General features: G+C 38.5%; 7 protein-coding genes and 1 non-coding gene across 10 annotated transcripts; 1 reads left to right on the forward strand and 7 right to left on the reverse strand.

Moving 5' to 3' along the window:
• Positions 1–9,829: 9,829 nt before the first annotated feature.
• LOC146360610 (OX-2 membrane glycoprotein-like) lies at positions 9,830–12,577 on the reverse strand. The gene is made up of 5 exons (XM_084921794.1): positions 12,439–12,577; positions 11,935–12,273; positions 11,486–11,812; positions 11,234–11,328; positions 9,830–11,082 (listed from the first exon to the last, which is right to left on the reverse strand). Exons 1-5 carry the CDS (start codon positions 12,491–12,493, stop codon positions 11,053–11,055), a joined length of 846 nt encoding a protein of 281 aa, XP_084777920.1. The 5' UTR covers positions 12,494–12,577; the 3' UTR covers positions 9,830–11,052.
• Positions 12,578–15,590: 3,013 nt separating this feature from the next.
• Positions 15,591–22,739, reverse strand: LOC146360611 (OX-2 membrane glycoprotein-like). The gene is made up of 7 exons (XM_084922498.1): positions 22,592–22,739; positions 17,005–17,343; positions 16,590–16,916; positions 16,476–16,514; positions 16,275–16,374; positions 16,131–16,181; positions 15,591–15,880 (listed from the first exon to the last, which is right to left on the reverse strand). The coding sequence occupies exons 1-7, from the start codon at positions 22,644–22,646 to the stop codon at positions 15,748–15,750; spliced, it is 1,044 nt and encodes a 347-aa protein (XP_084778624.1). The 5' UTR covers positions 22,647–22,739; the 3' UTR covers positions 15,591–15,747.
• A 6,881-nt stretch (positions 22,740–29,620) lies between these two features.
• Positions 29,621–29,739, forward strand: LOC146360612 (5S ribosomal RNA). Its single transcript, XR_014799558.1, has one exon. It is a non-coding gene; the product is annotated as a 5S ribosomal RNA (ribosomal RNA).
• Positions 29,740–36,631: 6,892 nt separating this feature from the next.
• LOC146360613 (OX-2 membrane glycoprotein-like) lies at positions 36,632–44,970 on the reverse strand. Its single transcript, XM_084922329.1, has 6 exons — positions 43,696–44,970; positions 40,920–41,258; positions 40,506–40,820; positions 40,247–40,346; positions 40,007–40,057; positions 36,632–38,040 (listed from the first exon to the last, which is right to left on the reverse strand). Exons 1-6 carry the CDS (start codon positions 43,748–43,750, stop codon positions 37,917–37,919), a joined length of 984 nt encoding a protein of 327 aa, XP_084778455.1. The 5' UTR covers positions 43,751–44,970; the 3' UTR covers positions 36,632–37,916.
• Positions 44,971–48,458: 3,488 nt separating this feature from the next.
• Positions 48,459–53,765, reverse strand: LOC146360614 (nectin 1b-like). Its single transcript, XM_084921779.1, has 7 exons — positions 53,687–53,765; positions 51,359–51,697; positions 50,122–50,439; positions 50,010–50,048; positions 49,798–49,927; positions 49,560–49,610; positions 48,459–49,265 (listed from the first exon to the last, which is right to left on the reverse strand). Exons 1-7 carry the CDS (start codon positions 53,739–53,741, stop codon positions 49,088–49,090), a joined length of 1,110 nt encoding a protein of 369 aa, XP_084777905.1. The 5' UTR covers positions 53,742–53,765; the 3' UTR covers positions 48,459–49,087.
• A 594-nt stretch (positions 53,766–54,359) lies between these two features.
• On the reverse strand, positions 54,360–58,557 carry LOC146360615 (OX-2 membrane glycoprotein-like). Of its 2 annotated transcripts, XM_084922668.1 has the most exons (6): positions 58,463–58,557; positions 56,193–56,531; positions 55,747–56,070; positions 55,629–55,667; positions 55,429–55,522; positions 54,360–55,275 (listed from the first exon to the last, which is right to left on the reverse strand). In XM_084922668.1, the coding sequence occupies exons 1-6, from the start codon at positions 58,524–58,526 to the stop codon at positions 55,245–55,247; spliced, it is 891 nt and encodes a 296-aa protein (XP_084778794.1). In that variant the 5' UTR covers positions 58,527–58,557; the 3' UTR covers positions 54,360–55,244. The 2 variants fall into 2 exon arrangements, with proteins under 2 accessions (XP_084778794.1, XP_084778795.1); XM_084922669.1 differs by lacking the exon at positions 55,629–55,667.
• A 2,165-nt stretch (positions 58,558–60,722) lies between these two features.
• LOC146360616 (OX-2 membrane glycoprotein-like) lies at positions 60,723–62,431 on the reverse strand. Its single transcript, XM_084921254.1, has 3 exons — positions 62,368–62,431; positions 61,068–61,424; positions 60,723–60,958 (listed from the first exon to the last, which is right to left on the reverse strand). Exons 1-3 carry the CDS (start codon positions 62,429–62,431, stop codon positions 60,723–60,725), a joined length of 657 nt encoding a protein of 218 aa, XP_084777380.1.
• A 2,406-nt stretch (positions 62,432–64,837) lies between these two features.
• On the reverse strand, positions 64,838–68,534 carry LOC146360617 (nectin 1a-like). 2 transcript variants are annotated; one of them, XM_084922568.1, is made up of 10 exons: positions 67,589–68,534; positions 66,994–67,332; positions 66,606–66,899; positions 66,494–66,526; positions 66,311–66,407; positions 66,096–66,224; positions 65,983–66,021; positions 65,777–65,873; positions 65,627–65,691; positions 64,838–65,017 (listed from the first exon to the last, which is right to left on the reverse strand). In XM_084922568.1, exons 1-6 carry the CDS (start codon positions 67,725–67,727, stop codon positions 66,182–66,184), a joined length of 945 nt encoding a protein of 314 aa, XP_084778694.1. In that variant the 5' UTR covers positions 67,728–68,534; the 3' UTR covers positions 64,838–65,017; positions 65,627–65,691; positions 65,777–65,873; positions 65,983–66,021; positions 66,096–66,181. The 2 variants fall into 2 exon arrangements, with proteins under 2 accessions (XP_084778694.1, XP_084778693.1); XM_084922567.1 differs by having other exon boundaries at positions 65,627–65,873.
• Positions 68,535–69,814: the final 1,280 nt, after the last annotated feature.

The following is a 69,814-nucleotide window of genomic DNA, read 5'->3' on the forward strand; positions in this document are numbered from 1 at the left end:
AGTCTGTGGTATACAGAAAGAGTGTCTCACCACCAACAGATGGTTTTTGGACCTCAGGAATCGTCACCATCACCTCTCTGTGAGGAGCAGAGAGCACTCGTGCTGCACATCCCACCTGTGTGCTGTGTTTACGTGAACCTGAGAGCACAGCTGCAGTGGCGACAGTGAATGTAGCGTTGGTGTTGGACACACTGACAGTGTTGTACTGTGAGAAGTTGAGGTCTTGTTGTGAGACACTGAGTGTTACAGTGGGAGCAGGTCGACCAGTGGCTGAACAGGAAACAACCCACTCTTCAGTAGAGTTTGACTCTCTGACATCAACAGCAGGTTCATGCAGCTCTGTGAAGGATCAGGAGATATTGCAAGGAATTTGTTGTTGAAAGGAAATCAGTAGCACATTTAAACACATTAATGCAAAAGTTCTTACCATAGACTTGGAGGCAGGTTCTACCAGTGAAGGAGCCTTCAGGATAAGTGTTAAACAGACAGTGATAGCAGCCTTCATCCTGCTCCGTCACATTCCTGACGACTATGGAGCAGTTCTGTAGTCCAGTATATTTAAACTTGACTTTATCGTTAAAGCCATCATTCACTCTCTGACCAAACTGCTTGCTGTAGGTGGCAACATTTGTCTCCACATCAGGAGAGATTTTCTGCCATGTGACCTGAAGGACGTCTTTAGTCTCCAAGAGCTGACAGCTGACTTCAGCATCTTCTCCCACTGCTGCCAGCACAGTCTGCTGTGTTTGTATCACTGCTGTTAGAGCTGCATGGAGAATAACACGAGTTAGAGATGTGGAACTGAGAGGTATTGATGGGAGGGATAAAACAATAATTCGGGTCATGGAGTAGTCTGTGTTTTAGCCTCAAACAAATTGACATATGGGTACCACTTAAATGTGATGTAGACTATAAATATAAACCTGACAGTCATTGTTTCATACTGTATGTTTCAGGTACATTTTCTTTCATCTATAAAAAAAAAGTAACACAATTCAGTGAGCTACCAACTAAACAAAGAAAGTCAGATAGACATACAGATCATGTTTATATTGGTTCTGTTGGTCCATGACCAATTCTGGAGGTCTGTACTGCATTTGAACTTTTTCAACAATTTGGAGGTCCAACCATGATTTAAGCTGGACATCAATATGGCGTTCAACATTAGAACCTTGGACTTGATGTATATTTTTTTGGACATCATGTAGATATCTATGACAAGTGCAGGGAATTTACAAGATTAATTGAGGTCATATTTTTTATTTACAAAATATCAATATTGGGGTTACAAAACAATCCCTTCAGTGGACCAAAAATGAATTATAAAACCCATCACTTCAACATAACCAATACCAGGACTGGTATCGCTACTATCAATATTTGGATCAATCCGTCCACGTCTAACTCGTGCTACTGTAGAAATTCCCATTGATTTTCTACATTTTCCCAGAGGCCTCCCCTTCTGTGGATTACTGGTATGTCATTTATTAATTTGTGCCTCAATTATTTCAGATCAGTTATTTCACTGGGGAAACCCTATATTGCCCACTTCCTAATTTCAGCACTGTTTGATCTTTCTCTTTGGTTTGTTGAGATTTTGGTCTCAAAACAGTCTCATTAATCTGAATGATGAACAACTCATGACACAGAAAGCTGATTTTGTTCTTTTTTATTAGGCTGAGTGTTCAGTGGGAGAAACGTTTTTTCACTTATTCAAACAAAATCTAAACTCTTCAGTAATTGTATCTCCCTCTAATTCTGTCTAAAGACAATCTCTTTGTCACTTCAGAGAAAAGTTCTCACATTTTAGGATCAATTTTTAATTATTACGAGTGAAGGTTCTTGTTTTCTTTTCTTTTTTTCTCTTGTCACAATAAATAACTTTAAAAAACAAAAACAACAATACGGAATAAAACTTACCTTTTGAAAAGGCCATAAAAAGAAAAAACAAACACATAATCCCACAGTCTGACATGGTGCACGTCTCTGTGTCCCCACTGGCTATTGTACCACGTATTGAAACAACGTCGTACAATAGCCAAATTATTGAAAACTCAAATGTCCCCGAAGGAAGGAAGAATCTCCCTTCCTTGTGGGACATTCCAAGGTGTGTTAGAATGATCAACTGTACCAAGTAAAGTACAAAAACTTCCCAGTGCAGTAGAGTTTCATCAGTGTTTTAATCAGCAAACTCAATAATTTTTTTCTGCATTTTGAAATTCAGTAAAGCTGTAGGTGTCAACATTTGTCTCCACATCTTGTAAGATTTTCTGTCATGTGACCTGAAGGATGTATTTAGTCTCCGAGAGCTGACAGCTGAATTCAGCATCTTCTCCCACTGCTGCCAGCACAGTCTGCTGTGCTTGTATCACTGCTGTTAGAGCTGCACAAACAAAATAAGAGGCTTTCATAGTCCGTGTTTTATGTTTCATTTAAAAAAAAACAACAACAACTACATAACAGAATTCAGTGAGGTACATACTGAACTTACAGGACAGAAACAAAGTACCAATCCTATTGCAGTAGTATATCTCCAGTAACAATACCAGCATTGGTATCAATACTATTGATAACTGCATCAATCTGCCCACCTCTAACTCGTGCTATTGTAGAAATTCCCTGTGAACTTATACATTTTCTCAGAAGCCTTCCCTCCGGGCATTACTGGTATGTTATTTATTATTTTGTGCTCCAAGTTCAGTTATTTCACTGGGGAAGCCCCGTAATGCCCACTTCTTCATTTCAGTACTGTTTGATCTTTCCCTTTAACATGTATGTAACTTTGGCTTGTTGAGATTTTAGCATTACTTCTGTCACCAACATTTTTAATGTTAATGCTATCTTTACTCTGTTATAATCATTTCTCTGTCTCAGGCATAACTGACTGAGATTTCTTTGGAAAAGTTCTCACATTTATGACCTTTTTAGGAGCTTCTTGTTTTGTTTTTTTTCCTGTCACAATAAATAACTTAAAAAACCAAAAATGACAATATGGAATAAAACCTACCTTTTGAAGAGGCCATTAGAAAAACTAACAAATGTATAATCCCACGGTCTGACATGGTGCACCATTTGCCATGTCTGTCCCCTCACTGGCTATTATACAATGCATAGAAACAAATTAGAGAATTTCACTTAGTCCCTTCCTTGTGGAAATTCCCAGCTGTGAAATAAACACAAAGTAAAGTACAAAAACTTCCCAGTGCAGTAGAGTGTCATCTGTGCATTCCTTGCAGGGCTGAAATATTTTAATCATCCATCTAAATCATTATTTTTCTGCATTTTGAGAATTCAGTAAAGCCTCTTCATCGCTTGGTAATTTTTATTTTTTAATACCTGCTACTCGAATCAGAAGCTGAGTTGCTCTTGGATGAATAAGTCACATAAATAATATATTTAAAAAAACAAAACAAATATATGTATGTAGTTAATTCTCTGCCCCCTTTTATGGGTCGCCAAAGCAGATCACCTGCCTCAATTTCACCCCATCCATCCTCTGCCACACCAACCCTGTATCTTCTCTGAGGTCTTCCTCTTTTCCTCCTTCCAGGCAGCTTCAGCTCCAACACATTCACCCTCCCTCCTCTGCTCATGTCAAAAAGAACATAAAGTCACGTGTCTGACCACCACCATCAGTTTCAGCTCTCTGCTCTTCTGCTCTCTCTTTCACATAGTTACAGATATAGCTGACCTCTCAGGTGGAGGCAGTATTCATCCAGAGGAGAGCTGCTTTACTACAAACTAATACACCATGTATGTTAGATGGGCAGAAAATGGCATCCAAGAAAGTAATAAGTTCTAATAGTGACCAGTAGAAAACCACCACACTCACACTGAAAATAAGGTACACAAGATTTATTTTTCCTCCAAAGCAGACTGGTGGCTGAGGACACAGTTCCGGCCTGCAATCCAAGGCCCAAAGCTGCCACGGTTGGAATTATTAGCCTGGTTACAAACAGGAAAAGGTGGTCACTAAGAAGAACAAGCAGCCAAGCACATACAAATTTCCTGAGAAATTCTTTCCAACAACCTTATCAGGCCTTGTGTTGTTAGAGAATGGGTTTCCACACCAGATCCTGGGAGTTCAACTCTCAAGCTCTTCTTCTTCAAGTCTTGAACTCCTGTCATTGGTTACCTCCGAATTCCAGAATAGGGTGTTGCTCCTTGAACTCAGCACACCAAAAGTTTCCAATCCAGTCTTTTTATCACAACAAGTCCACATAAATCCTGATTAAAACGAGTCCTCCCTCCAGTGTCATTTGATTATTTTAAAAGGAAAAGCTTCCAGGCCAGGTTAAAACTATTTTCCTTTGAAATGTTCATTTCTCTAACTGGAGTCTCCAATTTTAACTGGCTTCCCTTCTGCAACTGTGATCTTTCGATGATCCATCTGTATAAATCTGTAAATAGTCACTGTACCATTCTATTATAAAATTCTTGACAAATATCTGTTGTAATTCTTCTATTCTTGATACTTAATAAATGGTAAAGCATTTAATACTTTAAATGCTCTAGCTCTATTATCCCCAACCCACCCAAAACTATTTTTAAAATCTTTTCTCTTTCCCAACAATTCTCTAACACTTTAACAGGAAGATTTTTATTATGACCTTTCAAATGTATCCAATTGTTAACTATTAACTAGTTGTCTTCTAATATATAGTGGAATTTCTGTCACGGCTGGGGGCAGTCGTGTGGTGTATTGAAAAAAGGATCCAAATGCAGGTACTGGTTGGGGTGCGAGTGAGTGTTTATTTACAGCGGTGATAAGGTGACAAAAACAGGAAGAGCAGAGCGGGGAGTAAACAAACCTAAACTGGGAAAACTAACGAACAAAACTTAAACCAGACACTCACGGGAGGAGGAGCAAAATGCACAAAGAGAGATGGCAGAGAGACGCAGACTGAATACCAGGTAACATAGAATAATGCAGACTGACATGGAATTAAACAGACGACACGACAGAGAGCACAGGAAAACACAGGGCTTAAATACACGGGGAGTAATCAGGGAATGGGCCACAGGAGGGAGACACAGCTGGAAGAAATTAGGCTAACGAGACGGGGGAGAGGTAAACCTGAACACACTGACATGAGACATGAACTTTCAGAATAAAACAGGAAACTAACAGACAGAGAACCAGACAGGACACTGAACTTGACAGGCGGACTCATAAGTAGACACAATAACACCATGGACAGACAGAGGGAACACAGAGAAGTGGGAGCAGGCAGGCAAAGAACAGAAACCTAACAAATGGCAAAATCACAACAGAATACATACTCGGAATGAACAAAAGCATAAGGAAACACAAAACACTGAGTCGGCAGGCTCAGGACCATGACAATTTCTTCTGATTCTACTTGTAAAGCACACATTGGCATTGTTTTAACTGCCCTTAAGCAAAGTCTCAGTGCTTGAGCTTGGATAACATCCAAATTTTTTAGCCAATTTTTATCCACTGACCCATATACCACATGCCCAAAATCTATTCTTGAGCAAATTAACGTGACAGACCCTTTGTCAACCCTGCTAAAAATGTTATAATATTAAGTACCTTTTTACTTTTCCCCATAATGTGCTCTGTGATTTTTTTCAAGTTAATATCTTATTAAAAACTACACCCAAAAAACAGATTGTTTATTAATCTGTATCATCTTCATAATTAAATCATCTTCCAGACCTAAAAGAGGATCCATTGTCATCTACTTCTACAATAAATGGCTTATGGTTCTCTGTGGTAAACTCATCACATGAGCAGAACCTCAGCGGACGAGAAGAGAGATAAGCCTGAGCCCATAACAGAGGTCCTACCCTGCAGTGTTCCAATCAGGTAGGAAACTTTGGTGGTTTCATTGGGAAACGATCAGGGAGAGCAGCTGAATACGAGACCACATTGTAATAAAAATCCCCCACAACTACCCGGCTCCCTGGAAAAGGAGCATTACACATGCCAAAAGGCATAACCGTGTACTGCAGGAAGTGGTCCAGCGTTACAAAAGCTGAAATTATAATTCCCGTTGGCAGTAATGACACCCGTTTATGTCAATTGGAAGTCACTAAAATCTGTCTTGAATTGGTGTGCAACTTTGCCAAAACAATGTCGGACTCTGTAGTTTTCTCTGGTTTCCTCCCCAATTGGACCAGTAGTGACATGTTTAGCCGCATGTTCTCCTTAAATTGCTGGCTGTCTGAGTGGTGTCCAAAAAACAATGTGGGCTTCATAGATAATTGGGGAACTTTCTGGAGAAAACCGGGTCTTGTTAAGAGAGATGGAATCCATCCCAGCTGGATGGAGCAGCTCTCATTTTTAGAAATCTCAAAGTCTGGCCAAATTCATTAAATCCCACAAAATGTGACTATTCAGAGTTGGGACCAGGAAGCAGAGCTGCACCTCTCTGCAGCTTCTCTCCTCCTGCTTTGCCCCCAAAATCCAATCTCCTTAGATTGGAGATCTAAGGCATATATTTAGGGCTGGATCGCATCACCCTGAATCCTCCCTTAGTTATGCTGCAATAGATGTAGGCTGCTGGGGGATTCCCATGATGCATTCAGTATTTCCTTTTCAGCCACCTTTCTCACTCAACATGTGTTAATAGACCTCTCTGCACTGAATCACACTTTTTTATTAATCTCTGGCTCACTTCCACAGCATCTCTTTCATCCTGTCCTCTTTCTCTCACTCCAACCGGTCGCAGCAGATGGCCCCTCCCCTCCCTGAGCCTGGTTCTGCTGGAGGTTTCTTCCTGTTAAAAGGGAGTTTTCCCTTCCCACTCTCGCCAAAGTGCTTGCTCACAGGGGGTCATATGATTGTTGGGGTTTTTTTTCTCTAAATGTGTTATTGTAGGGTCTACCTTACATTATAAAGTGCCTTGAGGCGACTGTTGTTATGGGGCTATATAAATAAAACTGAATTGAATTGAATTGACATTTCAGATGCTTCCCACACTGTGGCACAGTTGAAGGTTCACGAGAGTTATACAACTTCATCATGTTGACGTGACACAACCGAGTAGGACGTCTACGATCTGGGGTCTGAATAATGTAGTTGGTCTTGCTGAGCTTTTTCTCTACAACATAAGGACCAGAGAATTTAACAGAAATGTAGCTACTAGATGTCTGGGATTCTGGAGAGAAAGCCTTAAAGTGAGTCAGGGTTTGGGGAGCTGCGTCTGGCTTGACCTGGGCACCCGGAGGTGTTTTAAGTAGAGCTTGTTCTTCAGTTCAATCTGGAGAAACAGTATAAGCAGAGGCTCCAGGGGGAGCTAGAGAGTCTTGAAAGGGGACCTCAGTCAGGTTTTTCTTTCTGATCATATATAGACTGTTTAAAATCTTGACCATTTGACAAAAAACTTGCATTCCACTGTAGGATTATATGGTTGTAAAAATTAACCACCACATTATCCCTCTTGACTTGCATAACTACTTAGTTCACCCCTCATGTCCTCCCAAATGATGTTCTTCATATCTAAACTATGACATGAATCCTCTCAGTCTTGGACTTCACATCTGATGTTCCATTTACTACTTTCACAATGAATGTCACCTTCATCTTCTTCTCTTTCTCTAGTTTCCTTTCACCCATTCCCATTACCCTTTCTATCACTTGTTTCTCCCCTAACCTGGGTTTCCTAATCTGTCTCTCTTGGTCAACCATTTTACATACCTCTACAAATGTCACTTTCTTTTTTCATATTGGCATTTAACGGCACTCCTTGCTCCTTTACTTCCATTAGTTCTCCTTTCCCCTACTCTTATAGTATTTTTCACTTTAACTTTGCACACACCCAAAAGTTTCCTTGCTTTTTCCACCTGCACTTCTATGTTACAACCAATCAGTAGATTTCCATTTCTGAGTATCTTAGCATATTTGATTTCTCCAACTTGCAGACCTGTACAGGCCTTCGACCGACTCTCCTGCTAATCTCACTCACTAAATCCACTAAGGTACTCCTGAAATCCAAACACACACTAACTCCAACAACCACACCGTACATGTTGAAAGCACACAGATCTCCAAACCTCCACTCCTCAACCTCCCGTGTCTCTCCCCCCTTTCCCCCATAACCCCTGTTTCCTGTTTTCTCTCCCCTTTATAGAGAAGGGCTCAAATTATCACCAGTCAACTACTCCCTTTACTCAACTCCAAATAGCTGCCAGCTGGACTAGAGAAGAATCTCCACTCTCACATGGGTGTGATCCACATCTCACACAAGTAAGAGATTTACTCAATTATTCCACCACGCCACATTCTGCAACATGTAAACCTGAAATCTGTGTAACAGCCGAGAAGTATGAAGTGGAAGAACACAAAACTCCTTTTACCATCAGATCATACGAGTATTGAATTTAGACTGCAACTGTGACACGTGAGTAAATGCGCTTTTGTTTTCTTGTAATACTGGGTATTTATTAAAGCCAGTATTGTGTAATGAAAGATTCAGATTTAATTTAGGACACTTCTGATCTTTCTGAAGAAGAAAAAACAACTAAATAAAAGTGGTTTGAGGTGTAATAAATCTATCTTTATTGAGGTCATCTGCGATAATAACACCCCGATTAATTAACACTTTACACCAGCAAAATAGCAAGTAAGAGTGGTAATGCTGGGCAACAAAGCAACAAGGAAAGTCAAAGAGGGACCTGGGAGCATACAGTCTAGAACAGGGGTCGGCAACCTGCGGTTCCGGAGCCGCATGCAGCTCTTTAGTCCTTATACAAGTATTTAACTGAAGTGTATTTTATTTGTGTTAGTTCTTTTAAAAATTGTAATTCTAAATTGGAAGATTATTGCGATCTTGAAATATAAAAATAAAATTATATTTTATTATTTTTCATCACTCAAAATAAGCGTCACACTTGTGGAAGCCGGTATACCCGCCGTGCATTTATCGAGACTTTCAACCCCTGGTAGGCCAAGTATGGAGAAATGTGAAAAAAGAAAAATATCAGAAGAAAATAGAACATTTAATGATGCCTGGGCAGATTCATTTGCATTTACTTCTGAGGAGGGCAGCCTACCAGTATGTGGATTGCCGATCTTCGGATCCAGATACGTATGTGACGTTGTACGTGAGCAGCTATTCTCCACCATAAACTATGTTAAAAACAAACACCGCTCACGCCTCACAGACGAGAGCTTACAGTCCTCCGTTAAAATGAAACTGACTTTGTACAGCCCCGATTTGCAGGTGCTGTTTGCAGATGTTCAGGAGCAGAAGCAATTTTTTAGTAGCATAGTGCTTTTTTTTTTTTTTTTAAAAGAAAATTAAAAGATCAAGGCTACTTCTTTGTTCATTGTATGTAGTTTCACTTCCCCTGTCACGTCATTAGTCAGTCAGCTGTTTCCCCATGTGTCCTCACTTCCCGTGATCACCTCCTGTGTGCATTTATGTCCTCTGTATGTCTTTGTCAGGTCGTCTGTTATCTCCACCATAGTCACAGTCAAAGTGTTTCCTAGTTTTCTTAGTTTTTCTAGGTTCCATGTTTTTCACGTGCCATCATCCAAATAAAAGATTGCTTTTTGTTAAAACCTGCAAATCCTCTTCAAACTCTGCTTCTAGGTCCATTCAACAAAACACACTGGCGTACCTTGCTGTGATGTGATAGTTCAGCTTTTTAATTCACTGAAAAGAGACCTTAGACTGGGTGTCTTTCTTTTTTGTTATAATTTTTTAAGAGTTTGAAATGTATTCCTTACATAAATAAAATGTAATTTTCTCTATAGCACTTCATGGATTTCACAAGCAACACACTATAGTTGTTTATACAAAGCATAAAGGTAAAAAAACAATGTATAGAGTGTTATCTTCATGTTAGATGTCAACAAAGTATTTGCGGCTCCCAGTGTTTTCTTTTCCGTGGAAACCAGATCCAAATGACTCTGTGGGTGTTCAAAGTTGCTGACCCCTGGTCTAGAATAATTATAAAAATACAGAATAAAAAAAAGATGTGGGAACAGTCTTTATATAATCTTTATTAGTAATTTAGTCCCGATTTGTCTCTAATATTTCTGCATAAGATCTATTGTTTTATTCTGGCTCTTTACAATTTTTTTGTTATATTGTGCATTAAAATAAATCATTATGATAGTCCTACTTTGTCAGGCTATATTTCCCGAAGAGGACCTTCACATAAAAGGCAAGAACAGCAATGCTGCACCCCGAACCCAGGAAGTATCTCACACAACAGGATTGAAAAGCCCTATTGATAATGTGCAAAAACTACAACATTACATTACATGCTGTACTCCAGTGTGACTTTCACATCAAGACAGGGACACAGATAAATACAAATCCTGTATAAAAAGTACAAATATGAGAAATATGAACATTATAAAAAGAAAATCAACACCGACCACAGCACAGCACTTAAGTGTAAAATGCTTTAATGTATTCACATCCATAAAATAGAGCCAAAATTATAACCCAGGCTGTTTATGAAAAGGTGACACTATTTGGTTTTTAGCAGGTATGAGAGACTGAAGAAGGGTTAGCTAGAGTTTTGAGGGTTTGACCTCAAAAAATTGAACTAACAGGAAGAGAAAAAAAAACGGAGGTTTTCATGTGACTGGAAGTACAAGGCTGTGCTTTCTATGTGGTCATTATGTTTAGAAACAGGAAGTGTAATTGATGTGATTCACACTGAAAGACTGAAGAGGAGGGGTTATATGTGATCACCAGATTTTTTTTTATTACTTAATGAACTAAAACGAAAAGACACACGTTACAGTGGATGATGTTTTGCTTTTTGAGAGGGCCAGTTTGGTGATCACATCTTCTAAGATAAAAAGTGCTGTGAGGCGACTGTTGTTGTGATTTGGCGCTATATAAATAAAATTGAATTGAATTGAATTTCCTATATAATTCATGACCTCTTTCAATGGTTTCATCTCTCTATACAATCAAAAATAGTAAAACACTGTTATACTAGCCTGTGAGGATTTAGCATACACACACAAATGATAGCTGATAGCATCACACAGTTGCTGAAGATTTGTCTGCTCCACACAAAGAATGACAATCTCCTGTTCCAGTACATCTCACAGCTGCTCTAAAGGACTGAGGTCCTGAATTTGGAGACCTGCGGATTTAAACAGTTTAAAGTCAGCGCTGCAGATATTTACAGATATTACTGGATATATGTGGATGTAGACTCTTGGAGTCAATTCATATAATTATTTGAATTTGAAGCCACATAAAAGGCATATATTAAGTCAAAAGAAAAACGTTACCACTTTTTCTTCAAGCAGGAGTGCAATGAGAGCAGCTACTAAAGCAAAAACTGTCAGTCCTGCTATTGTAGCTATTACAATCACTGAGGTGGAATCTGTGAGAAAAGCAGGAACAATGTTACAATGGACAACGCTAATACATCAATTATAGATCACAGGGAAATGTAGGCCTATTGAAGTCATTGTTATTAGATGCAAATTCACTCAGATATCTTCACTTTATAAATCTGTGACTTTGAAAGAGTTTCTCACCATTATAATCAGCAGTAGCAGCAGCAAACACCTGTTGGACCTCAGGAATCATCACCATCACCTCTCTGTGAGGAGCAGAGAGCACTCGTGCTGCACATCCCACCTGTGTGCTGTGTTTACGTGAACCTGAGAGCACAGCTGTAGTGGTGACAGTGAATGTAGCGTTGGTGTTGGACACACTGACAGTGTTGTACTGTGAGAAGCTGAGGTCTTGTTGTGAGACACTGAGTGTTACAGTGGGAGCAGGTCGACCAGTGGCTGAACAGGAAACAACCCACTCTTCAGTAGAGTTTGACTCTCTGACATCAACAACAGGTTCATGCAGCTCTGTGAAGGATCAGGAAATATTGCAAAGACTACATTGTCAAGAAGAAACCAGCTTCTGACACATTTTATAGTATCTTTATTTGATTGAGTCTAATCTGCTTGAAGAAAGTAAAAGTTCTTACCATAGACTTGGAGGCAGGTTCTACCGATGAAGAAGCCTTCAGGGTGAGTGATAAACAGACAGTGATAGCAGCCTTTATCCTGCTCTGTTACATTCCTGACGACTATGGAGCAGTTCTGTAGTCCAGTGTATTTAAACCCAAATTTATCTGTAAAGCCATCATTCACTCTCTGACCATAGTACTTGCTGTAGGTGGCAACATTTGTCTCCACATCATGTGAGATTTTCTGCCATGTGACCTGAAGGACGTCTTTAGTCTCCAAGAGCTGACAGCTGAATTCAGCATCTTCTCCCACTGCTGCCAGCACAGTCTGCTGTGTTTGGATCACTGCTGTTAGAGCTGCATGGAGAAAATAAATGAACGGTTAGATGTGAGAATGAGGAAATATTAGTCAGTGAAAGAAGCAGCTTTTCTTTTTATCCTTATCCTGACATGAAGTCAAACATTAACATGATAAAAAAAAACAATCAGCATCAAAGAGAAACACTGGTTACTGTTTCCTACCTTTTGGAAGGACTCCACAGAGAAAAAGTAGATAGACAAGCACACAATATGTCATTGCTGTTATAAAGTGTCAAAGTTTGAGATGAACCCGAGAGCTCTGTGGATATAAAAAGATGTCAGGTTTGTATTGAATAAATATATGCATGTACTACACAGAATTCCGTGCAGACATACAACACAATGACTGGCGAGTTTTAAAAACACAACAAGTTACTTCTGTTTTCATGGTTTTCTTTCTGCTTTTTCTCAGGGTTTCTGTGAAAAAAAAGTTAAGTATGAAGTTTGAAATCAGAACGGCCACAAAAAAGTGGAAGTGAAAAGGTTGCTATTTGCATTTCTCGCATTCCTCATCTGAATCAGATCCTCAAGACAAGATTACAAATAACAACACCTCCGCTTCGCTGGAATCCTTATTTCAGTGTCTCTGCGAAGTTAAGATCTGGATGGCCTCAAATTTTCTCGTGATCATCTTGTGATCATCTTTGGACCAAGCTGCAATTCTAGTACCCCAGATCTTGACCTGCGCAGTTTAGCACCTTTTGTTAAACTGCATGCAAAAAATTTGGGGGTTATACGAGATAGTAAGTTTACCTTTGAGAAACAAATTGACTCTGTTGTACAGTCGTCCTTTTTTTAAATTGAGACTCTTATCCAAGGTGAAATCCTTTTTATCTTTTAAAAACCTAGAACGAGCAATTCACGCTTTTATCTTATCTCAACTGGACTACTGTAATTCTCTATATGTAGGTGTTAGCCAGTCTTGTCTAGCACAGCTCCAGCTGGTCCAGAATGCTGCAGCTCGTCTCCTGACACGTTCAAAGAGACACGAGCATATTTCCCCAGTGCTCGCCTCACTTCACTGGCTCCCAGTCCGCTTTAGAATTAAATACAACATTTTGTTGTTGACTTACAAAGCACTGAACGGTCAGGCTCCTGAACATCTGTCTGACTTACTGCAGCCATATATACCCCCTAGAGATCTAAGATCAAGTGATATCTCGCTCTTGGCCACTTCTAAATCGAGGCTGGTCCACAGAGGTTACTGGGAATTTGTGTTTGTGGCACCGAAAATGTGGAATGATTTACCTCTCCACATTAGAAAGGCCCCGACCATCAGTCTTTTCAAATCCCATCTTAAAACACATTTATTCTCACTGGCTTTCGACACCGCATGAGAGTTACCTGTCTGTCCACCTAATCATCTTTTATCAGGTATTTGTTATTGATGTTATTTGTTACTGTGTAATTTTTTTTTCCTTCTTTGTACAGGTCAACATTTTGTTGTTATTATATGTGCTATATAAATGAAGTAAAGTAAAAGTAAAACCTCAGTAAATAAGTCTTTAACAGGAATGCATGAAAAAAAAATTCAAATAAAGTATTCATCCCATCAGGTATGAACTGGTTTTATCTGAACTGCACACACTCAGACTCTCAAATGACAAACCTGGTTTTAAAGCCTGAGAGATGAAATGTATTAATGTAAATCAAAATGCAATTTTTAATTAAGGGAGAGATTAATGGACAGTGTCCATGTCAATGAATGCCATCGGGGGTTTGTCAGAGATAATATTCTCATTTTGTAACTCTGTCACAGCGCATTACCTTCATTAGATAGTTGGAGGATCGAGGGTCTGCAGAATGACACACAGATTGTAAAATCTTCTGTGTATCTTGTTTCATCCCCGGGGAGACGCCACAGTTTCATTCCTTCATTAACGCTCAGCTTGTAGTTTTTATCACTCTAATGCATAAGAGTCCTCTGATTGCAGCAAATGTATGTAGATGTAACATGTTGCTTTCACTATATTAAAGGAGAGGAAAAGTTCAGCAGCTTCAAACTCAGTTTTCCTCTAAAGGTTACTTTGTTCCACATGACTTGTTTAAACCAGCAACATCATCAGTTCAGTTTTCCTGCTACTAACTTACAGGACTAAACAACAACACTATGAGTTTAGAATCTAATTTGGATTTTGTCTCCACTGCAGTTACATCTGCCATCATTTAGTTAATATGAAAACAATGTTAGTGTTAGATGTTCAAGTCTGAAGTCACAAAAATCTGCTGTTCCAGTTCCTCCTGTAAAATGGACTAATATCACTAAATTATTCATTTATGACTGTTACATGCTGTTGTTGTGTGGCCATTGCCTTGAAATACGTGAAATATAATATTATTATATTAATGAAATAATTACGTATTTTAAATACAGTTGGAAAATGCTTCAAACATTGATAAGAAGAATCCACACAATAAAACAAACAAACAAACATGTCCCAACAAACAATTTAAGACAGGACAGCTTTACTGTCAGTGTGCGAGGACAAAGTTACAGCAAACATCCCTCCTGGAATGAGGCATGTGATTAGAAAAATATGAAAAGACATTATTTATCATCCAACAAAAGGTTTAAGATTTAACACTGTCAATTGGCATTGCATCTCTCTCTCTCTCTCTCTCTCTCTCTCTCTCACACACACACACACACACACACACACACACTAACAAATCAGCTAAAAACATTAAGATTGGTGGTTTTCATGTGACCATCATGAACCTTATGCGTAAGTTCACTAAGGAAGCTCTGTAGTCACACGTCTGTCTGCTTCCCAGGTGTTTGGCAGCTAATGTAAGTTACATCACTTCCACTTTCACATGCTTGTCAAGCTGGTTGTGACATCATGGATCTAGTCCAATCAGCACTCAGCCCTCCTTCTTTAGGCCAATCAGCCTTCACTCCATGTACTTAAAATCTCACTGCGCATCTGTGATTCTTCTTTTCAGATGCCTTCGTACAACCCACCTCCTCCCCACCACCACCACCTTTCACTCATCTCTCAGGCGCCATTCAAGCCTCCATCTTCATCTCCACCACCAGCATCTATACTCTGGGGGTCCTGCCCTAATCGCTATCACAGCTGTGATTGTGTTCTGCTGCGCTGGACCATCGGAGTCTAACCACCAATGCATGAACTAGACGCGTGGTTTCTCTCTCTCTGTCTTTAGCTGTTGGTCACATTTATTTGCAAGTCAGCTGCAGGTTGATGATCCTAAACTATTTCAGCCGTCACACGCTGATGTTGAACTACACCCGCTGCATCATATCTGCACCTAAACGGCAACTTGAAACAATACTTAAATCTTCATTTCATACATGTAAAGTGACACAATGCATCATTAATGATATATCAGCATCAATGATAACTGAATAATAATAATAACCTGTCGATAAACTATTAACATAATCACATCAGTGGTTTATAACACAAAGATGTTTTTAATCTCCAGTCACATCAACAATACATTTGTTCAGCACTGCTCAAAATTCAGTCTTCCTGCTGCTTCTGATGAGAACATCAGGTTGTTGTTTTGGTGATTTCTCTCAGACGCTCCTTCGTTTCTGACCTCGCTGCCCTCTGCTGTGAATAAAGATGCTTCAGTCCTTCAATGAAAATAAGAAATAGTTTTATTTGATCACATGATTAAAGTACTCTGAGAAATAGCCTGGACAGAGGAAAGTGAGCAAAGTGTTTAAGTGTTTGTGGTTAGTGTTAGATTAGGCTTGAAATTAAAATGATAACAGAGTACTATGGACATTTATTAGAAGAAATGAAATATGAAAATAAAAAAGAGCCCGAAGGAAGATTAAAAAATGTCAACAGTGCAGAAAAACAGGATAAAGAGTGACTTACGCCTGACTGTCTCTGATCTTAGTTTCAGGTGTCTTATTTATCTTGAGATTCCTGTGTGAAAAACTGAAAAATTTTAAAACAGTTAAAGCTGCAGAAACATTTATCAGGAGAAAATGCAACACAGACACGTTTTAATACGATTACCTGTTGTGAGATTTTGTTCTATGATGGACAAAGATGAGTGCAGCAACACAACTAAAGCCAACCAGCAACACAGAGGACAGAATGACTGAAATCCTGATTGCTTTTGAGAAAACAGAGGAAAGAAGGAAAAATTAATTCAAACATAAAATAAAAAAAGATGGAAAAAAAACTGAACTCAAAAACATACAAATGTGAATTCACCTAAATTTCTGCGTTTAGATCCAAAGTCTTCATCTAGACCTGGAAAAAAAGGAAACATTACAATCACAGTGTAATCATCAATTATAAATCAGTGACTTTAAAAGAGTTTCTCACCATCATCATCATCATCATCATCATCATCACCACCATCATCAGAAAGGATCGTCACCATCACCTCTCTGTGAGGAGCAGAGAGCACTCGTGCTGCACATCCCACCTGTGTGCTGTTGTTACGTGAACCTGAGAGCACAGCTGTAGTGGTGACAGTGAATGTAGCGTTGGTGTTGGACACACTGACAGTGTTGTACTGTGAGAAGTTGAGGGCTTGTTGTGAGGCACTGAGTGTTACAGTGGGAGCAGGTCGACCAGTGGCTGAACAGGAAACAACCCACTCTTCAGTAGAGTTTGACTCTCTGACATCAACAACAGGTTCATGCAGCTCTGTGAAGGATCAGGAAATATCATCACATCAATCCACTATATTAGTTTTAGTCTCCTGTTGTTGGTTAAAGAAGGTTAAAGTTCTTACCATAGACTTGGAGGCAGGTTCTACCTGTGAAGGCTCCTTCAGGATAAGTGTTAAACAGACAGCGATAGCATCCTTCATCCTGCTCTGTTACATTCCTGACGACTATGGAGCAGTTCTGTAGTCCAGTGTATTTAAACTCAAATTTATCTTTAAAGCCATCATTCACTCTCTGACCAAAGTACTTGTTGTAGGTGGCAACATTTGTCTCAACATCTTGTGAGATTTTCTGCCATGTGACCTGAAGGACGTCTTTAGTCTCCAAGAGCTGACAGCTGAATTCAGCATCTTCTCCCACTGCTGCCAGCACAGTCTGCTGTGTTTGGACCACTGCTGTTAGAGCTGCACAAACAAATAGACATGTGAGGCATGAGCACCAAGTGTGTGTCTGCTACTTATCAGCTGCAATAAAACCTGTAGGCATCTCACTGTAAATTTTTCATAATCATGTTTTGAGTGTATTTTCGATTTCTTATGTTATATTGGAAGTCTGTTTACTTCTTGTTTGGTTATTATTAGTAAGGAGTTAGTTGAGTTTCAGTCTAGTTTAGGTTTTATCTATGTCCCCGTGTTTGTCAGTCTTTTTCTGTCTTTTGTGTCAGTCTTTCATGTGTTTCTTGTCTGCGTGTTTCAGGTTATCAAGCTTGTCTTCTCGTGTCCAGTCTCTCCAGGTTTCCTGCTTTATTTCGAGGAGTCTAGTGTTTCCATGTTCAGTGTGTTTTGTTTTACTTCCCCTTGTGGCGTAATGTTCATTTGTATCAGCTGTGTCTCCACTTCCCTCGTTACCTTTGTTTGGATTATTTCATAGTTACGTTGGTTGCATGTTCCTGTTCAGTTTCATGTCCATGTCCGTTGTCATCATTTTCATAGATAGTTTTAGTTTTTCCCAGTTTAGGTTTTAGTTTTGTTTCGCCCTAATGTCATCTTGCCTGGTTTTCTGTTTTTTGTGTCAGCCACAATAAAGGCTCACTTTTGGTTAAACTTCAGTACATTTCTCCTGTGCCTGCTTTTGACTCCGTTCCTTAAACACACGGCCGCTCAGCTGTGTCAAATGTTAAAAACATTGCCCCTTCAGTGGTCCTCTAGAAGTCTGGGGCCCGGTTCTCCTTCATGCTTGCTTCATAGGGTTTTTTAAATTAATTTGTGCTTCGTACACAACAACATTGGTACAATTAATGTTAAATATTCTTTTATTCTCCTTAACTCAAACACTATACTAAAATATAACGACAGCATCCATCTTGTCATAAAACGACTAAACAGCTGATACATGAACAAAATAACTCACAAGCTTTCAAATTTGAGCATTTTTATTTCCTTGAAATCAGGTTGCCCTCGTGTAAATGTGTTAATTTACATTCATTCAAGTGGCTACCAAGTGTTTTCTTCAAACAGGACACCTGACAAACAAAAAATGTCATATTTAACGATAAGTTCACATTTAATAATATCCAGAGTACCTTTTAGTTAGAATCACTGCCTTGTGGTAGTTTTGCCTCAGCCAAATGGTTAAGGTGTGGTTTACATCCATGTCTGTCCACTTATGATACAGTATACACATGTAGTCAGTTATAGCCAAACACATTTGATTACTGAATTACGTTCACTTCATTAATGAAGTGAACGTAATTCACATTTGTCTGAACATTTGTCCGAGATTAACTCTTTGGGGTCTTTACCTTACAATATAACATACTTGACTGTTTAAGTGGTGCTACATGATTAAAACTGAACAGATCTAAAGAAGATGTTCCTGAACTTTGGGTTTATGCGAACAGGACGGATGGATAACCACAGGACTTTTCCCCATATGATAACTAAAACACAAAATAAATTAAGACAGATTACTGTCCCAAACTTAAAGATAAAAGTTCATTTACTGGACTTGTTTTGTCAGTGAGGAGCAAAGTACAATTAGAAGTGCTTGTTCTGATGAAAAGTTAAACTGTAAACAGCAGCGTAGTGAATAAGGACCTGTGTCCACGAATCCTCAGCAGTGACAACACTTACATCATAGTTCAAAATCCTTAATGCACACCTTTTTCTCCACGGGGTTCAAATGCTCTTAGCTGTTTAAGTAGAGGAAAAAGTCTGACATATTTCATGATCATTAAATGTTAGACAAGGCTCTGAAAACAAGGTTACGGTTACAAACAAAAACCTCTGCTTGTGCGCACAGACCCTAAATCACAACAAATAAGACAATAGTAAGACAAATTACTACAAAGTGACACCAGAGGCTGGAGAAGAGCAAGCATAAAGTGACACATTGTGTGTGCACAATTTCTCTTGTTACCACTCTTCATATACCAGTGCGACAAAGTCCTGAATGCAGCCTGCATGTTAGTCCATCAAGGTCCATCTGAGCTTTAAATAAATCTCAGGCTCAGCCATTGAGACTAGTCGCAATTTATTCTGAGGAAAAAAAGAGAAAAAACAACGCATTTTTAAAAAGTTTGTATTTTTATAATTTTTTTACCTTGAACATAAACAACATAAACAAAAAAAGGATTAGGGCTGTGCGATATGACGATATATATCAGATGACGATATAAAACTGTCTATCATTTCATATTATACACTATTGTTTGTTTTGTGGTGTTGCAAAATAAACTGTTTACGGTAATATTTTTTTCATGATTTTGATGGTCACTGTAGTGGCTATATTATTTCTTAAAGTTCTCTCTTTCTCTTATACTTACAATAACTACACTATGGACGGACACGTGACTGTTTTTACGCGTACTTTCGTTACCAACAATGATGGTTAAACCATTGTGTGGCTCCGCCGTCCGCTTGTTTATTTTCCACATAAACCTTTCACAATAAAGCTCAAGTTTCTGTTGAGACTTTTCAAAATAAACTGAAATGATATACATTATTCTCAAACATAAAATTTCAGAATATGCATCAAACAAATGACCTCAAATAAAAACATCAAGTAACTATAAATGGCGCTTACAGTCACCACGCAGATGAAGGCACAGAGAATACCAGCATGGCCAGCGAGGATGAGGCAGAACCAGCTAGCTCCAAACAGAAGGACCAGTCAAAACAAGTCCAGGACCTTATTGTTAAACGAGGGGCTACCTCTGTAGCATGGACATGGTTTGGTTATGAAAAGTCTGACACGGACCAGAAAACTGTACTATGCAAATTATGCCACAAACTGGTCCCCACCACCACTCAAACACGACAAACCTCTTTAACCACCTACACAAGAATCACATGAAAGGGTTTCAAGAGAGTTTACAAATGAAAAGCAAAAAAGAGCTGTCAGGTGCTCAAAATAATCCTTAGACTCAAACGTTAGAACAGGGTTTTCCTTGCAGCACGCCGTGTAATAAATACTCAGAAAGAAAATGGCGGCCGTTTAAACTCATGTCTAGAAATGTATAGTTTCACGCATCGGTCAAAACACTCGACTCCAGGTACACGACGCCCAACTGAAAACACTTCACATAAGTCGGGTTGCCCGAGAATCACAGAATTTACAGAAAATGCACTATTTTGTGATATATATCGTTATCAGGAGAGATATGTCTTATATTGGGATGTGAGATTTTGGTCATATCACACAGCCCTACAAAGGATTATAATTCACGTAGAGTTGCATACACATAGCAGCATTCTGTTGCAACAAAAGCAGTTTATAATCAAAGTGACATACATACCTTGAAAAACTAAATCAACCACAACATTAAACTCACCTTGTTTCTGTAGAGAAGGTGATCAGGGTTTTTCTTCATTTCCTGAGACCAGCTGCTCTGGATCATCACCAGCTTGTATCTTCGTCTTTTTTTTCACTCGGGGAAGTCTTTCCTTTTCTTGGCCATTGCTCTGCACTGGAAAACCAAAGTGATCAAAGGTAAAATAAGGGATATTTTTCCACTGCAGGACTTAGAGTGCTTCAAGTAGTGATAGCTGTTGATCCATTTCTCAAATAATCTGTAAGGATCTGGATTTTTAAGAAAGATACAAATATCTCTGCTTATATTTGGCTAAAAGCTTGATATAGACACAACAGTTTATAATATGTCAGCATCCCCCACAAGGCATATAAATCCCCTGCACACCAGCACTGCGCTTAAATTATAGTTCAATGAAGAAATAGTTATTATTGATTTATTATTGAATTTTTTTAGTAATAATTATTAGTATTTAATCACATTAGCACAGTGGGGTGACAAAAACATTCCACATACTAGAAATGCTGCTCAGTATTTCATAAATTACATTTTCAACAAATGTTGGAGTAAAAACACAGTTACAGGGAAAATGTGTCTGTCTGTAAATATTAACTACACATTTCTATGTGTTACAAAATAGACATAATTGTAAATGTGCTGAGGTGAAACTATACTTTCAACAATATTACCACTACAGTCTGTTAACCACCGAAATAATCTATGCTGGTCAGCTAGCTAAAAGTCTTTACTTTAGCAGCCCAAATCAGAGGCTAACATTAGTAATACCCAGAGAGACACAGACAGCTAACTATAATATTTATGAAAACTGGTTCAGCCACTGAAGGGCAAAACTGGTGGTATCACAGTAAAAATTATTTTAACATTAACTAAAATGGAAAGCTTAAGTCATGTTAAACCTAAATAACGATTATTTAAAAAATGAGTCAGCAAAATATTCCTGACTTGTCTGGAGACAGCCGAAACCAGTTAACAAATAAATTAACAATTCTTTCTAAATAAAAATACGTGGTCTTTTGAAAAACATTATTTTAATAAAAGAAAACATGAGTTTTAATACTTACCACAGAAATTTTAAGGCTCTTGCTCTTACTTTTCCCTCCTTTTTGGGTTCTTTTTCCCACAATGCATTGCAGTAGTTGAGACATACAGAACAATACCTGTAAATGACTAATACGGAAAATTCCTTCACGTTTATACAGTAGATTGTACTGTATTTTTTTTTTTTACAGTGTATAACAATCAAGTGGACCAGTAAAGCATAAGGTCCACTTGGGAAAATAAATCTGCTGGCCATTTTTCTTGGCTTTCAGACAGTAATTCTGATTACTACAGTTCTGGACAGGACAGGGAAAAAATAATGATAATAGTAATTCTTAGTTGTAGTATGAAAATGGCCTATCTCATATTTTGCTATCTAACATAAAAAGTGGGAATCAATTAAACATTATGTTTTTACAAAATGAACAATACTCATACTGTATCAAACATCTCCTGACTGCTGAAGATTTTAATGAATACTAGAATGGTGTATTGGGTATACTCCAGTGATAATGTTGTAGAGTAAAAAAAAAAATATGGGAAGAGAAAATTAATTAACAAACATGTTCACTAAACCAGTATTAAGAACAGTTTTTTCTTCCGTGTGGAGCATCAGCTGCAGTAAACGCTTAATGAAAATGATCCATATTCACAGAAATAAAATCTAATGTCTCCACTGCTCATATGTATAGAATCTCTCATGGCTTCAGATGAAAAACAAAAATCATACTTGTGACCTCTTTGAGATCAGTTTCTAATAATTACGAGTGAAACGTTTTTTCTTCTCCTATCCACAAAACACAGCTTTAAAAACAAAACGGAGAATACTGAACACAGCTTACCTTCAGAACAGACCATTAGAAGAGAAAGCAAATATATAATCGCACCATCCGCCATGCTGTAAAGAGAGTAACACGAGCTGTTTCTATAGTGTGCGTTTGGTATTTTAAAGACATAAAAAGAAAATTACATTAAGTGGTTCTTACATATGAGGTGGGGGGGATTCCACGCAGTTGTGGAGTTTTTCTGTGTTGTTTTTGCTCACGTGTAGTGTTGACTCATTTTTTAGAAACTTTATTTCACCACAGCAGCAAGTTTATTTATTCCAGGTAGATAAAAAATAACCCATATTCAGTCTGTAGTGAACGTTACGATGTATTATTAGGGGCAAATTAAGAAGAAAAAAAATTGATGTTGAGAATAAAGTTCAAATCATGACATGCCTACAACGCCTTGGGATTGTCACGAGGTGTTCTCTGTGAAGAAAAACCCCTTCTAAAACCAGAAGATCAGTGGAGGATTCAAGGCAATAGAGAATATAAAAACTAAGTTTCTAAAAAATAAATTATTTCACATGAAAACAACAATAAAATCCCCACAGGGGCAAGGCTCCGAACTCCGCTATCCTGTGCTCAAAGGTGCGTGTCTCCTGTCTCGTTGTCTCTCGAGATAGGACGTCCTTCTGTCACTGAACTGCTCACCACCGAGGCTGTTTCTCAAGACTAAATACAAAATTCACAGGAATTATGTACAGATTTATTTCTTTATTACAAATGATCAGGAACAACCAAGAGAACAAGAATATAACTCAAGCTGAGGAAACCGGGAACCGAAATGCCCTGGGAAGCTGTGATCGGGACAGTGGGAAGCTGCAACAGAAAGCGGAGAGTCAAAACTAAACAATAATTAGAATGCTGCGGCTTACAATCAGAGTCAGACCGTGGGGCTCGGAGGGGAGGGAGGGTGTCCGTGGGAGCAGGGCTGGGACCCAAAGGGGGAAAAAATATATACAGTGCTTATTTCTGAAGAAATTATAATAGGACCCTGAAAAAAAATTACTATGTACAATAATGGATTTCTATACATTTTACATCAGATGAAAAAGTTTGTTGTAATATTCAGATAATTATTTATTAAAAGCGAGACATTTTAAATGAGAATAAGAAAGAAAAGTATTTCTTTGTTCCCCCTCTCCCTGTTAATGCCCCACCTGGCCCCCTGGTGAAATTTGCTAGACCTGCGCAACCAGCTGTCAGCTACAAAAGATCCTGGTGTTATTTGTCTCTCAGAAACAGTTCATAACTTCCCTTCAACTCATTCATGTCACGTAAAAGGTAAACCTGTTTCTCCATCACCTGCTCAGCTCTCATGATCCAGTAAGGACATCTCCTGGTTTCCTGGTTTCTTCCTGCTTCCCTCTCACCACATAACCAAACCGACATCATGACCAGCAGCTTTTACAGCTGTGGCTCCAGCAAACATCAGCTGATACTAGAAATTAATATTAAACAAATTCTAATAACAGCTGATCAAGCTTAAACGTGCTGCTGTTGTTTAGCGCGACTTCCGCTGGTTTCCTCTTTCTGGCGCAAAGTGGGCGATAAACAAACAAGAGAGAAAAGCCGATCAGCTGATCATTGATCAGTTTCATGATTGAAATAACAGGGGAGAGGGAGAGAGAATGAGAAAAGAAGAAACAGCTGCAGCATAAAGACACAGAATAAATCCAGCTTTGTGTCTTTTTCATTCTAGCTGAAGTACGGGACAAATCTCGTTCTGTTTTAGCTCAACACGAATATTTTCTCTGAATACCAGACAATTCCGTTTTTACGGGAGGGTTGGAAACTAATTAACCTTATGAATAAAATAAATTTTAACATCGGTAACATCCTGGCACCCACCCAGCTGTATAGAAACTCCGTCATGCTAGCTAGTACACGTACGAGTTATTGTAACTGACTGTAAAAAAAGTCAGCATAACGAAAATAAACTCCACCTAAACTTTATATCTGACCCAGATAGACTGCAGGTCATAACTTCTCAGTTTCCCTGACACTCGGACCGACACCAGCGGCCGCCTCGGGTCTCTCCTCCTCCTGCCTCACCTTTCCGCCATCCACCTGCCAGCATATTGCACCTGCTGGCCTCCACCACTTGCTAATGTTACTCAATCTGTGGAAGCTCCGCAATAGCCACCACCAAACAATTGAGTCATTTTTACACATCTCCCATCTGGCCAATCCACCACCTTTCAATGTTTACACCATCATGAAAAAAAAACAAAAAACACCTCGGCCCATAAAAATGAAAAACCACAATCGGCCCACCTGGCAAATGCCCGGTATGCTCGATGGCCAGTCCAGCTATGCGTGGGAGAAAATCTGAGGAGGAAGAAACGGGGACTGAACGAGTTCTCTTGTGAATAAAGCAGGCAGGAGATGTCTTTGATTGCACAAGGGCGTAACATTAACACGGGTCAGAACACACGAATAAACAAAGAGCTTATAGGCGAGCCAAATCATCACTAAGCGTGACTAACGGATTAGCGAGGAGCAACCGTTCGTGTTGGTGAAATAGTTCTCCGGCAATTGCCTGGGATGGAATACAGGTGCGATGCTGATGGCCCAACCCGCGGGCGTGACCACCCGAACACTCCCCGGATACTGTCCCCACAGACCATGACATAAACTGCAAGAGTAAAACACTCAAAATTGGAAAAATATATGTTTAACACCCCCCCCCCCAAAAAAAACCCCAACAACAAAACAAAACAAACAACAAAACACGGCAACGCACGCAGAACACGCAAATTCCAGAAAATCTACCCTCCCCCCAATGACATCATTACAACATTGCCTTAATATTAGCTTTAAAATCAACTTTTTAGTTGTATGACCTATTCCAAATTCACGATCACAGATTTCGATATAATATACCTTTATTCATGAAATCTGAGGTAAAAGCTTAGTCACGTTCACTAGAATTTTCCAAAGTAAGCTACATGATAATTGTAGTAAAGCGGATGACACACAGATGATCAAATGACCAAGCAGTTAAAGTAGCATTATCCAATATAGACACTGGACAGTCTTTGTGCCACTCCATAAACTCTCTTCATTCTCCCTCTCTCTTTTTGCCTTTGTTCTTTCACACCCAAATTAACGATGAAACAGAATTTACAAAATAATAAAACAAAGTGATCTGTGTCTATTTATAGCAATATTCAAACTGAATAGTCTCCTCTGGCCATTGACATCATTTGGATTCACCTCACTGTAAAATCTAATTTTTACTAAAGCTCACTTAAGATAACTTATTCATTCTGAGTATCTGGAGCTGTAAACAAACACTGAAGCTTTTGTTTTCCTGTAATGCTGGGCATTTACTAAAGTCAGCATTAACATTCAGACGTTATTCTAAGTTTCGCAAACCGTTACTAAATCCGGCCCCAGATACTACTCTTAGAGCTGACTTTAATTTTCCACTTAAGTTGCAGACTTGCATTTTTTTTCGTTGGCTGACAATACTGGAATAGTCAGCTGGGGCCCATTATCGGACATCACGCGCACAGAGACTGCGTCATCTCAGGGTTTTTTCTCTTTCCTCTGCCACAGGTCTGAGTCTCTCCCTCCCTCTCTCTCTCTTTCTCTCTCTTTCACACACACACGCACACACACGCGCGCTATCACTCGTGCTTCGCGGACTTACCCGGAAACTTCCTCTTGCACAGTCTAGTTGCTTAGTTTAGTTTCTCAGAACTAGATTTGCGTGGGCAGCCTGAAACTGATGACTTATTGTGTGGTTGGTTTGCGGTCTGCTTCTCGTTTACATTTTGGCCGGGGCACCCATCTCTGTTTTTTTGTTTTTCTTCGTCCATTTTAGTAACTATCGCTAAAAGCTTGTTGAATCTGTCCTTTGGGACATTAAACGACATCGGACAACAACACATTCTCCAACACAAGCTGACTCTAGACTGGAAAGATCGAGCGCTGATGTCTCCTGACATACGAAAATTTAGGCAGACTGACGGTCAGTGCTTCTTTCTGTTGTCAAAACGGAGTCAGAGGTTCGATTTAAATCAGACTAGTTTGCTTTTTTTGGCTGGCTGTACTGACATGCTGCAATAGTATTTTAATTTGAGGCTTTCGGTCTCATCCTTGTTGAACGTAAAATTTAAATAACGTCACTCCGAGTCTTTAATAAGCTGCCAATTTGAGAAACTTTACAGCACGTTACTCATTATTATCCCCTATTCACTGTACAGCGGAACATCCCGAAGCACTTCAGGCTTATTAACACTCTGAGCCAGAGTTTAACAAGTTTAATTCTGTGCTGCTGTTTCTGTTGTAGTCCTAAATTTTAGTGTTACAATATAACAGTAGCACCCAACCCAACACCACAACTGAAGGGTGTCATGATCTGGATGTATGACTGGAAAATTTCTAGTGATGGGATTTCCGGCTCTTTTTAGAGAACCGGCTCTTTTGGCTCCCAACCGGCTCTTGAGGTTGTTTTGTTGCTTTAATTAATTTATTATTAACAACAACATAAAATTATGCACAAAAGGAATTACTAATGTAAAAAAACCTGTGGTTTTATTTATATATGTTTATATATAAATATATGCGGTGGCCCCTTGAGACAAAGCACGTACAAACTCCCAAACACATTTCTAGCGTTAACTGAACTTCCAAAACAGAGCTACCTAGATCACTTAAATTACACAATTGAAAGCATATGTGTATTGTTTGTGTATTTATACACAAGCACTCATATATATTCAAATAATTTAAAAAATGTTCATTTACCTGTTACTACCACACACTACCACACAACACTGCGCCTAGCATCCTGGAGCACTTCTGTTGTGTTTTGTACGTGCTTCGGAGTTTTTAACTGTTTTGGATTTTGGATGTTTTTTTACGTGCTTTGTCTGTAGGGGCCACCGTAAATATTCTTTTATTTATTCACTCCACATAAAATGTAATAAATAAATCATACGATACAAAAACCAACTATTCACATTTCAACTTTTAACTGTTTAAATTTTCAGCTTTTTGCTTTTAAACAAATTTAAAGTGAAACAACACAAAACACTGCAAACCACAACACAATTAAATATAAATTAAAATATGAAAACAAAAAGAAGATGCACATTCTCTGTCATATGGGCCTGCATGAATAAACTTTCTGAATCCTTTATCATCCGCAACTGAAAACAGTTGTGGATGATTAGGCTACTATACCTTTCTAATGTGACGTTGTTGTCCCTGGCTCTTTCTCTGTCTCTCCCTCCCGCTCTGTTCCTGTGCTACTGCGAGTGTAACTACCGCCCCTCCCCCCCCTTCCCAGCGCAAAGCACAAGGCTCCATGCGTGCAGAGTGAAGCGGAAAAAAAGTGCGAGAGAGGGGGTGAGAGAAAGAAAAAAAAAATCCACGGCTCCCAATAAGGAACCAGCTCGCCTCGTTCACTTCAAAGACTTGGCTCTAAGAGCCGTTTCGTTTGCAACTGACACATCACAAAAAATTTCATCAGGCACCTGAGTTCCTTGGTCTCCACCCCTGGGCGGAGCCAGCATCTCTCCTGCAATCCCGCACACCTGAAGCTGATTCTGGGTAATAAGTTTGAGGTTTTAAGGTCCACTCAGACTCTCCTTTACCGCCAGTTCGTCATCGACTTCACGTTGGTGTCTGTTTTAGCAGTAGGTTTTGACTAGTGATGGCCAAATGAAGCTTTCTGAAGCTTGTATTGAAAAACGGTTCATTACTCGAAGCTTTTCAACACAGTCCTCTCTGGTGGCCAAAAATATGAAGAGCAGCTTGAATCCACAAAATAAAACCAACTGCTTCATTATGATTGCCCACTCTACAGAGTGGAATTCTTTCTGATATTGGGCCGCTGTTGTGTTGCTTTGAACGTGTATTCTTTGGTGGTAAAAAAAAAATGTGTTTTATTTGTTTAATAAATAATTTTGACCAGTAAACTCTCCTTGTTTAAACATGCGCCATGGTGTGGTCTTTCTTTGCTTGTGACTTCTTCATGTTGGTAAATACAATAATTGAAAAATACCACATTATATATAAGGTACAACACATTATGGAGTAGGCTTCTGCTGTGAGGTCTCCATGCACTTGTGCAAGTGCTAGACGGGTATATTTATAAAGAATATTATATTAGGGAAATTTTCCAAGACATATTTTTGACCTGGGGGTAGAATTGATTGTGAACTGGAAAGGGAAAATGCTTATGAACTTGCAAATTAAAAACATGATGCATTTAAAGTAGCCCTTTTTCATTTTTATTTAAGAAGAGAATTTGTTCTAGTGTGCGATGGCCGAACCTGCTCCTTTTCGTGGAGATAATTTCTCGTGCCTTAAGGAAAATCCCTTCACATGGCACAGAGGAGGCTGGAGTGCAGAGAAACTGGTAGAGATGCAGTTATACAGTATACCTGGGCCCCACAAACTATCAGATAAAGAGAATAAATGAATTCAATTGCTGCACATTTGGCAGACTAACATTTTCAGATTAATTAAACAATAAAATATATATTTTTACAACATTACATGTAAAGAGTCAAGTGGAAGTTTTTCTAAAGTTATTTAATGATATTTATATTATGGAAGCAGATTTTTGACATTTTACTTTTTTCCCGTTTTCAGATCAAAGAAACACGCACAAAACAAAAGCAAACAGCAAGAACACAAAGCTGGAAAACCCACCCGATTGACAAAAATCAACTCGCAATTCTCCCACACAACAGAACCACCTCTATTCCTTGCTGGCTCCAAATCTCTCAGTGGAATGATCAGTGGTTCGCTATCTGTCACTCCACAAATCCCGCGAATGATTCATTTCCTAACACACTGTGTGCTCTCTGTCACTTTAACACTGTGCTGTGAGAAAGTAACATGTGTTATTATGGTGACGTTACCGCGGGAAAAGCATTTTTGCAGCTCAGTGTTGAAGCTGCAGTTCACAACAAAGGTTTGCATGTTTTCGCTGTAACATGTGAAGCTTAGCACAATCCTATATTTTAAAGTGTGTGACATTTGCCAAGTATAAAAGGTCTTTTATAGCGGGTTTTCCTCGCTTACGGCCATACCACCCTGAACGCGCCCGATCTCGTCTGATCTCGGAAGCTAAGCAGGGTCGGGCCTGGTCAGTACTTGGATGGGAGACCGCCTGGGAATACCAGGTGCTGTAAGCTTTTGCACTTCCACACACAAACTGCAGAGGGCGCCGCTGCTCACTCAGTGGAGGCAGCTTCAGGAAAAGCTTCATGACAACGCTCCTGATTGCATTTCGCTTTTGTGCAAAACAAAACAAAAAAACAACAAGAACGAAATATTTAGGAAATACACAAACTTATTTATTCTGTAAATGTAGAAAATGTCTGTGGCTAGTCCGTCTGGGCTCAGTAGAGAGGAACTTGTTAACCTTGTAGTGTGCAGCGGGCACAGTGTCAACCTGACACCCATGTGCATCGAGTTTTATCTCTTATTGGCTGCCGACTGCGGCCCCGAAGAATACTGAATAAATGCGCATCAGTGTGCTACCCTGAGCAGGGAACACGATATCATGGAGTTTCTAACACGGAGCAAGGTGAAGGTGACGCTACTATGCAGGACCGCCCCTGCTTAGCTTCAGAGATCAGATGAGAACAGGCTGGTATGGCCGTAAGCGAGAGGCTTCCTCGAGAACGGGGTTCATGTAGATACTGTAACCCATTTATTGGGATTTAAAAAACAATTTAGAGTGAAGGATATTGATTAGTTTCTACTTTTATTTTTAACAGCTGCACATGACAGCACAGTTATAATGCATACTTAATGCTGCAATATTCACGTCATAAACAATTGTGAGTGTTTGCACAAAAACATCTACAGGTGCTCTGTGCACGTACGGTGATATTGATGTAACGCTTGAAGAATTTGACATTACTACATCAGTGGAAGAGCTCTTTGCGCAAGACTCACTAACCATCCTATTAGAAAATGAGCTTAAAGAGTGCCTCAGATCCGTTTCAACATTTAAACTGTCATTTGTGTGTTGAAGTGCAAAAGCTTATGGCACCTGGTGTTCCCAGGCGGTGTCCCATCCAAGTACTGACCAGGCGTGAATGTTACACATACTTAAAGAAAGTTTACAACGAGCGAGATGTACAGACAATAGCCAAACACGGGTAAATGTGTAGTAAATGGCAGTGCAGTAAATCTGCCTAGTATGATATTAAATACACTTACTACTTCATATATGTCAGATCGTTTGTAACGAGCCACGGAAAGCAGTTGTAGCCACTGAAAAGACTAGAAATGGGCGTAATACATTAGATGTCGGCTAGCGCGCGGCTAACATTTACCACAAAGAAAAAGGGTTAAACGCGCTATTCAGCGTCGTGTAATTTCCGCTAAATCCAGACTCTGTAAGTTAACGTAAACACAGAAGAAATGCCAGTTTCCATTAAAAAAAATAGCGGACTTGCTGGCTTCTTCGCCCTTCCGCTGCGTGTTGTTGTTGTTTTGGTGACGCAACTTCCGCCGAACAGACGATTGGTCGTCTACAGTGGGATTCGGCGCTCCTATTGGCCCGAGTCTACAGTGTCTACGCTCACCGTAGACTCCGGGCCAATGAAAAGACGTAACGGTCTACACACAGCGTAGACTTTGCACTACCGTAGTAGAAACATTGATCGGCAACCCTTTGATTGGTCGGCGAAAATGTCGAAGGAGCGCGCTCAGTATTTTTCGGCAGCAGAGCAAGAACTCTTGATTGAGGGATTTCAGGAGTTTCAGAGTTGAATTAAAACGCAATTCCCTTGCTTCCCTTGCTTTTGCAGCCTTTGCAGTGTTCCCCACTGCAAAGGCTGGCAGAAAGTTGCTGACAAATTAAACTCGTAAGTAATTTAATAATAATAATAATGGATTGGATTTATATAGCGCTTTTCAAGGCACCCAAAGTGCTTTACAATGCCATTATTCATTCACTCTCACATTCACACACTGGTGGAGGCAGCTACGGTTGTAGCCACAGCTGCCCTGGGGCAGACTGACAGAAGCGAGGCTGCCATATCGCGCCATCGGCCCCTCTGGCCAACACCAGTAGGCGGTAGGGTAAATTTATTATATTATATCCTCTTTCACATTAGAGCCACAACAGGACCCACTAGAACATGGGAACAAGTAAAAGTGAAATATAAGAATATTCTACAGAATGGTAATATTTATCACTTATATTGCTTTTAGTCTCTTGAAAAGAGACCCTGAAATAATCTGTTTGTTTGTTTATAACAGCAACCAAGAAAAGGGCAGAGCAAAAAAAGACAGGTGGTGGTCCTGCACCCCCTCATCAACAAGTTGGTTAAGTAAATAATACCCTCACGGGAAAATCGATATCTCTCTATGAGCACACTGTCGCGCTGAGCTAAAGGATCCTGTCTATCCCGCAATATACGCTGAATTCTGAAAACTCTCCTTATCAATCTTGCACCTTCCGCAATGGGTTGCTCGCGTACAAACGGACAGGACATGGCTGCGACAGACTTCCCAAATCCACCTTCGCTTTTATAGCCGTGGTCTCTCATCTTGATTACACGAAGTAATTTACTATTACTACTCTAAAATATGAATTACATCTGAAATAATCAAATACATGAAATAGAATGATTAATAGTACACTTCCCTTTTTTTAGGAAATGACCTGTATGTATCTGTATGAAATCAATAAAAGAATCAAATACTGCATTATCTTTAGTTACATTGATAATATTTATTTATGGAAAAACAGTGGAAAAATATCACTGTTGCTTTCGTATAGATGAAGCGGACATACCTGAGTGGCCGCGATCTAATCCTGTTTACATAAAGTATGCCTGCTCCCAAGCAGGTTTACTTGCTATGACAGCAAGTCCCGGATGAGCTTCGGAGAACCGAACGATCCAAGATCACGCGAAATCGTCAACAATCAAATCCAGCTAACTTACTTAGCGAGGTACGAAGAACGGACCCCAGACCTCAGCCTGACTGACATGTTGTTGTACTATCTGCTGTGACCCCCCCCACCCACCAAAAAAATAAAAAATAAAAAAAATTGCACAAGTTTATCTTATGCTGTGCCATTCTAACTATAACGGCAGTAGTTTAGATTCTGTGTACACTGCTGTCATCACTTATTATGAACTCCTGCTCATGACTTCAAGCTTGGTTTGTTTGTTTGTTTTTTTTGAAGTAGCCATGGAAAACATGCTTACTCCATAAACAGGATTTTTTTTTGTGAATTTAATATTTAATCTAAAAAATATTTCGAACATGAAATAATATTGCTGTCATTATATTTTCAATCGGTAAATAAGTAATTTAAATAAACGTCAAAACGAAGTCTAGCAACCAGGAGGGAATCTGTAACATTACAAAAGTTGTTTTTTTGTTTGTTTGTTTTTTTAATATATATATATATAAAGGGTGTATCTATTTTAGCTGTCGTTGTCCTTGGGCAAGACACATACCTACCGCCTACTGGTGATGGCCAGAGGGGCCGATGGCGCGATAAGGCAGCCTCGCCTCTGTCAGTCTGCCCCAGGGCAGCTGTGGCTACAACTGTAGCTGCCTCCACCAGTGTGTGAATGTGAGAGTGAATGGATAGTGGAATTGTAAAGCGCTATATAAATGCAATCATTATTATTATTATTATTATTATTATCAGTATTTGTTTATTAAATATTACAAGTTCTGAATTTTCAAAGATTTCCCATAGATCAACTAAAACTGACGAGGCATTTTGGATTCCAAATTATAATATTGGTCTTGAAAGCGAGCGTAATGATTCAACAGCATAACTTTGTAATGGAATGAAAATTACCTTTTGAAAAGACCGCCAGTAAACAAGCAAAACATAAAAATTTGTCATCCTGAAAAATTTAAATAAGGTGCCAATAAATACTTTTACTTAACAGATGGGAACCACTCAAGTTCTAAAACATAATTTAGTAGTCAAGAACGGGAAATAATCTCTGCTACAATGGGCATATAAAAATGGAGGGATAAAATAATTCAGTGTCCCACAGGGATAAAATACAAAGTCCAAAGCCAGGGCTAGCTAAGCCACAAATCACTTACACTTCACAGGTTGATAACTTCTCCTGGTAACAATAGTTACCATGTGCGTAGCAGGCTGGCAATTATACGGGCCTCAGGGAGGTATTGTAGGCCGTGGCACATAGACAGAAAATATCGCAGCGGCGTTTGCAGTGTGGGCTGTAAGAAGAGTATGAATGTAATCAAACAAGCAATACCACCTCCAGACGAAAGCACAGAAATATGGAGGTGAATTAATATGCAGGTGATTCCAGGGAAACTCAGGAAAAATGCACACGCAATAAGCTTTTCCAAAAAAAATATCCACACCAAAACCCGACGGCAACCTTTTATCCACAAAAGAGGGTTTTGTTCTGGCACAAAACATTAGTTTGTCTGGCCGTGGACATATATAATTATCTGATTTGGTTACATTTGTGTTTGTTAATAAATGTAGTGATACTCTATCATATCAACAGGGGCAATTTTCTTCTCTATAATGAGAGAAAGGCTGTGCACATGTTAGCACAGATATAACAGCAGGATACAAACTCGTGAGAAATTAATAATAAAAAAAAAATCACAGATATTATGGAAAGGAAATAATTTCTGTGATCCATTGTCACCTTGCTGAGGAGAATCAGCCATTTCCACAGAAATGGTTCAAATACAGGGAGTGCAGAATTATTAGGCAAGTTGTATTTTTGAGGAATAATGTTATTATTGAACAACAACCATGTTCTCAATGAACCCAAAAAACTCATTAATATCAAAGCTGAATGTTTTTGGAAGTAGTTTTTAGTTTGTTTTTAGTTTTAGCTATTTTAGGGGGATATCTGTGTGTGCAGGTGACTATTACTGTGCATAATTATTAGGCAACTTAACAAAAAACAAATATATACCCATTTCAAATATTTATTTTTACCAGTGAAACCAATATAACATCTCCACATTCACAAATATACATTTCTGACATTCAAAAACAAAACAAAAACAAATCAGCGACCAATATAGCCACCTTTCTTTGCAAGGACACTCAAAAGCCTGCCATCCATGGATTCTGTCAGTGTTTTGATCTGTTCACCATCAACATTGCGTGCAGCAGCAACCACAGCCTCCCAGACACTGTTCAGAGAGGTGTACTGTTTTCCCTCCTTGTAAATCTCACATTTGATGATGGACCACAGGTTCTCAATGGGGTTCAGATCAGGTGAACAAGGAGGCCATGTCATTAGTTTTTCTTCTTTTATACCCTTTCTTGCCAGCCACGCTGTGGAGTACTTGGACACGTGTGATGGAGCATTGTCCTGCATGAAAATCATGTTTTTCTTGAAGGATGCAGACTTCTTCCTGTACCACTGCTTGAAGAAGGTGTCTTCCAGAAACTGGCAGTAGGACTGGGAGTTGAGCTTGACTCCATCCTCAACCCGAAAAGGCCCCACAAGCTCATCTTTGATGATACCAGCCCAAACCAGTACTCCACCTCCACCTTGCTGGCGTCTGAGTCGGACTGGAGCTCTCTGCCCTTTACCAATCCAGCCACGGGCCCATCCATCTGGCCCATCAAGACTCACTCTCATTTCATCAGTCCATAAAACCTTAGAAAAACCAGTCTTGAGATATTTCTTGGCCCAGTCTTGACGTTTCAGCTTGTGTGTCTTGTTCAGTGGTGGTCGTCTTTCAGCCTTTCTTACCTTGGCCATGTCTCTGAGTATTGCACACCTTGTGCTTTTGGGCACTCCAGTGATGTTGCAGCTCTGAAATATGGCCAAACTGGTGGCAAGTGGCATCTTGGCAGCTGCACGCTTGACTTTTCTCAGTTCATGGGCAGTTATTTTGCGCCTTGGTTTTTCCACACGCTTCTTGCGACCCTGTTGACTATTTTGAATGAAACGCTTGATTGTTCGATGATCACGCTTCCGAAGCTTTGCAATTTTGAGACTGCTGCATCCCTCTGCAAGATATCTCACTATTTTTGACTTTTCTGGGCCTCTCAAGTCCTTCTTTTGACCCATTTTGCCAAAGGAAAGGACGTTGCCTAATAATTATGCACACCTGATATAGGGTGTTGATGTCATTAGACCACACCCCTTCTCATTACAGAGATGCACATCACCTAATATGCTTAATTGGTAGTTGGCTTTCGAGCCTATACAGCTTGGAGTAAGACAACATGCATGAAGAGGATGATGTGGACAAAATACTCATTTGCCTAATAATTCTGCACTCCCTGTATAACTAGCAGCTCGATCAGATTCCAAAATACATGTGAAACAAACTGTTAGAAATAAGTCAACTTCTGATTTACACTACACCGGACAAGCGATTTAACTGTTAAAGTCAACATAAACTGGTGCTTCACGCCACAATGAAGCACCAGTCTGTTGCAGTTTCATCTCTGTATATGTAAAGCTGGAAAAGGAGCACCCTAGAAAAAGGGGGAAAACAGTTTATTCATCTCAAAGGACGTGTTTAGACCGCACTAGCTGAATTCGGCATCTTCTCTCAGCACAGTCTGCTGAGTTTGTCTCTGACAGAAATTTACAGATGTGATGACTGAACTAATCTCTACAAAACAACAGGGAGGGGAAAAAGGCTTCAGATCAATGTTCATTTAATCATTCACTATTTTGGTCAGGGGACTAAAATATATTTTTGTTTGGTGGTTTGACAGAAGGGGAAAGAGATTCAAGTCAAATTAAATTAACGAGACAAGCGGTTATAATCTTGAATGTAAAGCGCCATCTCGTGGCCATTTTTAATGAAATAGCAGGTGAAAATCCGCATCACACACTTTTTTTACATTTGTGAATATGGCATCTATTATTTACCAAAGTTAATAAATAGCTGTGCAAAGACGTCTCATGCTGCTTCTTGTCTGATCTCACTCATAATTATTGAATTATAACTGCGTGATTAAAGTACTCAGAGTGCAGTAAAAGGACTGAAAGTGAGCAAAGTATCTGAGTTTGTGGTACACTGGATTGGACCTAACAACAGAAGGATAAAAAGCACAACAGAGACAAGTCAGAAAATTTGCATTATTTATTTATTTATTTTGGACATTAAACAGTTACGTGCAGTAACACAGGCCACAACCACAGATGCGATTATGAATATCTTAAGAAAAAGACGGAGAAAGATGTAATAAATTCAAGCACTATAAAGGTAAAACAGACTGAACAGGAATTTAGAAATATGTGAAAGCAAACATACTAAACTCTCTGGTGATAGATCCAGATTTTTCATCCAAACCTAGAAAAAGAAACCCAAACATTAAGATTGCTGTGTGATCATTTATCATAATCAATGATTTTAAAAGAATTTCTCATGATCATCTTCTTCATCTTCAGGAATCGTCACCATCACCTCTCTGTGAGGAGCAGAGAGCACTCGTGCTGCACATCCCACCTGTGTGCTGTTGTTACGTGAACCTGAGAGCACAGCTGTAGTGGTGACAGTGAATGTAGCGTTGGTGTTGGACACACTGACAGTGTTGTACTGTGAGAAGTTGAGGGCTTGTTGTGAGACACTGAGTGCTGAACTGCTGTTGTTAATGTGGATTCTTCCCCACATAAGTGAATAATTGTATAATAATGAAATTAAAATGTTTCTACTTCTTAAAAACTGTTCCAAAGTGCTTCAACCATTACAATAAAAACCTACACTAAACAAATATGTAAAAATAGAAAGTTACAGTAATGCAGTTTTTTAGTGTCGTGTTCAAAAGAAGATAACAAAAATATTAAAAAGTGCTAATAAAAAATGTAGTCCACAACAGTGTTCACTTAAGGTGCGAAATACTTGAAAATAAGGAATTAAAATTTTACATAAAGTTCTTGCAGCAGCATAACAATCCCAAGCACAGCAGCAAATCTCAGCGAAATGCCAGAAAAAGAAAAGAATCAAATTTGCAACGACCAAAGTCCAAAACTCATCCTGATAAAAATGCTGCAGCACTCGTTTTAACGAGCAACAGCTCTCTACTGTTACAACATGTTGTTGCTGTTAATCAATACAATTTAATACAGTTGTGCTTCAAATAGAATAAAAAATGTGACATGACAAATAATTAGGTCACACAAAAGGCTCTTACACTCAAACAGATATACGTGTGTTTGCTATACCATATATAAGCAAGAGAAGATACGACCTCTCCTAGGAGGTGTGTGATCTATGCCAGAACACTCTGTAGAGGAGTGAACGCACCCCCCTCTTCATGCTACACAGAGTTGTTACAGACCTCCTAGGATGAGACATTCTTTCAATCTACAAATGATTATATACTTCTAAGCATATATGAGTAAATATTTATTTACAGCTCAAGTTTTCTTGCTGCTCGTGATGGTGGTTTTATGGGATGATTTGTTGGGCTGTTGTTATTTGGTGATTGTTGTCTTATCTTCTCGCTCTCCATCTTGATTAAAGGTGTTTGGTTCCTTTAGATAAAAACAAAATATGAGATCATTACTACTTTCAATGACGCCACCACATTTCTAAAGCATCTGAATTCTGTTTGTCATGTAAAAACAATATACAACAATTTAAAAATAAATTTAAAATGTATATTTAAATAAAATGGTACAAAGACAAAAAAATGAAATATTAAAACGGAGACATTTTAATTATATGAAAAAAAAAAATCGAATTTCATGCCAGGAACACATTTCAGAACATTTGGGACAGAGACAAAAAAGACTGAAGATATTATGCAATGCATTAGGGGTGGGGGAAAAAATCGATACTGTGTAGTATCGTGATATTTTGTTTGCTAATAATGTATCGATACAGGGACAGCAGAAATCGATATTTTGTTACAAAAAAGGTTTGTCTGCTCTGACTTCAGAACATGTTGATCCTTTTTCTGAGCAAGAATCCTGACATTCCTTCACTGTCCAAATGTGTTTAACTTTTTTTTTGGCAGCAATAAACATGACAGTTTACTTATTTTAATTTAAGACATGTTTTATTTTAATTAAGTTTAAAACTTTTTTATTTAATGTAAAATTATATTTTGTTTTAATTTACTTTCAAATTCTTCAGTTGCTGAATGGGCTGCATAGTTTTCATAAATTGCATAGTTCAGAATAGCTATAATTGTACCAGATGGTTGCATTCAGTTAAGTTGGACTAGACTGTAATGCAAACCGTTCAGTTTGTCAACAATAAAACTGACTGAAATGAGAGAAAGACTGAGTGTGAGACTTTGATATCAGATAAAATGAATATTGATAAAGTTTACCTTTATGTACAGAATCTGAATATCGCAAAATATTTTAAAAAATTGCAATAATATCGTATCGTGCGTTAAGTATTGTGATAATATCGTATCGTGGGAGGTATGGTGATTCCCACCTCTACAATGCATACAAATATCTGGTGAAGTATGTTATAATCAAGGAGATAAACTGGCAACAGGTAACAGAAATGATATATAATGATATGATATAATAAAATATAAAAAGAGCCCCAGAGGTAGCTGAGTCTTTGGAAGTGTGGTCAGGCAAAAGCCTCTGTTCTCTGAAATGGCTCAGGTTTACACATTTGAATGTGAACAAACAACAACACTTCTGGAACAATCTTTGTCCAAACATTGTAGGGTTTCCATCATCTGCTCTATTCAAAGAGAATCTGGAGATATCTCTGCACACACTGAGTGATCATCATCTTTGGACTCTCGGGCTACACTGAAAACAGACGACGCTGTGACAGTGAACAGAAAACCAAACTAGATCCAGGAATGACACCACCCTCTCTGGGACCGTGGGACTGACACGAAGTCCAAAACTGTTGTGTGGTCTGACCGATCACCACCTGAAATTCATCTTAGAAATCATGGACCACATCCTCAAAGTTACAGAGGAGAGGGACCATCTGGGGTGGACTCGTGCACATGGTATTGGCTACCTGGACATCGGTGAAGAGACCATTAATGCGGAAACATGTAGACAGGTTTGGGAGCAACCACCTGGAAAACATCTGCTAATACTAGTCTACTTCTACTAGTGTATGTGCAGCAGATGTTTGTGGCTGGGTGTTCAAAAACATTTAGTAAACTTAACCTCCTAAGACCCGAAATCTTCCACGGCATGCATTTTTAATTTCTCCTTGATATTTGGCCCGATGAATATTATGAATACTGGGGCTGATGAATGTAAAAACAAAGAATTACCAGATTTTTTTTTACCTGATATTCATTTAAAATTTTGATAGGACAGTAGCAGCATAATGTCCTTGTAAGTGGATATCAGGTCCTTGTAGAGCAAAATTTAGTATTTTGGTCTAAATAACCCAAAATGTGATGTCCACATATGTGGATGCCAGGTCCTAGCAGTTTAAATGATATTCCAATGAATTAATGAAAAAATAACAAAAATAATTTGAATAATTATCAAACAGTCTTACCCATCCATCTTATTGGTTGACTTTTGTGGTGTTTTGCTCTTCTCATGGTCCCTGAGTGACAGAGGGATTTAAGGTTTAAAGTTTAAAGTCAGTACTACAAATATCTGCAGATATTACTGGATCGATGTGGGTTTAGGCTCTTAGAGTCATAAATCATTATTATATTAACATATCCAGGAATGACACCATATATTATCATATTAACAAGAAGACACATATTAAACCACATGTGAAAGTTACCTCTGCTTGTCTTTTTCTTTAAGACGAACAGTGACGAGCAGAATTACACAACCAAGGACCAACACCGCTACTACAGCTGATACAATTATCACGGTGGAATCTGAGAGAAAAGCAAGAAAATGTGACACTGAACAACACGGATACATTAATCATGGATAACAAGGAAATGCAGAAGTACTAAGTTCACTGATATTAGGTCTCAGTCGAACTAACCCAGATATCATCGATCTATAAATCTGTGACTGAAAGAGTTTCTCACCATATTCATGATCGGACGTCTGTTGGACCTCAGGAATCGTCACCATCACCTCTCTGTGAGGAGCAGAGAGCACTCGTGCTGCACATCCCACCTGTGTGCTGTTGTTACGTGAACCTGAGAGCACAGCTGTAGTGGTGACAGTGAATGTAGCGTTGGTGTTGGACACACTGACAGTGTTGTACTGTGAGAAGTTGAGGTCTTGTTGTGAGACACTGAGTGTTACAGTGGGAGCAGGTCGACCAGTGGCTGAACAGGAAACAACCCACTCTTCAGTAGAGTTTGACTCTCTGACATCAACAACAGGTTCATGCAGCTCTGTGAAGGATCAGGAAATATCATCAACATGTTCTTACAAACACACCAGCTGCTCACACATTTATTTCCAGTATGTTTGTTTGAGGTAAAAGTTCTTACCATAAACTTGGAGGCAGGGTTTCCCTGTCAGAGAGCCGTCAGGATAAGTGCTAAACAGACAGTGATAGAAGGCTTCATCCTCATATGTCACATTCCTGATGACTATGGAGCAGTTCTGTAGTCCAGTGTATATAAACCCAACTTTATCTGTAAAGCCATCATTCACTCTCTGACCATAGTACTTGCTGTAGGTGGCAACATTTGTCTCCACATCAGGAGAGATTTTCTGCCATGTGACCTGAAGGACGTCTTTAGTCTTCAAGAGCTGACAGCTGAATTCAGCATCTTCTCCCACTGCTGCCAGCACAGTCTGCTGTGTTTGGATCACTGCTGTTAGAGCTGCATGGAGAAAAACATCAGTTAAAGATGAACTGAGTGGTCTTGATGGGAGGACTGAAACAGTAATTCGGGCTAGGGATTAGACTGAGTTTAATTTATGGCACTAAATAATAACAATGTATCAGGTTTCACATATTTGAATAAAATAATGTACTTCATTGATATTATTGATGTCTAATATGGAATTTAAAAAACAAAAACAGTGCTACCAGTAAGATGTGTGTTATGTTTCTTTTTAGCAAATCAATTAAATTCACAATATTAATAAAGACGTGAAGAAGTATTATGTAGTATCTACATGTGTTCAAAAGACAAACACTTGGCTCTCTAATTATCCACTATGTTTGTCATTCAGAACTCATCCAAATTACAAATGATAATTAAAGACATTAAAAAAGGTGCATCTCCTTGATACTCTCTCTTTCACCTCCACGTTTCCTCTTACAGTTGTTTATGCCAGGAACTCTTCTGACATTACATCTTTGTGTTTGACATTTAGCAACAATGATCCTGCTTTTGATCAGCATTTTAATCAATAAAAAGGAGGAAGAAATGGTTAATATAATATCTGAGTATTTATTAATAGTTATCTGCATCTTATACCTGCTGAAATCAAGCCGTGACGAACTAGTTTGAATTATTTATCTACACTGCAGAGTTTTCAATATAATGCTGGAAGTTTTACTACGTGATACCGATCAGTGTCTAACAATGCCACCTGTGAAATCTGACATGGAGAACAGGTCCACGAAGCTCTGCAAAGGATGAAGGTTTCAAAATATAACATGTGCGACAGTTTTTACAAGCAAGTCAACTTTTGGCTCACAAATGCTGGTACACCATGGTTGGAAACAATAAGATTTGTGACAAGTGATTTAACCATTAAAGTGAATATAAATTTTGACTGTCAAAGGAGCTTGCAAAGAAAAGCGTCTGGACTTCTTTAAGTTACTTGAAGACGTTTCACCTCTCATCCGAGAAGCTTCTTCAGTTCTAAGGTCAAATGGTGGGGAGTCCCAGATATAAACCTAGTGGGAGTATCCCCCCACAGAGGGACAAAAGGACCCCCTGATGATCCTCTAATCGCCTGAGCCAAGGTGTGAAACTGGGTGTGGGTCCCAATCAGCCAGAGTTTCGGGTGAGTTCATTGTGAAACCTGGCCCCACCTTATCATGCGAATTCCTGAGATCAGATGGCCCAGGATGTGAGTGGGCGTTAAGGCGTCTGGGAAGGGAACTCAAAACTGGATTATAGATCGCAGAGAGTTGGTGTCGTAAACCCCCGCCTCTGTTCAAAGATGGTCGCTCACAGTGGACATGGCTTCTTTCACTCCTCTTTCAAACCATCTGTCCTCTCTGTCCAAAATGTGAACATTGGCATCCTCGAAAGAGTGTCCTTTATCCTTAAGATGCAGATGGACAGCTGAGTCTTGTCCTGTGGAGGTGGCTCCTCTGTGTTGTGCCATGCGCTTGTGAAGTGGCTGTTTGACCTTAGAACTGACCTTTTGACCTTAGAACTGAAGAAGCTTCTCGGATGAGAGGTGAAACGTCTTCAAGTAACTTAAAGAAGTCCAGACGCTTTTCTTTGCAAGCTCCTTTGACTACGATGACCTGGATGACTGAGAACCTTCACAGACATAAATTTTGACTAATTATTGTTAATCAATTACTGTTCACCAGTCACTGCTCAACATGGTTGTCATTTTAATAGACTGATTACCTATAGACTATATTCAGACTTTAAATATAATACATTATATAGAGGTGTTACATTGGAAAATAAAACAAACAAACAAACAAACAAACAAACAAACAAACAAAACCCATAATTAACACAAATAAAGTTACCTAACCTGCCTTTCTAAATTCTAATTATTACTGTTGGTACTGGTATTGTCAACACCAGCTCCGTATTAACTTGCTATTGGCTCATTACCAAAAATTAGAGTATTGAGTATTAAGGTATTAAACACGGAATTGATTGACTGATTGCTACCCGGTGTGAGAGCTTAACTTGCATCCAATTGTTCTCTGCAGTCCCTCATCAACTAAACGCCTACTGTAAAAGCTGCGTCCGTTAAAACAGACCCTTAAAACGTTTAAATATCACCGTTTTATGGCTGTAGGTCTACCTGTTAGTGACATCTGGCGTTTCTTTTTTTGTCAGACTTGATGTAAATGCAGCTTTTATGTTCCAACCGTGAAAATGAAAGTTAGTCGAGATCACGCTTCATCAATTTCAATTTAAGCTGATGACTTTCTTTAGTAACACTTTTATACTTTAACTTTATACTCGTTCTATATATGTTAGAGTGATTTCTTCTGTCTATCGCCCAGAAACACAGGAACCATCCGTCGGATCACTTTAGAGCAAACTGACTACAGCAGATCAAATTCATATAAATACATTCATAAATGAAACAGTGTATCTCACTCACCGTTTGGAAAAAACGCCAGCAAACTAAAGACAAACGTGATCGCGCGCCCTGCCATGTTGTCTGTTTACCGCTAAATTTCAAAACTTCAAACTGCACAGGAGAAGCTCGGCCAGTCCATGTCACAGGGTGTGTAGTGAGAACGACAAAGCAAAACATGATCCCTCTCATTAATCACAGCTACATAAAATACAAAGCATTCATTGGGAAATCTAATAAGTCACTGATTTGATAAACATTTTACTATTTTGAAAAACCTCTCGGCAATTTGACATCACACTTATTCCTCGTTGTCCCCTCTTCAGTGTGTAGTGGAACAGACCAACAACTTACTTTCACTTTCGTCTTAAACGCACAGCCAGACTGACAAACGTAAGATGAAACTCTTCAAACACCTCAGATTAAGTTGTGAAACATGTCTAATGTATTTAGACGAGCACTTGCAGTCTATGCAACTGTAAACAAAACATGAGCTCTTTCCACATAAGCAGGACTGACTGAATCTCACTGCTGCTCAAATTTGCAGTGTTCATATTTAATCTGCACTTATGGGGTCACTGACTTCAACACAAGAAGAAAGAACATCACACACTTCACATCTTATTTTACTGTATTACACTCCATGTTACAAAATATCAAAACATTATATCTAATTAATTGTTTTTAACAGTATGATACTAAGATTTGCCCATGAAACAGAAATAGAAGCTATTATTTATCAGAGTTACAGACATTATGAAGTGGTGCAAAGCTCCATTAGTTAGTAAAACTATGGTATTAAAACAGCTTTGTGAAGTATCAAGAAATGTAAGGAGTATTTAATACATGAAAGACCACGAAAAGGAGTACTTTTTCTTGGCACGAACTGCAAAAAGACTAAAGAGAGGAGGGAGAAAATCCCAGAGAAGACCCAGAGTTCTAGTGCAGAGACAGAGGTCACTGTCAGTCCTTTCAGAGAGGCAAAGAATAGCTCTTGTAGTGGTGAAAATAATGTTTCTGTCATGACTAATAGAGAATCTTGAGCATTATTTAATGTGTGTTTAAAGTGTTTTTGGTGGCTATAGCTATTACTTCAGCAGACTGATTTGTCCGTTGTTGCAATGGATTTAAGAATTTGACGATTCATAAAAACATGTGGCCACCAGGGTGCATCGGTTAGACTGTAGCTCCTTTATTTAAATTAAGTGGAAAGAACACCTGTGCTCCTGTTTCTGTATATGTTTGTAGTTTGATTGGGTTAGTTTTAGGGCATACTTACATTTCAGTTTCAAAATCCATGACAGGCTGAAAGGTGTATTTTACTGTGATAACTAATTATTGTGGAAAATTAAAGTAATTGAAATGTGTTTAGAATTTACAAATTACAATTGATTGATCCCTCTGGGGTGGGGTTTGTTTCTGTGTTTTGAATATATATATATATATATATATATATATATATATATACATATACGTGTATATATATATATATATATATATATATATACATATATGGGGAGGGAGAGAGAGAGAGAGAGAGAGAGAGAGAGAGAGAGATGGACCCAAAACAAAAAATGCTATTAAGAACATAATTTCTGAGTTTCTGGGGCATACTCAGGGAGCATAGAGCAGCTCTCCAGTTTTTAGAAGCACAATAATTAGTTAATCATCAGCTATTTGGAAATCAAACTGGAAGCACTAGTTTTATTATTTCTTTTCATTTCATTTCCCCTTCATCTGCATTGTAGATTTTGCAATATAATGCATATATTGCATTTATATTATGTATTGCATTAATTGTGAATGTCTAACAATGCTACATTGGCACTGCCAGTGAATAAACATATGCAGTCATTTGTGTAATTTTAAGTTCTAAAAATTAATTCAGCCACCCAACAGGAGGACCCTCTGACATAAAGAACAGGATTCAAAGTATGAAGGTTTAAAATGTTGTGTGGGAAAATTTCCACAAACAACTCAGCTTTTAACTTACAAGTGCTGGATACACCTCACTTGAATACAGTAATTTTTTTGACAAGTGATTTAACTGTTAAAGTGATAATGATGACAAGTCAGATTTCAGTTTCCATCACTGTTTATGTCAAAGTGACAATGGTTCATCCTGAGAAAAGGTAAAAGCAGGAAACCTTGTGTTGTTGTGTTGTGAAGTTCTTACCATAGAATGGAGGCAGTTTCTAGCTGTCAGAGATTCTTCAGAGGTGTTAAACATGGACTGATAACAGCCTTCATCCTGCTCTGTCACCTTTATAATGAGAATGGAGGTGTTCTGCAGTCCAGCGAATTTAAATTCTGTTTTATCTCTAAAGTCAGGATTCACTTATTGATCGTTTGGAAAGAAGCTAAATTTTTCTCTCCATCAGGTGACAGTTTATTCCATTCAACTTTTAGTACATCTTTAGACTGCAGAAGACAGCTAAACTGTTAACTTCTGCAGTTGACCCAGAGTTTTGTACTTACTATTGTACTTTGATTCTGCCAATATTTATTGTTTCTAGTCTTCTGGTTTCTTTGTTAATGTTCTGGTTTCTGTCTGTGGTTCTTAGTTGCTCTGTCTCCCCTGTCTGCTGTGTCCCCTTGTCAAGTCCACGTCTCTGTGTTATGGTTCCTGTTTTACTTTGAAAGTCCGTGTCTCATGTTAATGTATCTAGTTTTTCTTCCCTTGTCTTGTCAGCCCTGATTGCGCCCTCTTTGTATTTAAGGGCGATCGTGGCTCAAGAGTTGGCAGTTCATCTTGTAATCAGAAGATTGCCGGTTCGAGCCCCGGCTTGGACAATCTCGGTCGTTGTGTCCTTGGGCAAGACACTTCACTTACTGGTGTTGGCCAGAGGGGCCGATGGTGCGATATGGCAGCCTCGCTTCTGTCAGTCTGTCCCAGGGCAGCTGTGGCTACAACTGTAGCTGCCTCCACCAGTGAGTGAATGTGAGAGTGAATGAATAGTGGAATTGTAAAGCACTTCGAGGGTCTCAAAAGTGCTATATAAATGGAATCCATTATTATTTTGTTTCTCTGCATCAGTGTCGTGATCTACCCTTATTCATGCTGTGTGTTCTGTCTGCCTGCCTGAGTTTATTTTTGTATTTTGAAGTTTGTTACTTTGAGTTCAGCATTAAAGCTGTTTGTTGAGTCCACGTTTTGTCTCCGGAGTTTGCACTGTGGGTCCTCCATACCTGCACACAGCCTAAACACAACATGAACTGAGCGTCTCCTCCCGCTGCTGCCAGCAGTCTGCTGTGTTTGGATTACAGCTGATAGACCTAAACAGGAAGTAGCATGAGTTACAGATGTGCGTCTTAAACTGTTGGTTCCTGAAAATTGATCACCACTAAACAACAGTAAACTATTAAGTTACATGGGTAAAACATTTAATAAAAACTAAACTAAGTATAGTCATTTTAGCTGAAACTGTCAAAACAATTCTGTCAACGCTAAAGCTGAACAGCAAATAACATTAAACCTTAAACTCAAAACACATAATAGCATGAATAAATAAACTGTATATTTTTCTCACCTTTAAAAATGACTCCCAACACAGACAAAAGCAGAAAATAAAACTCAGTTTTTAAATGTCTGCAAAACAACTGTGGACTTTAACACTTGGCGTAGCCACGGTTAAGTATTCAGGTGTACCGATAAAATGACTGATGTGAAAACATGATCTTCAAAAGAATAAAACTTATATAACTGAGACAAAGGGGCTCATATTAATATCCAATAAAACCTTTCTAAGTACAAATTATTTGTGTCAGTATTAGTATTGGTATTGTCAAATCTTTGCCTGTATTTACCTTGGTAAATTACACTTTCGCACAGGTTGCCAAATGAAACGTACAGACTTGTTTTGCTGAGTGGCATAGTGTGATAGCTTAACTCATGAACTCGCATTCAAATGTTGTCTGCGGTTCATCCAGGAGAAAGCTTTTAAAGTCTATTTGTGTTAAGCCAGGTTTAACTGGATGTTCAGTACATGGAGCTTTTATGTTCCACTGAACATGAAAATCAACGTTTATTAAGATTATGTTTTATCAATTTCAATTTAAGCCGATGGCTTTCTTTAGTAACACTTTCCTAATTCTACCTTTTATACAGCTTAGAGGATTTCTTCTCTCTTTCGCCCCGTTACACTGGAACCGTCTGTCAAATCATTTTAGACACTTACCACAGAGCAAAGTGACAGCAAGTCATTTTAAAATCATTAAAAATAATAAAGAAAACAGTGTCTCTCTCACCTTTTGAAAAGACTGCCAGCAATGAAAGGACAATTGTGACTGCGTGCTGCCATTTTGTCTGCATATTACCAAATTTAAAAAGCTAACAAACAACGCCCAATTTTGAACTTATGTTGAACGTTCGGCCAGTCCAAAATGTCACTGGGAGTGTAGTGAAAAACAGCAAAGTAAAAGTCATCCTTCTTCCTAATAACAGCTACATAACATTTCATGGTGTTTGATGTGATAGCTAATAAGTCACTGACTTGATAAACATTTTTCTTTTTTGTAAAACCTCTCTGCTATTTTACAGCTCATTGTCCCCTCTTCAGTGTGCAGTGGAACAGACCAACAACTTACTTCTACTTTCGTTTTGAACTCACGCACAGACAGACTGACAAATGTAAGATGAAACGCTTCAAATACCTCGGATTAAGTTGTGAAACATGTCTAATCTGTTTAGACAAGCACTTGGAGTCTATGCAACTTTAAACAAAACATGAGCTCATAAGCAGGAGAAAATAGGAGATACAAATCTATTTATTTAGAGTTTTGCCATAAGATAATAAAAACATTATACTTATATAATAATAACTAACCAGAAACACCGTTATCATTTGATTTTCTTAGAGTAATGTTTAAAGACATGGTCCTTTGACAGTTGCAAAACTTCCTCAGTTAGTTTGAACCAACAGTGCCATCATGTGCTCGTTCTGTGTATATTAGATGCAAATCTGCAGCACACACTGAGTTACATTTGGAAATAAATCACATCTCTGCAGTCCTCATTTAATCTGCAGAAAGAACTTAACACACTTCACAGCTTATTTTACTCTATTACAATCCATGTTACAAAATATCAAAACTTTATAACCAATTACATTTTAACAGTATGATATAACAAACAAATGTCTATGAAGCAGAATAACTATTATTAATCAGTTGTACATGTTATTCATTCAGCCCACCTCCTCCCTGTCTCCACCTCACAGACAGCTCAGTCAGAGCTCCATCCAAGCCTCCGTTCTGACGTGACGGGTCATCAGAGTCTAATCACCAAGTACATTAAATTCTCTATTTTAATAAATCATGTTCATTTCTTCCAACTGATCTCTCTTCATTGAATTCTTATTAGTGTTGGCTAGAAATATCAGGTAGGAATCTTTGTTGTTGACACAGTCCTCTTTATTTAATCAGCCAGTGATGCAGTTTGTTCATCTCTTTTAGTTTTGATTGACTGATCTTCTCCAAACAGTCTTTTTGCTGCTGAAGGTGAAACTTTCCTGCTGATGTTTTTTGGAGTTTTCTTTGTAGACGTCCGCTGCCTGAGCTGCTCGTTCTCGTGCTCTATTAAAGGTGTTTTGCTCCTTCAGACAGAAACAAGACATGAGTTCATTTCCACTCACACTATTACAGTATGCCAACATATTTATATGAGCAAATGATGACTGTATATATACATGAAGATTAAAGTTCACGAACAATGCATACATGAAGGAGATGAAAAGATTAAGTGTGATTAACTTAAGTGTGTGATGTGATTCACTGAAACACTTCAGTTTCATCAGGATGAAGTTAAGCTGACAGACAAGAAAATGGAAAAAACAAAACTGACAAAGAAAAAATGCTGTAAAATATGAATAATTATGACATTTACTTACTCATCAATGTCTTGCTTTGATTTTGGTGGTGTGTTGGTCTTCTCTGGGTCCCTGAGTGATGAAAACATTTAAAGGATTTAAATTATATACTGCAAAAACATAGAAATGGTATTTACTGGATTTTTTTCTGAAAAAATTTATAGGTGTTCATGTGAAGTTTCTTAATGTCAGTAAATCATTACTATATTAACAGTGACAAACTTACATTATGAGGAGACTATATTAAAGTGAAAATTACCCAGTCTTGTTTTGTTGTTTGAAATGAGCAGTGAAGAAAGCAGAGATCCAATCACGATGAACCACATACAACATCACCACTAACACTGCAACCACCGACACCACAGCTAATACAATGATCCAGGTGAAATCTGGGAGAAAAGAGGAAAACTGTGACTTGGAGCACCATTCATAAAGCAGTTACAAATTACACACATGGAAAGACAAACTTACTTGATTCACTGCTATGGGATGTAATCTTCTCATAAGAGCCTAAAAACAGGAACCCAAATATTAGAGTGGCAGGGCATCAATCTATAAATCTGTGAATTTGAATGTTTCTCACCATCCTCAGTAGCATCAGGTGTCTTTTGGACCTCGTAAATCATCACCGTCACCCCTCGCTGAGGAGCAGACAGCACTCGTGCTGCACATCCCACCTGTGTGCTGTGTTTACGTGAACCTGAGAGCACAGCTGTAGTGGTGACAGTGAATGTAGCGTTGGTGTTGGACACACTGACAGTGTTGTACTGTGAGAAGTTGAGGTCTTGTTGTGAGACACTGAGTGTTACAGTGGGAGCAGGTCGACCAGTGGCTGAACAGGAAACAACCCACTCCTCAGTAGAGTTTGACTCTCTGACATCAACAACAGGTTCATGCAGCTCTGTGAAGAAAATATATTTAAGAAACGTCACCATTAAATGTGGAAATAAAAATCCAAATAAGCCTGTGTGTGTTGCTGATTTGTATACTATAGCTGTGCAGTGTTTTAGGCAATCGCATTCTCTATATAAATAGATTTACTGTGAAAAGTGGTGTAAAAACTTCTACAAAATGATTTAACATTGGGGATAGGAAACAAAATATTATTCTTTTAATAAAATATTTTAATTTCTAAACAGAGTATTTGTGAATAAAGTATGAAATACAAATTTTAACAGTCTCTTTCCTTACCTGTCTTTTGAAACCCTGCATACTAAGCACTAAGGGTGGAGGAAAACCCGATACAGAAGAGTATTTCAATATTTTGCATGGTGATATTATATCATTACAGGGACACCAAATATCAAAATGTTATTGAATAAATTACAAAACAAATGTCTGGGAATACTACATAAAATGGCTCATCTCATGCACTACTGTGCAAAATTACATTAAATCAGCTCAACCAAAAAAACATTCAACGCACCTATCTTGACAAAGCTATCTCCTAATAAAAAGACACTTTTAAGTTTTATCAATAAGCAAAACTAATGGGGACTCAACTGCCAGGATGTATTCTAGTTATATTCACATAGAAGAGGAAGGTTTTTCAGTATATTGTAAAATGTTAGGAAACGCAATAATATTAAATCGTGAGTGTACTATTGTGATAATATTGTATCGAGGTAAAAGTGGTACTTCCCAACTGTACTGACCAATTCCTATTTTTAATATATTTTGTATTTTTTCACATTTGTTTTGTTTTCAATATTATTGCCATTAACAGTAAATACCACAAGCACTGTAGGTGTAGATGAAGTAGAGATTTTGTTTTAGCTGTGGATAGTTTTCCTCTATAACTCTAGACCACGTGTCCTTACCGTAGACTTGGAGGCAGGTTCTACCTGCGAAGGCTCCTTCAGGATAAGTGTTAAACAGACAGCGATAGCAGCCTTCATCCTGCTCCGTCACATTCCTGATGACTATGGAGCAGTTCTGTAGTGCAGGATTTTTAAACTCCACTTTCTTTGTAAACTCAGGATTCACTCTCTGGCCAAAGTACTTGTTGTATGTGGCCATATTTTTTTCTGAACTTCCTGAGATCATCTGCCATGTGACTTGAAGGACATCTTTAGAAAGCATGAGCTCACAGTTCAAGCAGGCCTTATCTCCCACTGCTGCCAGCACAGTGTGCTGTGTTTGTATCCCAGATGTATGACCTGCACAGAGAAAATGACACGAAAATTATGAATGGCTTGAGCAGCATATGAACCACAGGCTGATGGTTATCCCTGCTGATGCCACAGAAACATTTAAGTCACCTTTACCCTGTCATGATCATAGATGTCTTCTTCAAGGTTCTTCTGTTTCTAGCTAGAACTACAGAACAGGATTTAGCATAAATGGAGAAACTTTTTGAAGTGGCAGACAAATTCAAAATAAAGACAAATATGCTGTTCTGACTGCTCAGCACCTTAAACTTTAAAAAATGGAAATTTAAAGGTTACATGTAATCTCTTAAATCAACTTAGATGTTTGTAACCAGACAGCAGATCTTTACGTGACGTGCTGCTGAAGTTATCTAATTATGTCACATTGTGGAATATCTTTCAAAGTAAATCACATGATAATAATTTCATGATATGCAAAGGCTAAAATGGAAATTCAGTGCAGACTAAGCTTTGTGTTTTGCAATATTGTGGTCTAGTTCACAGTGACAGACTGTAGCATCAGTGACTGTTGCTAGGTTAGGTCCTGGGCAACAACAGAGACATACGACAGATGTGGTACCAGGCACAGTGCCCAGATTTGGATGGGCCAGAGTGTAATTTGGGTTGGATCTTTTAAATAATCTTATAAATTAACAAAACAGTGGATTGTATTTTAAAGATCTATATAGGCTTCATCTTTATCTTCTTGTTATTATTATAATTATTGTTATTATTTCTGTTACTCTATTGATTTTCCTTTGTCTCATTTACTTTACCCGCCTCCTCTTCTTGATGTCCAAAGTCACCCTACAGACGACCCTGCGATGCTTCCCCTGACATCACCTTGCAGTCTCCTGCCTCTTTTAGATTGCACCTTTGAATGAGATGGACTCCACCTGTGTGCACCTTCCTCCACTCTTATGTTACTCCAGCTGGTAACTCTTCCCTAACACCCAGAGCCCAAATGCTGTACAGAATTCTTCCTTCTTCAGCTTCCACCAATGGAGGATGTTCATTCACTTAAACACCAAGATCCAAAATATAAATAATAAAAAAACTATCTTATAAATGAAAGAGAAAGAAAAGCTTTCACTCCTGTTTTTCTAGGTTTTTATACTTTTATACTTTCAGTATAAAATGTATTCGCTGTGTTAAGTGACTTTATTGTCACTCTAACCTCTTTGCCAGCAGTCTATTACAGACTGATGTAAAGCCCATTTGTGCTGTAAAAACAAACAAATTAAAAAAAAAAACTGTGTAAACCACTAAAGAAAATGCAAGAATGCACATCCAACAATTACAGGTGACCTATTAGTTAATAATTTACATGATAATTGAGTTGCTTAGATTTGAGAGGTATTGTGTAAAATGGCCTGTTATGATCGCTCAGAATTCACCTGTGATAACTTCATAAATGCTTTTACTTTTGTAGAACAGAGAGCACATTTGAAAAACTGAAAATAAAACCAAAGAAATCACTTCTGATTGGGGCTGTTGTTAGGCCCCTCCCACCTGTAGGATGGCAGTGAAGTGAGGGGATTTTCAAACAGCAAACATGCTGGTTGTTATACTTCCAGGGATAAAACTTTATAAAGCTTTGTGTGCAAAGTCAGCAAATTTTTAAGTGTTTTATTATTTTTTTTACATTCAAATTTGACTCGATGTTCTGCACATGTAACTTTTATGTCCCGCGTACTATTAAAATAAAAGTTAATTTAGGTATTGCTTCAAATGAGGTGTTCCTCAGTGTGCCTGCTGACTAACCGGATTTGCTTCTAAAAGAAGCAACTTGACTTGAATTTAAGCTGTTGATGTTCATAGTGTCACAGTAACAAATTCCGTCTTATTCGCTAACTGTATCTATAACTGTATAACAAACTACCTGCCAAACCCACTTTGACTGTCTGCAGTGGATTACACTTAAATTTATACACTCCCCACAGAGCAAACTGACTACTACAAATCAATAAGTCATAAAGAAAACAGCATCTCTCTCACCTTTTGAAAAGATCGCCAGTAAAGAAAAGATCAGTGTGATTTTACGTCCTGCCATGTTGTCTGTGTGCCGCCAAATAAAAAAAAAAGAAAAATTTGAATCTTACCGCTTGACCAGTCCGTACCATCTCTGGGTGTGCAGTGAAAAAAAAAACCCCATAATAAAAGATTATCCCTTTTATTAATAACAGCTATATGTCATATGATGATGTTCACTTGGATATCTAATAAGTCAGTAATCTGATAATATTTACTATTTTGGAAACCCCGTCTGCCGTTTTACAGCACATTTATTCCTCATTGTCCCCTCTTCACAGTGCAGTGGAACAGACCTGCGACTTATTTTCACTTTTGTTTTGAACTCGCAAAAAGAATGAACGTGCCTTTGTTTCTCTAAAAGGAGACGCAACACCTCAGACTGTGGTGTGAAACATGTCTGATCTCTTACATGTACTGATCACATTTTGTCTATTTCATTCAACAAAACAGGAGAAGGTGAAGCTCGCAGCAGACGCTGAGTCATATTGGGGAATAACTCCCATCTAATAATGAATGACTGAATCTCACTGCGGCTCAAACCAGCCGAAGTTTTCATTCAGAGTTCACTGATGAGATTATTTACTTCCAGACAAGACAAAGCAGCATTGCTCATCTTATTAATTGCTTTATTCTCAATCATACAAAACATCAAAATAAAATCACCAAAACAGGTTTCCATGTTCATTATCTATATTTATTATTATTAAAATATTAATAAGATGAACATGAAGGAAGAAAGAAAGATGGGTTCCCACTTCCCTGTATTCACCAAAAACGAACAACCTCACAAAGTGCTTTCAGTTTCTTATAACTTCATGTACACGTTGGAGTATACATCCGATTACATTAATTCTATAACATTTTAGCAAAAAATAAATATTTTTCATAAGCAGTGCAGTGCTGTTTGTGTGTTTATCAAATCAAATATGAATAAAACATAATGCTAACAATATTTGATGGTTTGATGGATTTTCATTCCTAGACAGAAGTAACATTCCTGGATTAAGTGAAAACTTAAACCATATGTATGCGGTATATTTTTGTACAGATGCTGACAAACTGAGTTGTAAAAATCTGTAAAATTTCACAACAAACAGAGAACTTCAATTTCAGCAACGGGAGCAAAAATGACTAAAGTGTTGATCACTCCTGTTGATTTTCAAAGTTTTCATTTGAGGTAATTAAGTGTAATAATATCCACCAAAAAATTAAAAAAAACTTTTTTTATCACCAACTTTTACTTTTCCTTAATAATTTATGTATAAAAAAACCCTTTAAAAAATGTAGTAAAATTTAGCACAAATATAATAGTTGCAGCATGAACACCAGGAAAGCTTTTTGAATGCTTCAGTGGAACAGGTTTTTGTGTTTTGTGTTTGTCAAACTCTAGCACCATTTTGTTCAGAAATGCCACGCTTCATTAAAGAGAAATCAACAATGGTCAAGATCAGATCTTCATCCTGATAAAGACGTGAGCCCTGGATGGTCTCCCTCAGGATGTTTGTGTTTTCTGAGCGGATTGTCACCTCGTCTGACTAAAAGTGTTTTGGTTCCTAAATTAAAACAAAATGAGAAGATAAAGAGTGACTTACATCATTGATCTAATTTGTCTCGAGCTCGCTGTGTGACAAATACAGTTAAAACTGCAGAAACATTTAGCAGCTGAATCAAATTGACAAACAGTAACAGAATATAAGAAAGAGTACCTGCTCTGAGATTTCTTTTTAGGCCAGACAAAGATGAGTGCAGTAAAACAGGCCAACAACAACAACACAGAGGATAGAATGACTAAAATCCTTCCTTTGAGAAAAACAGAGAAAAGAAGGACATAATCATTGAAACATCTACTAAATAACAATAGACTGAACAGAAAACCTGAGTGTAAAGCATTCGAATGTAAACACACCAAAATTTCTGTGATAGGATCCAAATTTCTCATTCAGACCTGTTAGAAGGAACCTCAACATTAAAATCACAAAGTAATCACCAATTTATGAATCAATGATTTTAAAAGAGTTTCTAACCATCATCATAATCATCATCATCATACTCCTCCTGGACCTCAGGAATCGTCACCATCACCTCTCTGTGAGGAGCAGAGAGCACTCGTGCTGCACATCCCACCTGTGTGCTGTGTTTACGTGAACCTGAGAGCACAGCTGTAGTGGTGACAGTGAATGTAGCGTTGGTGTTGGACACACTGACAGTGTTGTACTGTGAGAAGCTGAAGTCTTGTTGTGAGACACTGAGTGTTACAGTGGGAGCAGGTCGACCAGTGGCTGAACAGGAAACAACCCACTCTTCAGTAGAGTTTGAGTCTCTGACATCAACAACAGGTTCATGCAGCTCTGTGAAGGATCAGGAGATATCATCAACATGTTCTTACAAACACACCAGCTGCTAACACATTTATGTCCAGTATGTTTGTTTGAAGAACTTATTGTTGGTTAGAGAAGGTAAAAGTTCTTACCATAGACTTGGAGGCAGGTTCTACCTGTGAAGGAGCCTTCAGGATAAGTGTTAAACAGACAGTGATAGCAGCCTTCATCTTTCTCCATCACATTCCTGATGACTATGGAGCAGTTCTGTAGTCCAGTGTTTTTAAACTTAAATTTATCTGTAAAGCCATCATTCACTCTCGGACCAAACTGCTTGCTGTAGGTGGCAACATTTGTCTCCACATCATTTGAAATTTTCTGCCATGTGACCTGAAGGACGTCTTTAGTCTCTAAGAGCTGACAGCTGAATTCAGCATCTTCTCCCACTGCTGCCAGCACAGTCTGCTGTGTTTGGATCACTGCTGTTAGAGCTGCATGGACATATAGATCAAGGTGTGAGGAATACTGAGTATCCTGTTTGAGTTCAACTTACTGCCAAAGAAAGTCCAGTGTCGCCAGCTCTCACCATCATTCTCCCATTGTGTCAAGGTCCCTGGTCATTTGGCCCAGCATTTTGAGTTTGTTTTTCTTTGTCCTCAGTTAAGAATTTACTTATATATAATCGTTTATAATCGTGTAGTTATGGTTTTTGGATTATATGTTTGAGCTTTTACTTTCTTAGGAGGCTATAATTATTTCCTTGAATTTTCAGTTTATCCTGCCCCACCTGTTTCCTGTATCTTGTTACATCACACAGTCTCCGTCTGTTAGACGTGTTCTCATGTTTTAGTAATTTCCTTTTTATTTCTTTTTCCCGATCACTTTTCTCTGTGCATATATACACAATCAATACTAGCATTATGAGCACTGACAGATGAGGTGAATAACAATAAATATCCATTAATCATGTGCATCAGTAGCTGCTCTTGTAACAACTACTCTATTCTGCATTTGACACAAGTCAGGATTAAATGTGTGGTGCATAACTCTGTCTGCTTAAACAGACTCAGATTACAAACGTTCACACAATTTTACCAGGAACCCTTGGGAAACCATAGGTTTGTGCACATTTCAGCTCAGTCACCACTTAAATCACCCTGCCTAATCTTTAACATGTTCTGTATAATAACATGAGTGATTATAACTTTAAGAAAACCATTAAGAGTTAGCGTTTGTGTATCAAACAATAACAACATTAAATGTACAACAGGCAACAAAACAAAAACATCACAAATTTATAATTACATACCTTCAAAACATAACATTGAATCTGTTGCTGATATTGAGTGTGAAGCTATTGACAATTTTGTTCCAGTCAAAAGCTCTTATTCTGTTGGCTACAGAGCCAAAAAATGTTAATAATGTATGTATTACTTATTTAATGATATTATAATTATAGTATTTCAATATTAAAAATGTAATAATTAACCACACAAAATTATTAGGGGATACTGAGGTGATGCTATTTTTCTTCCACTAACCGCGTTAGTGTGTGAGAATATGAATGTCTTGTCTCCAAAGCCAGAGAGCAAATGTACTTATCCACATGGGACAACAACCATGATTTGTTTTCGATGGTTTGCATTCTGGCAGTTGGAAAACCAGGTGTAGTAGTCACTCCTGTCCGACTTGAATTGTGTCAGATGAGAAAAACGCACAGTTAAAGACAGACTCACACACTCACTGTCTGATGACAAAATAAATCATTCTGACACTTTTATTAAAGTCAAAAAAAATACATTTCTGCTTATACTCCAAGTATTTGCAGTAGTGATTATTACCTCAGTACTGTGTGCGGATGTTTTACCTTAACTATGGTGTGAGAATTAGACCTTCTTTAAAGGTTCAATGATCTTTATTTTTATCAAAGGCTAAAAAAAACTAGTCAAAATTACAAGTGTGATGATAAGCTTGGTATGTATCAATAGAGACACTGAGATATGTTAATAGGACTGGAGTATATTAATTATTCCCAGTATATCATGAGTGTGTATTTGCTTTAATTTGCAATTTAAATAAAACTACAATACAGTTAAATTATGTAGTGAGCTGCTGAGCTGGATAGTTTAGCATTACACAATAGTATAATTTTGAGTCTTCAGGAAATCAGGAATAAATTAATCAAATAATTTTGTGATCTAGACAGAAAGCCTATTTTGACTGATAATCTGAGTTTAATACATTATACTCCATACTTCCACCACTACAGTATTCAAAAATAGTTCATCTTAATGATCTATCCCACCACCACAACTGAAAGGAGTTATGAAAGGCTACTTAACTAAAAATGTAAAGAAATTATCTTTCACTGTATTTTAAGGCCTAGCTCATACACTGTTATTAATATCCAGTTTCCTCTCACCTTTGTCAAAGAGCCCAAAAATAAAAACAGCAGCAACATAATGTAAAACTCCAACGTTTGCCATTTCATTCGAATGAAATGATCTGAAAGGTTGGCCAGGAAAACCATGTGTGACTCGTTTTCCTTCCTTCTATTACAATGGTCCACTTAGGATGAAACTGAGATTTCAAGTGTAACCAGTTTTATCTTTAATCTCTTCTCACAGCCTAACTCAAATGGCAGAGACATTAAACTGAAAATTTCAAATGTTTACAGATTATTTTCAAAAGTATTGTATCTCTGTGTTCATTTGTTGTATTTTTATGAATTTGCAACTACAATGCATGTTGATGACGTGGATCCTAACCAAGTGTTTAAACTATGATGTTGAACTAAGCAAACTTCATCCCATAGTGTAAAACTACAGTATCTTAGCAACTTAACTGAAACTCCTTTAATAAAGAAAAAAAAAACCTCAAATCGTAATGTCAGAATGTGAAATGAAAACACTACACACAAGTGAAATCAAAAACACCATTTAACATATTTATCTGGTTTAAAGAAAGTAAGTTTATGGAGCATTGGAAAATAAATAGTTAATGATACATAATCAAGAACATTGTCTCATTAAAAAACGTCATCTACACCTTCATTTTAGGTAATGGAAGGCCAGGGATATGTTTAAACTTCTGTCTAATAAATTCCATTCACAACATTGTACAGAATGAAGAAACTAAACCAACTGTTTCATCCAGCACTACAAAGGATGAATCATTTGAAAGCAACCATTGTTTTCTTAAAAAGACACCAGCATTTATGTCTAGTATGTTTGTTTGATGCATTATGGTTCTGTCAGGGCATCTTAGGGATAAGTAAGTATATTTAAACTTCTTAAACGATCTAAATATTGGTAAATAAATAATGAAATTGCACAAAGTACTGACGTAAAAATTGCATTGTAGATTGTAACATTTCTTCTTTCTTTCTTTAGTACACTTTAGTACAACAGTTGCTTATCCAGCTTTAGCACCATTTTATTTAGGGACTGTTTAGGCACTTCTGTAAAAAACAAAAAACAAAACAACGAATATTCATCAAAGCTCAGTTTCATTGCTGGTGAAGGTGACGGTCATTTAGCTGGTGTTTCTCAGGAGCAGCTTGCTTTTTGAGCTGATTGTCATTCTAATACAAAATACTGTAGCATTAGTCTGTTAGTATTAGAAAATTAAAGTCATCTTAACAGAGTAACAGCTTAGGAGAGAGATATAAAAAAAAAACATAAAAGATTCCCCACTCGCCCCTGCGGGCTGTCTATCCTTCAAGCTCGGGTCCTCTACCAGCGGCCTGGGAGCTTGAGGGTCCAGCGCAGTATCTTTGCTGTTCCCAGGACTGTGCTGTTCTGGACAGAGATCTCCGATGTTGTTCCTGGGATCTGCGGGAGCCACTCACCTAGCTTGGGAGTCGCTGCACCTAGCGCTACAATTACCACTGGGACCACTGTTACCTTCACCCTCCACAACTTCTCGAGCTCTTCTCTGGGCCCTTGGTGCTTCTGCAGCTTATTGTGTTCCTTTTGGTAGCAATAGTAAGTGCAGATTGACAGGACATAACTGCTGGATGTCTCAAAACCTTTTAGAACTGAAAAAATTTCAGAGGCAGAAAATCTGTTCATACTTATCAACCACATCTGGCAGTGAGCAAGTCAGGAACCTTGGCATCATTTTGAGCTTGGCTTTGACAATCACATCAATAAAGTTACTAGAACTGCCTTCTATCACCTAAAAATATGTATATCTAAGGTTAGAAAATTCCTATCTCAAACTGGCTCTGAGAAATTGGTTTACTCCTTCATATTAAGTAGGTTAGATGATTGCAACACTCTATTTACAAGACAAATCTTCAGTAAGCTGTCATCAACTGGCCCAAAATGCAGCAGCCAGAATTAGAACAAGTACATGGAAATTTGACCGCATTATCTCAGTATTAAATTTACTTTATTGGCTCCCAGTACAATATAGAATTATCTTTAAAATTCTTCTATTAGTTCACAAAGCTTGCAGCAGTTTGCCCCCCCAGTACATATCTAACTTACTTTTTACAACCCAATCAGATCTCTCAGCTCTATTAGGTTCAGATCTTTTAACTATTCCCAGAATGTGATCTAAGTGCGCTGAAGGTGCTTTCATTTATTCTTGTCTACATGTTTGTGTACATGCAAAAACAGACCCAAAATCTTTTGAGTTTTTATGTCATAAAATGTGCAATTGTCATTTTAATTGATTTAATCATGAGCTGATGCTGCACATCCCACCTGTGTGCTGTGTTTACGTGAACCTGAGAGCACAGCTGTAGTGGTGACAGTGAATGTAGCGTTGGTGTTGGACACACTGACAGTGTTGTACTGTGAGAAGCTGAGGTCTTGTTGTGAGACACTGAGTGTTACAGTGGGAGCAGGTCGACCAGTGGGTGAACAGGAAACAACCCACTCTTCAGTAGAGTTTGACTCTCTGACATCAACAAAAAGGTTAATTTTTAGGAAATATCATCAACATGTTCTTACAAACACACCAGCTGCAAACACATTTATTTCCACTGTGTTTGTTTGAGGAACTTGTTGTTGGTTAAAGAAGGTAAAAGTTCTTACCATAGACCTCGAGACAGGTTCTACCCGTGAAGGAGCCTTCAGGATAAGTTTTAAACAGACAGCGATAGCAGCCTTCATCCTTCTCCATCACATTCCTGATGACTATGGAGCAGTTCTGTAGTCCAGTATGTTTAAAGCCAAATTTATTTGTAAAGCCATCATTCACTCTCGGACCAAAGTACTTGCTCAAGGTGGCAGCATTTGTCTGAACATCATGTGGGATTTTCTGCCATGTGACCTGAAGGACGTCTTTAGTGTCCAAGAGCTGACAGCTGAATTCAGCATCTTCTCCCACTGCTGCCAGCACAGTCTGCTGTGTTTGGATCACTGCTGTTAGACCTATAAGTAGATATAAACTAAGTTCACACTAGCCCGGATAGATTTGAAAACGGTGTTTTCGTCTGAAAACGCTCCACGTACACACTAGCATTTTTAGTCGTTTTCACAGAGTTGTGCGTCCACATTGAAACGGGCAAAAACGCTTACGTTCCAGTCCTGCGCATGCATGAAGCGCAAGAAGATTCGGCATGACTCATTTCTGTCTGCTGTTTATTTACTTTCCGGCTCATTGAAACGTTGCAGCAAAAGGTCGAGTTTTTTAAATGGACTAACATTCAGGTGGAGTTGTTGAGTAACACAAAAGTACAAAGTTGCCAAAGCGAATGAGAATTAAAGAATTTGAAGAAAGGCTATCTGGAGCATGTACAAACTGATATTAATCTTTAGTAGGTCTGTCAAAATTGAGAGCAAACAAAACAACTGCTGTATAATGCCCTCTGCTATCTTTGTTTAATTGGTCACATGACTGCATCACATGACTAAAATGCATCATCGTTTTCGAAAGTCTGCATTTTCGGGTGTCCACGCTGCAACGGGACAGCTCCGTTTTGAAATGTATGAGTTTTCGGGAGCGTTTTCAAAACGCTGTGTTTTTCCTTGGGGAAAATGCCATCTCAGTGTGGACGGGAGGCCAAAATGGAGAGAAAACGATGTGATACATTGAAATACAACGATTTTCAAACGAAAACGCATTACTGTGGATGTAGCCTTTGATCAAGGAGTGAAGCTAGACAAATATTCTGTTAAATTCAACACTTACTGAAACAAAAAGTTCAGTATTACTCTCACAGGTCTGACGTGACACACATTTTCACCTTCGCCTTAATTATTCTCCCACCATGTAAAGTCCTTGAGCCTGAGCTTGTACCTCTCGAAAAACGAAAGAAAGGAGTCTTTACTGTTTAAAAAGTCCTAAATCATATAACATACAGTTTTATCTCACCTTTGTCAAAAATCCCAATAATAAAAATTGCAGCAACATAACGTAAAACTTCAACTGCTGCCATTTGATTCAGTGTTAGGTGAACTGTAAGGATGCAGAGACATCGCATGTGTGACTTGTTTGGCCATTATACCATATACTGAATGAACCAACCAATCAAAATTTGTGTTACTCCTGTCAGAGCTAAGAAAATGGGTTCTTTGTTTGTTTTCTGGTTTAACCAGTTGTTTAACTCTTTCTAAGAGCCACTAAGTCTCTACAGGTTCCACTTGTCAGAGAACCTTAAGTGTTAAACAAACAGTGATAGATGGCCTCATCCTGCTCCATCACATTCCTGATTATTATGGAGCAGTTCTGTAGTGCAGCATATTTAAACTCAACTTCATGAGTAAGGTCATTGCTCTTAGAGGTGCATGAGCTATAGTTCAAAGTGTGAGGGGGGGGGGTTTAAATACTTTGTTCAAGTTCAAGTCCAACACAGAGGAAAGACTTGCTAAAATGTGTTCTTAGGGAAAACAGCCTGCTCAGACCCCTGCTCAGATCTGTGTCTGTATGTAGCTCTCAACCTCATGTACTAGCTCAAGCAACCTTCCCCACAAGAAAGGTGACGTTCCATGTCCCAGTCGTTTATCCCAGTAGCCGGAGATCAGTCTGCCAGGGTCTTCGCCCTTTGCCACCACCTGACACACACTGCACCTGACCCTTACGGCGCTCCCCGTAGGTGGCAGATCAGTGCATGTCTCCTCTTCATGCTGTGCCCGGCCAGGCCCCATGGGCAACAGGCATTTTTCCTCGAGCACCCTCCCTGCTCCAGTTCCCTGGTAATCCTCTTCCCAGCAGGGTTGTAGAGAACACAGTTTTACAACAGTTTAACTGTTGTAATTATATATGTCAATGTCTGTGTAGGTTCTCAGTCATCAAGGTCATGATATCATGGTAGCAACTGGACTTCTTTTGGTGAACTGAAGACGCCTCTAAGATGAGAGGTGAAACATCTTCAAGAGACTTAAGATGTCCAGTCACTTTCTTTCCAAGCTTCTTGGACTATAAAGGGCATTATATATATTTTATATGCATATTAGCATTTTTCTCTGGGAGTTCCCCTACAGTCTACTTAAAACACATTTGCATTGTTATGTCTTTAAAATCAAAAGAAATCAAAAAGTTTTACACGTACTTAACAAATGCTTAGTCTTTTTAGTAATAAACTTCAAATCTGTACTCCTAAACTCCTCAGCATTTTTATCATGTATGAACAGACACCCTCAGAGGTCACGTTATTCAAATTTACCTGAAAATCTGTTGGGAATTATTTTCATTTGGTTGCTGGTATGAATATCAATTCCAGCAACAAAAGAAAAGATATCAGTCAGCCAAATTACTGAAAAATATTTCATGTTAGCCACTCCTGCTGACTTTCAATTAATTAAAGTGAGTCAAATTTAAAATATAAATTTCTGTAACATGACAACAGAACATCACTTTTTATTTTTTATTTTTTATTGCCTTGCATTTTCATTTTTTTTTCCAAATACTTTAAAAACAGTGTAAAGATTAAATAGCACCAAATACATGAAAATGGAAATCTACAGGACAATAATATTATTTAACAGTTTACAAAAGTTTCAGTGCAACACATTTTAGTGCTTGTTAAACTTGTGATGTCAGGGATCCTGGGTCTGAGCGACCCAGGATCCCTGAGCAGTTATGAATTATATTATTATTATTATTATTGTATGTATATTTGGTGTTGCTGTCCTTCTCCCTGTGTGTGTGTGTGTGTGTGTGTATATGTATGTGTTTCGGCGGGCGCCTTCAGGCCTGGTGGGTGTGGCCCTGCTGACGGTCTGGCCACACCCGAAGCTACACACCTGCCGCTGATCAGGGCTCGTCGGGGGAGCTACTTAGGAGAGTCTTGGAGCTCCCACCGACGCGGGATCATTCCATGAGACGCCACGTTAGTCTTCTGCTTAGTTAAAGTCTGTGAGTGTATGCCTACTGGAATTGAGTGTCTTGACGGCTGCCTCTGTCATTTTCCCCTCAGGAGGAGCGTGGAACATCGGAGGGCAGCAGGCACGTGGTGTGTGTGGACACACGGCAGTGGAGAACACGGAGCACGGACTTTTTGGGAAGACACGACACGGGAGTCACGGGGATTTACTGTTATTGTTTCCATCACTGTAAATAAACGCACTGTTTATACACAGAGCACCGCGCCTGGGTCCTCATTCCCCATATCCCCACGGTCTGCCATGCCAAACCGTGACATTCGAACTGTTCTGTTAAGGAACAACATGGTCACATTATTGCAAATGTAAAAAGGAATAACAACATTTAAAACTGGTGAAAAATAAAATAAAAATACATGTGCTATAAATACACAGTGCAGAAGATATTATAAAAAATACAATTGTAACTATTTTAACTGTCAATGTAAATGTAACAATTGATGTTTTCTTTAGTACAACTTTAATGCAGTTATTTGTCAAATTTTAGCACCATTGTTTTAGGTAATACACTCTTCTTGATGAAAAAAGTAAATTTTTTTCATTATGTAGTTTTGTTGCTGTTGAAAATGAAGGACCCAGATCATAATGTGGTGTCAGCAGGTACCCACTTGTCATGTTGTTTACCTGAAGGTGTTGGAGTCCTTTAAATTAAAAAACAAAAAAAACAAGCATTATATCATTGCTCTGTCAATATTACAGAATGTAAATAATCTAAACAAAGTAATAGCTTAGTGGAAAAATGCATCAGTTTGGTTGACATGCAGTTTACATTAGATTGTAAATGAATAAAAAGCAGCTCTGGAGGTAAGTCAGAGAACTTCAAATGTCACAACATATTTTTAATTTTTACTTTCCATTGCATGTTTCACTACATTATAATTATAAGTTCACAATTTTAAAAGTCAACCTTTAATTAGTTGTAAAATGTTCCTCCTTCTATTTCTTACATGTTAAACTTATGGTGTGCTGTGGTAACATTTTTCAGATGCAATCAGACAAACCGAATCAAAAATAAGCTAAATATTTTCATGAAATTATTTCTAGTATTTTCACACAATAACAAAATGTCACATTTTATTACTTCATTACATTTGATATGCTTACTATATTCTGTTGTTATTAAATGATAGGTTCATGAGCTTTTCTAATTATTGAAATATGTTTTAATTTATATTTAACAGTAATCCAACTTTTTCACAACTCGTGTTGTAACTTCATGGGTCCAGAATGACGGATCAAGAGTGACTTACCCCTTTATTTCTCATCGTAGATTCAGGTAGGTATAACATTCATCTCAACCTGCCTGTGTGACTGACTGAAATATTCAAGAACAGTTAAATCTGCACAAATATTTATTAACTGAAAAAAAAAAGATCAACAACACTGTTTAAGACGAGTACCTGCTCTGAGATTTCTTTCTATACCAGACAAAAATGAGTGCAGTAACACAGGCCACCAACAACATCACAGACAACAGAATGGCTGACATTCTGATTCCTTTGAGACAAACACGAGAAAGAAGAATATAATAATTTGAGCAACTATCAAAAGACAGTAAACTCAACATAAGAAAAAGTACATTTAAAACATACAAATGTTAACACACCTAAATTCCTGGGATCAGATCCTGATTTCTCATCTAGCTCTGGTAGAAGAAACATAAAAGTTACAATCACAAAGTAGTCATCAATTTATAAATCACTGAGTTCAGTTTCTCACCGTTATCATCAGCTGGGTTTATAACTTTGTAGATGCAGAATGATGCATCAAGCCTGACTTACTCCTGAGTATCTCTCATTGTAGCTTCAGGTAGCCATGTCATTCATCTCAACCGGCCGATGTGACTGACTGTAAGATTCAAGAACAGTTACATCTGCACAAATATTTATCAGCTGAACAAAAAGACAAAAAGCAACGCTGTTTAAGAGGATTACCTGCTCTGAGATTTCTTTCTAAGCCAGACAGAGATGAGTGCAGAAACACAGGCAAACAACAACGCAGCAGAGGATAGAATGACTAAAGTCCTGGATCCTATGGACAAAGAGGGGGTATTACATTTTAAATATCAACAGATGGAAAAGAAAAACTGGCTTTAAAAAGTATACATTTTGACATACCGAAATTTCTCTGATTAGATTTCTCATCCAAACCTGGAAGAAGGAACCCAAACATTTGAATCACAGGGTAATCATTAATTTATAAATCAATGACTTTGAAAGAGTTTCTCACCATCATCATCTGGATTTGTCACCATCACCTCTCTGTGAGGAGCAGAGAGCACTCGTGCTGCACATCCCACCTGTGTGCTGTGTTTACGTGAACCTGAGAGCACAGCTGTAGTGGTGACAGTGAATGTAGCGTTGGTGTTGGACACACTGACAGTGTTGTACTGTGAGAAGTTGAGGTCTTGTTGTGAGACACTGAGTGTTACAGTGGGAGCAGGTCGACCAGTGGCTGAACAGGAAACAACCCACTCTTCAGCAGAGTTTGACTCTCTGACATCAACAACAGGTTCATGCAGCTCTGTGAAGGATCAGGAGATATGTTATAAGGACCATGTTGTCAAGAATAAACCAGTTTCTGGTGCATTTAATCACATTAAGGTAAAAGTTCTTACCATAGACTTGGAGGCAGGGTTTACCTATCAGAGAGCCTTCAGGATAAGTGTTAAACAGACAGTGATAGCATCCTTCATCCTGCTGCATCACATTCCTGATGACTATGGAGCAGTTTTGTAGTCCAGTATATGTAAACTTAAATTTATCTTTAAATCCATCATTCACTCTCTGACCAAAGTACTTGTTGTACGTGGCAACATTTGTCTCAACATCTTGTGAGACTTTCTGCCATGTGACCTGAACGACATCTTTAGTCTCCAAGAGCTGACAGCTGAATTCAGCATCTTCTCCCACTGCTGCCAGCACAGTCTGCTGTGTTTGGATCACTGCTGTTAGAGCTGTAGATAAAGGTGTCAAGCAAGACAAACACTCTGTTCAAATTCAACACTTACTGAAACAGAAAGTCCAGTGTTACTCCCACAGGTCTGACATGACACACATTTTCACCTTCACCTTACTAATAATTCTCCCACCACCACAAGTAAAATCCTTTGAAACCTGAGCCTGTACCTGTGGAAAAAATGAATGAAGTGAGCCTTTACTGTTAAAATTGTCTTAGATCTCATATTGTAATTAACATACAGTTTATCTCACCTTTGTCAAAGTTCCCAAAAATAAAAATGACAGCAACATAAAACTCGTAAAGTAAAACTCCAATGTTCGCCATTTCATTCAATGCGAGGTGAACTGTAAGGCTGCACAGGAAAAGCATGTGTGACTTGTTTGACCACATAAAGGGAAAGTCAAGAGTTTTAAACTTCTGTCCAGTAATTTACATCCATTATAGCATGTACTGAATGAACCAACCAATCAAAATTTGTGTTACTCATATTAGCACTAAGAAAATGGGCTCTTTGTTTGCTTTCTGGTTTAACCAGTTGTTTAACTTCTCCTAAGGTTTTTCTGACCGTGCAGAAAAGAGAGATTAAAAGTTTCTGTAAAAAGTCAAACGTTTTCAGATTATTTTTGAACTAGAAATATTACATCTCTGTGTTGTGTGGTTATGTTTTTGTGTAGTTGCAACTAAATTGCATGTTGATGATGTGGATCAAACTAGTGTTTAAGCTATGATGTTTAACTAAACAAGCTCCATCCCACAATGTAAAGCTACAGATCTTAGCAACCTAACTGAGGCTCCCCAAGATAAGAAAATCCTGTATGTTTGTTTATTTATATCTTAATGTCATAATTGCAAACAAAAACACTGTACACAAGTGAAATTACAAACACCATTTACCATAATTAATTAGCTGGACAAAAGTAAATATGTGGAACATGAGACAATAAATTGTTACATATACATACACATGTATAATTTTTCAGGGAACACTGTAGAAAAACTATGAACACAAAAATAACACTTTGTGACTAAAAGTGTTGCAATAATACAATCTGCAGTCACAACAACCTAAAAAGACCAAACAGCAAAAAACACTGAGAAAGGAAACACTTTTTTTATCAGTGAAAAAATATGTGTCTCTACTTCACCTCGTTATATGAAATGGTACAAAGAAGAAAGGCTTAAACTTCAGTGAGTTCCATTCACAACACAACACAGCGTACTGAATGAAAAGAACAATCAACATTTGTGTTACAGGTTGGTGGCTGGTGACACCTTGTTATCCAGCATATTTGTTCCACTTGTCAGAGAACAACAAACAGTGATAGAAGGCCTCATCCTGCTCTGTCACATTCCTATTATTATGGAGCAGTTCTGTACAGTAGGTTTAAACTTGAGCAAAGTCATGATTCACTCTCTGACCAAAGTACTTGTTGTAGGTGGCAACATTTGTCTCCCCATCATGGTAGAGAATGGTAGATGTCCTTCAAGTGATGTCATGTGATCTAAAGAATGTCCTTCAAAGCCAAGGATTTCTGTTCAAGTTCAAGTCCAACACAAAGGACAGACCTGTAAAAAAAATCTGTCCTTTGGGGAAAACAGCCAGCTCAGTCCCTCCCCTCCCCTCAGTGGCCAGAACATACAGACAGAGATCTGATGACAAAATCAATCATCAGTCTATGGCCGGAGGCTTCCTGGTTCCACATGCACTTAAGGACATTTTGTTTGCAAGCGGTATTTGTTATGGACAAATTGTCATTTAAATCAGATCAGATCAGGCATGCCGTTCCTCCCAGTCACACCCTTCCAGGTCTCACTGTCATTGCCCACATGAGTGTTGAAGTCTTCCAGTAGGATGACAAAGTCTACGGCTGGAGCACCCTTGAGCACCCCACCCTGGGACTCCAAGAAGGCTGGGTATTCTGGACTGCCTTTTAGCGGGTAAGCTAGACAACAGTCAGGACCCGTTCCCCGGCCCAGAGGTGCAGGGAACAAACCCTCTAACGGGAAAAACTCCAACTTACAGGCAGCAAGCCAATGGGTACCAAGATACCTGGGGCCCACCACCTCTCACCAACAGCAACTCCAGACTGGGACATAGTCCAGCCTTACTCCAGGGGACTGCTTCCAGAACTTAAGCCATGCATTAAGGTGAGCCTGGCTATATCTAGACAGAAGCTCTCAACCTCATGTACTAGTTCAGGCACCTTCCCCACAAGTGAGGTGACGTTCCATGTCCCAGTCATTTGTCCCAGTAGCCGGAGATCAGTTTGCCAGGGTCTCCGCCCTTTGCCACCACGTGGCACACACTGCACCTGACCCTTACGGCGCTCCTTGTGGGTGGTGGGTCTACAGGAGGTCAAGACAATGTCTCCTCTTCATGCTCTGCCTTGCCAGGCCCCATGGGCTAAGGCCAGGTCAACAGGTGTTCTCCCTCAAGCACCCTCGCTGCTACAGGTCCCTGGTAATCCTGTTCCAGG

This window comes from Perissodus microlepis, chromosome 23 (genome assembly GCF_051167445.1).
Source record: "Perissodus microlepis isolate ML-2025 ecotype Zambia chromosome 23, ASM5116744v1, whole genome shotgun sequence".
In the NCBI taxonomy this organism is placed as follows: domain Eukaryota; kingdom Metazoa; phylum Chordata; class Actinopteri; order Cichliformes; family Cichlidae; genus Perissodus; species Perissodus microlepis.

Bases quoted from the DNA above. Each gene is read 5' to 3' on its own strand.
- LOC146360615 (XM_084922668.1), bottom strand. From the start codon at position 58,526: ATGGCAAACGTTGGAGTTTTACATTATGTTGCTGCTGTTTTTATTTTT. The intron at 56,071-56,192 runs GTAAGAACTTTT...GATCCTTCACAG, and splicing joins AACCTGCCTCCAAGTCTATG to AGCTGCATGAACCTGTTGTT. The intron at 55,523-55,628 runs GTGTGTTTACAT...TTTTTCTCAAAG, and splicing joins ATCCTATCACAGAAATTTTG to GAAGGATTTTAGTCATTCTA.
- LOC146360611 (XM_084922498.1), bottom strand. From the start codon at position 22,646: ATGGCGGATGGTGCGATTATATATTTGCTTTCTCTTCTAATGGTCTGT. The intron at 16,375-16,475 runs GTGAATTCACAT...TTTTCTCAAAAG, and splicing joins ATCTAAACGCAGAAATTTAG to CAATCAGGATTTCAGTCATT. The intron at 16,182-16,274 runs GTAATCGTATTA...TTTTTCACACAG, and splicing joins AGAACAAAATCTCACAACAG to GAATCTCAAGATAAATAAGA.
- LOC146360614 (XM_084921779.1), bottom strand. From the start codon at position 53,741: ATGGCAGGACGTAAAATCACACTGATCTTTTCTTTACTGGCGATCTTT. The intron at 50,049-50,121 runs GTGAGAAACATT...TCCTGTTTTTAG, and splicing joins ACCTGATGCTACTGAGGATG to GCTCTTATGAGAAGATTACA. The intron at 49,928-50,009 runs GTAAGTTTGTCT...CTTTTCTCCCAG, and splicing joins ATCCCATAGCAGTGAATCAA to ATTTCACCTGGATCATTGTA.
- LOC146360610 (XM_084921794.1), bottom strand. From the start codon at position 12,493: ATGACATATTGTGTGCTTGTCTATCTACTTTTTCTCTGTGGAGTCCTT. The intron at 12,274-12,438 runs GTAGGAAACAGT...TTCTCCATGCAG, and splicing joins CTGTGGAGTCCTTCCAAAAG to CTCTAACAGCAGTGATCCAA. The intron at 11,083-11,233 runs GTAACGTTTTTC...TTAAATCCGCAG, and splicing joins TCCTGCTTGAAGAAAAAGTG to GTCTCCAAATTCAGGACCTC.
- LOC146360616 (XM_084921254.1), bottom strand. From the start codon at position 62,431: ATGGCAGCAGTTGAAGTTTTACGTTATGTTGCTGCAATTTTTATTATT. The intron at 61,425-62,367 runs GTGAGATAAAAC...ATCTACTTATAG, and splicing joins TATTGGGATTTTTGACAAAG to GTCTAACAGCAGTGATCCAA. The intron at 60,959-61,067 runs TTTAACCAACAA...TTAACCTTTTTG, and splicing joins TGGTAAGAACTTTTACCTTC to TTGATGTCAGAGAGTCAAAC.
- LOC146360613 (XM_084922329.1), bottom strand. From the start codon at position 43,750: ATGGCAGGGCGCGCGATCACGTTTGTCTTTAGTTTGCTGGCGTTTTTT. The intron at 40,821-40,919 runs GTAAGAACTTTT...GATCCTTCACAG, and splicing joins ACCCTGCCTCCAAGTTTATG to AGCTGCATGAACCTGTTGTT. The intron at 38,041-40,006 runs GTAAGACTGTTT...TTTTATCTAAAG, and splicing joins TCAACCAATAAGATGGATGG to GAACCAAACACCTTTAATCA.
- LOC146360617 (XM_084922568.1), bottom strand. From the start codon at position 67,727: ATGTGGTCAAACAAGTCACACATGCTTTTCCTGTGCAGCCTTACAGTT. The intron at 66,527-66,605 runs GTGAGAAACTCT...TCCTTCTTCCAG, and splicing joins GACAAATCCAGATGATGATG to GTTTGGATGAGAAATCTAAT. The intron at 66,408-66,493 runs GTATGTCAAAAT...CTTTGTCCATAG, and splicing joins ATCTAATCAGAGAAATTTCG to GATCCAGGACTTTAGTCATT.